The following is a 65,000-nucleotide window of genomic DNA, read 5'->3' as shown; positions in this document are numbered from 1 at the left end:
TTGGCCTGCTGTGTTCATCCAGCCTCACATTTTATTATCTTGGAATCTCCAGCATCTGCAGTTCCCATTATCTCTGAAAAGTAATTTGATTCACTTTAAATCAACTACAACACTAATTTCCAAAGCTTTGAAAACTCAATGTCCTGTTTTTCGAAGATGTCTGCATGTTCCATGTAAAATCATGTATTTCCACTGCCTACCAGGCTAATCATTTGCTCACTATGATCTCTGACTCACTCTCTCGCCCTCTTTGATTTCTGTAATACCCGCCATCCCTACCCTCTGCTACCTGTGCTCATATGCTCGACGCTTCTCCAATTTTCTGATGTTCATGCTAATGCTTTAAGATCCTTGCACTGAATGTCAGCAATTTTTTCCAGAAGCCTCAATGACTACTGCCCAGCGGCTCTTCCATCCATATTTATGACTATGAAGTGTTTTGAGAGGTTGGTCATGGGTCACATCAACTCCAGCCTCCCACATTCCCTTGATCCACTGCAATTCACCTGCTGATGCAGCAGATCCATGGTAGATGCCCTCTCCTTGGCTTTACACATATCTCTGGAACGTCCAGATAACATGGGCATCTACGTCAAGCTCCTACTTATTGACCACATCTCCACCTTCAACACCCTAATTCCAAACAAACACATCTCCAAGATTGTGAGTAGGATTAATTTCTTATATTTTTATGCCAATTATATGGCTGAATTAAGTAAGTCGATTTAATTTTCAAACAAGTCTAGGTTCCTTCTTATTTTATCAGAGTCCAAATGTAAATTTATTCACATTAAAATTATTTGTATGTTGAAGCCATCCATCTAAGTTCTTATGACACTGAGAAAACATGATGTAGCAAAGACACCCAACATGTGCTGTCTCTATGATAACAAGGGGTCGAGCTGAATGAGCACAGCAGGCCGAGCAGCATCGGAGGAGTCGGAAAGCTGACGTTTTTGGTCTCGATCTTTCATCAGAAAATGGACGCTAAAGAATCTGAGATAATAGGTGTCGAGCTGGATGATGCTGCTTGGCTTGTTGTGTTCATCCAGCTCTACACTTTGTTATCTCAGATTCCCCAGCATCGGCAGTTCCCGCTATCTATGTGGGCCTCCTCCTACGTGGGCGCTCCAGTTTCCTCCCACAGACCAAAGATGTGCAGGCTAGGTGGATTGGCCATGCTAAATTGCCCGTAGTGTTCAGGGGTGTGTGGGTTCGAGGGGGATGGGTCTGGCTGGGATGCTTCAACGGGCGGTGTGGACTTACTGGGCTGAAGGGCCTGTTTCCACACTGTAGGTAATCTCATCTCTGATCATGCACCTCTGTCTCAGTTCTGTCACAATTACATTGAGACTTACCCTTCGTATTGGCCCTCTAATAATGCGGCACTTCCTCAAGACTGACCATACAGAATTGAGTCGCTGCCTCAGCATTGACCGCTTGACAACGAGCCACTGGTTCTGAATAGAGCTGCAATACCTCAGTCCTGACCCTCCATTCATGGGGCATGCCTTGAATTCTGACACCTGCATAATGAGGCACTGCCTCTGACAGCAATGCACTCCCTCAGTTCTGACCCACTCAGCACTGAAGATCTAACAGTGCTTCAATATATCAGTGTTGATCCTATGAGAATGAGGCAGGCAGTCAGTGCTGAGCCTCTGATAGACCTGCATAAAGCTCATTCCTGATGAGTTAAACATGTGCATACCCTCAATTCTGACACTGAGGCACTGCCTCAGAATGGACCATCTGACAATGATGCAATACCTCAGTTCTGACCCTCTGACAGTTCTGCAACACCTCAATCCGCACCCTTCAATCAGTAGGCACTCCCTCAATTATGAGCCCTTTGTGAGTTCGTTCTGTGACAATACCTCATTGCTGCAGTGTCAGTGCTGAGAGAGGGCCTTTTTATTCACTCATCAGTACCTAAGGCACTGGCTAATTGTCAGCAGCTCAGTTCTGAGGCAGCGTCTCTTTGACAGAGTGTCAGCACCAAGGCAGACCCTCACTGTTATGGTGTCAGAATGAAAAGATTGCCATTCAGAGGGTCTAAGAAGTGGTGTTTCAGATTAGTCAGAGGGTTTATACTGAGGCATTTCAGATCAGTCAGAGCGTGCCTCATTTTAATGCAGTAAGACTTGAGAGAATGCCTCATTGTGAGAGGGTCAGAACCAAGTCAGTGCCTCATTATCAGACACAGTCCAAAGATGTCAGTAGCTCTGTTATAAGGTGATACCTCAATGAAGGATCATTCTTGAGTGTGTGCCTCATTGTTCGTGGGTCAGTACGGAAGGAGTGCCTCAAAACTGGGGACAGCCAAGTAATTAGAGATTTGGTGCTGAGGTCAGTGCCTCATTGTTACAGGGTAAGTTCTGAGGCAGGCTCACATTGCTGGAGGGTTAGTTCTGAGTGAGTATATTACTTGCACACAGTAAAGACTGAGTCAGTACCTCAATGCATTGGGTTCAGAGTTGATGGAGTACAACATGATTAGAAGTTCAGTCCTGAACGATTGCAGCTCTGTCAGAGGGTCAGAACTGAGGGGGCAGTGCTTTACTGTCAGCGGATCAGTTCTGACACAGTACCTCATTGCTGGAGGATCAGATCTGAATGAGTACCACATTGTCAGAAGGTCAGTACTCAGCCAGTGCCTCAAACAGAGAGTACCCATGCAAATAAGCAGTAAAAACACCCATGTAAATTAAATCTTAAAACACAGAGGATCCTGCAAACAAACCCTAAAACAGAGAGCCTCCTGGAAATAAACCCAAAAACACAGAATGCTCTGCAAATAAACTCAAAAACACAGATGGCACTGTAAATAAACCATAAGACACGGAGCTCATTGTTTCAGGGTTTTTTTTAAACAAAGACCCAACCGTAACAAAACCATGAAATGAAGATCCTCCTGTAAATAAATGCTAAAGCCTAGAGCTCACTGGAAATAAATCCTAAACTACACTGCTCACTGTAAATAAACCAGACAGCCTTCTGCAAATAAAGCTGAGAATACAGCCTTTCTATGTAAATCTTAAATCACAGAGCTCTTTGGAAATAACCCTAAAACACAGGCCTCATTGTAAATAAACCCGAAAACAGAGAACTCCCACCCCGCCACTGTATAAGCACTGCAACACAGAGCCCCCTGTAAATAAGCCATAAAGCACAGATCTACCCTGTAAATTAAGTCAAAAACATACAGGACACTGAAAAACACAGAGCCCCCTACAATTGTACACTCAAACACACAGACCCCTTTAAAAAGAACTCTAACACACATTCCCCCAGGAAGTCGAGAGGAAAAGACAGGGCTGAATAAAGCCGAAAACACAGCGCACCTCTTCATGCACCCGAATACTGGGCCGACCTGTAAACTATCTGTAAGACAGGGCCCTTCACAAATAAACCCTAAAAGACAGAGCTCGCGATAAAAAAAGAGCGCCCTGTAAATAAACCCTAAAACACTGAGTAAAAACCCAAAAAAACTGCGGATGTTGGAAATCAGAAAAAAAATACAAAGTTGCTGCAAAAGCTCAGCAGGTCTGGCAGCATTTGTCAGCTGAAAAACAGAGCTAACCGGTTCCGGTTCGGTGACCCTTCCACAGAACCTCCCTCAGTTCTGCTGGGCTTTTCCAGAAACTTTGTTTTTGTTCCTGATTTGCAGCATCCGCAGTTATTTCAGTTTTCAATTCACCAGGCAGTCAGTAACATCAAATGGTTGAGTATCACATATTTACCAGTCAGACTCAAACACGCCAAACTCGTTCGCTCACGTGGTCTGAGAGAACAAGGTGTTGAGCCGGATGAACACAGCAGGCCCAGCAGCAGGAAGGCTGATGGTTCGGGCCCAGACCCTTCAGAAAAGTGGTCACTTGTTAATCTTGTAACCTTTGCCCCTGAATATCCTGTGGTCTGCCCTGTTTACTCATATCGGTTAGCACTTAACAAGGCTTCCGGAGGCTGGCTGGTGTGTCTTTAGTGATACAGGGCCAATCGCCTTCAAATATCCTTTTGTGTGGTTTTTGTGTGACATTATATCATAAGCCTCTTTACTGTTGTACTAAAGGTCCTCTTTACCGAAGGACCCACAGCGCTCCATGTGACCACTATCGCGCTCTCATTCATTCATAACTTTACTGACCACTCACTAGGGTCCTCTGTTTACTGTTACGCATTTCATTCATTCATTCATAAAATTGCGATCTTGCCATACTTTTCACTAATAAAGGGAGACTATAAATTAAAATGTTCCTTCCACGCATTACTGCCTTTTCACAGTTTGAACTCGTGTTGCTGACAGTGTCCAAACCTGTGTCGACATCAGAGTCAATCCCTGACTATGTGTTAATTTTCTAATCTATTCAGAACAATATCTTCCCATCCATCGTGTCACCCAAAACTATGAATAATTACAATATTAATCAGCCCTCAACAAACGTCTCCCAGGACTTGAATAGCTGGCGGGACATCAAACAAGTTTCTGCTTTACCACGTCTCTGTTAGATACATATTGACTAGGGTCCGCGATCACTTTCAGAAAGTTCCTACTCTCTCTCAAAACAGCTCTTCCGTGAAATTGAGCGAGAAGAATGAGAAGGTCGGCAATAGTGAAATCTCAAGTCCCGGCCGCGGTAATCAGGCCACTGACCTTTCTGCTGTCATCAACTGATTGTCAGCCCAATCAAATCACATCGGGTTGATAATCTTTCTGGTGTCGTCTAATTTTAAAAGAATAAAAAGGATCCACACCAGTCATTGCCCTATTTCAAATATCTCAGTCCTGTCCCTGTAATAGATAAAAAGGATCCACACCAGTCATTGCCCTATTTCAAATATCTCAGTCCTGACCCGGTTGGCCGTCAGACAACACTGCACGTCTACGGTACTGACCCTCTGACCATGAGGTACTCTCACAATGAGATGTTATTGTATAACATCCCATTGATTTCTATACTTCTACAAATTAAAGTCTTTTATCTGCCTACGCACAGGGATGCAGGCACTGCCCTGAAGCTTCCTGCCCAGCTAGGAATTCAGTGTAAAACTTTTGTAACTGTTTGTCTTCCCACACATCGGTATGCAGACACTGTCTTAAGCTTCCTGACTGAATACAATTAGAATTAAACTGTGTCAAATAGGGTTCGGTGGGGAACATTTGTCAAGGTGTGAAACTTTTAAAGCATGCAATTTCTGTCGCTGACAAAGGGGCCAGGGCACTGAATTTGTGATTTCAAGTTGCCAGTGTGTCTGGCTAGAACAATCTGTCCGGATAACAACTTGAAATCGCCTTATGCCATCAGCAGCCACTTCAAGAGCAATCGATACTATGTCCTGTGAAAATGGGAACTGCAGTTGCTGGAGAATCCAAGATAATAAAATGCGAGGCTGGACGAACACAGCAAGTCCAGCAGCATCCTGAGATGTGTTGTGTTCATCCAGCCTCACATTTTATTATCTTCGGGACTATATCCTGGTCTTTCATGTTCTTGATGTAATAATTGTTTGGTATCCTGTCTTTGTCTGTTGTAGTAATTATTTTAGGTATCATGTCATTGTAAAATGTGTAATTATTTTATGTATCATGTATTTTGTAAAGTATGAAGAGCGGGGACTGTCCGCTGCTCGGGGAGAATTACCTGCGAGACTCTGCGCTCTGTGCCGGGTTAAGTACTGTGATTCTCCACAGCTTGTACTGGCTTGGTAATAAAAGGATTCGTGTTTTTCTAAACAGGTCAGTGTCTTGTTATTGCAACAAATCCGTGAGGGTCCCCGAAAACGAACCTGACAACAGTACTGATTCTCTGACAGTGAGGTACTCCATCAGTACTGACCCTCTGACAGTGAGGTACTCCCTCAGTACTGACCCTCTGACAATGAGGTTCTCCCTCAGTAGTGACCCTCTGACAGTGAGGTTCTCCCTCAGTACTGATTCTCTGACAGTGAGGTACTGCCTCGGTACTGACCCTCTGACAGTGAGGTACTCCCTCAGTACTGATTGTCTGACAGTGAGGAACTCCCTCAATGCTGACCCTCTGACAGTGAGGTACTCCCACAGGACTGATTGTCTGACAGTGAGGTACTCCCTCAGTAGTGACCCTCTGACAGTGAGGTACTCCCTTGGTACTGATTCTCTGACAGTGAGGTTCTCGCTCAGTACTGACCCTCTGACAGTGAGGTACTCCCTCAGTACTGACCATCTGACAGTGAAGTACTCCCTCAGTACTGATTCTCTGACAGTGAGGTACCCCCTCAGTACTGACCCTCTGACAGTGAGGTGCTCTCTCACTCCAGTACTCTCACAGTGCTGCAATAACCATCATCCAATGGTACTCCCTCAAATCTGACTCTTTGACAAAGAGGCCCTGCCTCAGAACTGACTTACTGACTGAGGTACTAACTCAATCCGACTAATTCGCAGTGCTGCAGTGGGAGCTGTGTTTTTTCATGTTGATTTACAGTGGGCCTTCTGATTTAGGCTTTATTAACTGGAGGTCCTGTGTTTTGGGGTTTGTTTACAGTCGCCTCTGCGAGTTTATTTGCAGGAGGCTTAGTTTAAGGGAGGATTTGCAGGGGGCACTGTGTTTCAGGATTTATTTACTTGGAGCTCTATGTTTTACACTTTATTTACAGGGACTCTGGCTTTTATGGTTTCTTTTACATTTTATTTCCTGAATGACCCTTCTTAGGATTTATTTAAAGGGGTGTCTGTGCTTGAGAGCATATTTACAGGGTTAACAAGGTGGAGAGCTGGATAAACACAGCAAGCCAAGCAGCAGCAAATGAGCAGTAAGGCTGGCGTTTTGGGCGAGACCCTTCTTCAGAAATGGTAGGGGGAGGGGGATCTGAAATAAATAGGGAGAGGGGGGAGGCAGACAGAAAATGGATAGAGGAGAAGATCGGTGGAGAGGAGACAGACAAGCCAAAGAGGCAGGGATGGAGCCAGTAAAGGTGAATGTAGGTGGGAGTTAGGGAGGAGATAGGTCAGTCCAGGGAGGATGGACAAGCCAAGGGGGCAGGATGAGGTTAGTAGGTAGGAGATGGGGCTAGGTTTTGAGGTGGGAGGAATGACAGGTTAGGGACCCTGTACCCCAATGGTCTCAATGTGGACTTGACAAACTTCAAAATCTCCCCTCCCCTGACCGCATTCCAAAACCAGCCCAGCTGGTCCCTGCCTCCCTAACCTGTCCTTCCTCCCACCTATCCCGTCCTCCCACTTAATTTCTCCTCTATCCGTCTTCTATCGGCCTCTCCTCTCTCCCTATTTATTTCACAACCCCCTTCCCCTCCCCCATTTCTGAAGAAGGCTCTCGGCCCGAAACGTCAGCTTTCCTGCTCCTCTGGTGCTGCTTTTCCTGCTGCGTTCATCCAGCTCTTCACCTTGTGACCACAGTCACAATGATCTTTAATTGTAAACTAATCTGTCATATTATTTGATCTGTTAAGGTTACAATGGTTCCCGTGCCTCCTATGGAATACACAGATGCTCTCCCTCAGCTCTGTCTCTGGGAATGCAAAGCTGCTTTCTTCCACGCTACCCTCAGAGATAACACCAGCTTTAAACCTAAGCCTAGCCTCAGCCCTAATGTTCACACTTGCATAAACATGAAACCTAGCCTCAGCCCTAAATCTTATTTACTGGGGGCTGTGCATTTATGGTTATGTACTTTATGTACTTGAGCTCTGTGCTTTAGGTTTTATCTAATGTGGGTTCTGTGTTTAATAAGAACCAAAAGAACTGTGGATGCTGTAAATCAGGAACAAAAACAAAGTTGCTGGAAAAGCTCAGCAGGTCTGGCAGCATCTGTGGAGGAGAAAAACGAGTTCACTTTTCAGGTCCAGCAACCCTTCCTCAGAATGGAAGGGTACCCAGGCTCGAAAAGTTAACTCATTTTTCTCCTCCACAGATGCTGTCAGACCTGCTGAGCTTTTCCAGCAACTTTGTTTCTGTGCTTAATAGTTTATTTACAGAAGGTTCTGTGTTCTAGGTTTTATTTACAGGAGGTTCTGTGTTTTCGGGCTTTTTGCAAGGGACTCTGTGTTTTAGGAAAATTTACGAGCGGCTCTTTGTTCTGAGTTTCTTTTTTACAGTGATCTCCGTGTTTTAGGGAATATTTACAGTGAGCTCTGATTTAGATCTTGTTTACAGAGGGCACTGTGTTTTAGGGTTTATTTACAGCTAGCTTTGTGTTAGGGTTTATTTACAGGGAGCTCTCTGATTGAGGGTTTGTCGGTAGTGAGATCTGTGTTTAGGGTTTATTTACAGTGAGATCTGTGTTTTTAGAGTTTATTCACAGGGTTTTCTGTATTTCATGGTTTATTTACAGGGTTTTCTGTGTCTTTGGGTTTGTTTACAGTGATCTGTGTTTTAGGGTTTATTTACAGTGAACTCAGCGTTACAGGGCTTATCTTCAGGGCCCCCTCTTTTTTGGGCTGATTTACACGGTACTCTGTGATTTAGGGCATATTTACCGGAAACTCTGTGTTTTAGGGTGTACATACATATTAGAGGGTCAGTATGGAGGGAGTGCCAGGCATCAGCCCTCACCCTAACCTCAGCCCAAACCCTAACCTTCGCCATCGGCCTAACCCTAACCAGAACAGGAAAGAGCCTAAGGGACCAAATTGTGGGTACGCACCCTTAAATGGAAGGAGAGGGGCACCTTCTTCCCCCGCTCCCCCAACCTGACCTACACCCCCACTCCCACAACCACACCCTATCCCATCCCCCATCCCAAAACCCTGTTCACACTCCCCCTCTACTTTTTATTCTAAAGAGGAATCCAAAATTAGCGGTGTGCACCCATAAGCCCTATTTCTGGGGGCGCGGGGGTGCTAGATAACCCCCAGATGAGGGTTGCACCAAAATAAATGCAGCCTCTGGCACCTTCTCGCCGTGCCCCCCCACCCCGCAACCTGACCTTTATGATAAGGGGATGGGTGCCTTCCGCCTTTAAAGGGTTGGTTTGTAGGGAGGGCGAGGATGGGGAACCGATGCTGCCTTTCGGGGACTGAGCCGGCAGATCGCAGCAAAGATGAGCACCACCACGGGCGGGCCGCCAGGGGGCTGCAGTCACAAGAAACATCGCATGGGCCCAAGCTTTGCCTGCCTTTTTGTGGGTTGCATGGAACAGTCCCTCTTCCGTAGTTACACTGGCCCTAAACCCACCTCTTCCTCCATAACATTAACGACTGTATCGGCGCCGCCTCGTGCTCCCACCAGGAGCTTAAACAGTTCATCCACTTCACCAACACCTTCCACTCCAACCATAAGTTCACCTGGACTATTTCTAATACCTGTTCACCTGGACTATTTCTAATACCTGTCTCACCTTCCTGGACCTCTCTGTTTCCATCTCCGGCAACCACCTAGAAACTGATATCTATTTCACCGACTCCCACAGCTACCTAGAATACATCTCCTCCCACCCACCTTCCTGCAAAAAAAATCCCCTGTTCTCAATTCCTTCACCTCCACCACACCTGCTCCCAGGATGAGGCATTCCACTCCAATACATCTCAGGTTTCCTCATATTTCAAGGACCGCAAGTCCTCCCCCCGACCCCCACAGTGGTCGAGAACGCCCTTGACCGCGTCTCCCACATTTCCCGTAATTCATGCCCCCTCTTCGCAATAACAACCAAAACACAATCCTCCTCATCCTCACGTACCACGCCACCAACCTCTGGATCTAACGTATCATCCTCCAATCATCATCTGCAATCCGACTCCACCAAAGACATATCTCCCTCCCCCTCCTTATCTGCTTTCTGGATGGACCACTGTCTCTGTGACTGCCTTGTCTGCTCTGCACTCCCCTCCAGCCCCAATACACCTGGCACATTTTTCCCTGCAACTGCAAGAAGTGTTACACCTGCCCCTACACCACTCCCCTCACTCCCCATCCCAGGCCCTAAGAACACTTTGCACCTCAAGCAGATGTTCACCTGCACATCTGCCAATGTGGTATACTGCATCCACTGCTCGCGTTGTGGCATCCTCTACATTGGGGAAACCAAGTGGAGGCTTGGGGACCGCTTTGCAGAATACCTACACTTAGTTCGCACTGAACAACTGTGCCTCCCAGTCGCAAACTGTTTCAACACCCCCTCCCATTCCTCAGACGACATGTCCATCTTGAGCCTCCTGCAGTGCCACAACGATGTCACCCGAAGGTTGCAGGAACAGCATCTCATATTCCGCTTGGGAACCCTGCGGCCCAATGGTGTCAATGTGGGCTTCATAAGCTTCAAAATCTCTCCTCCCCCACCGCATCCCAAAACCAGCCCAGCTCGCCCTTGCCTCCCTACCCTTGTCCTTCCTCCTACCTCAAGCCCCAACCTCCGTCTCCTACCTACTAACCTCATCCCACTCCCTTGACCTGTCCATCCTCCCTGGACTGACCCAGCTCCTTCCTACATCCCCATCTACACTCACCTTTACTGGCTCCATCCCCACCTCTTTGACTTGCCTGTCTCCTCTCCACCTACCTTCTCCTCTGTGCATCTTCTATCCGTCTCCCCCTCTCTCTCTCGTTATCTCAGAACCTCCTTCCCCTTCCCAATTTCTGAAGAAGCATCTAGGCCTGAAACATCAATCTTCCTGCTCCTCTGATGCTTGATCTGCTGTGTTCATCCAACTCTACACCTTGTTATCTCAGATTCTCCAGCATCTGCTGTTCCTACTATCTCTGCTAATGCAGAAAACTTGTTTGATATCCTGCAAGCTATTCAAGCCCTGGGAGACGGTTGCTGAGGGCTGATTAATATTATCCTTCTTCAAACGATGACACGATGGTATTGTTCTGAATAGGTTAGAAAATTAACATGTACTCAGGGATAGACACTGATGTAGACACACGTTTTGCAGCTGTCAGCAAAATAAAGCCGTGAGGATTAAAACTGTGAAAGGGCTGTAAATGGGGTGGAAGGAGCATTTTAATTCAGTCTCCCTTTCATAGTGAAAGGTATGACTAGCTGGCAATTTTTTGAATGAAATGCGGTAATATTAAACAAGCTATGCCAGTAAGAGGTCAGTAAAGTTATGAATGAATGAGAGCGTGAGAGCGCTAATATGTAGTGCTTGTGGGTACATTGGTAAAGAGGACCTTTAGTACAACAGTATAGTAAAGAGGCTTGCACCAGTAATTATTTACCAAAATTCACTGGAATCTGGGCTGGTTCCCGCAGATTGTAAACTTCCTTTTTAAACAGTGGTGTCACATTGGCTGTTTTCCAAAAAGCACGTAACTATAGGCCAGTTAGCTTAATTTCGGTTGTTGGGAGAATGCGTGAATCCATTATTAAGGAAGATAATAGCAAGACAACTGGATATAAATTGTCTCATTGGGAACAGCCAGCATGGGTTCATGAAGGGAAGGTCATGTTTAATTAATTTGGTGGAATTCTTTGAGGACATACTTGCATGGTGGACAATGGGGAACCTGTGGATATCATGTATCTGGATTTCAAGAAGGCATTTGACTAGATGCCAAGGCTGCAACATGAGATAAAGTTGCATGACATTACAGGTAATGTATTGGCATGGACAGAGGATTGATTGACTAGCAGAAAACAAAGAGTAGGGGTAAATGGGTGTTTATCTGGTTGGCGGTCAGTGGCTGGTAGTGTGTCTCAGGGATCAGTGTTGGGACTGCAATTGTTTACAATTGATACAGATGATTTATAGTCGGGGATGAAGTGTGGTGTGTCAACATTGGCAGAAGACACTCAGATGAGCGGTAGAGCAAAGTGTGCAGAAGAACTGAAGGCCTGCAGATGGTTATACAGTCTAAGTGAGTGGGCAATGGTCTGGCAGATGGAGTTCAATGTCAATAAATGTGAGGTCATCCATTTTGATAGGAATAACAACAAAGTAAGCTATGGTTCAAATGGTAAAAAAATTGCAGCATGTTCCTGTGCAAAGTGACTTGGGTGTCGTTGTGCAGGAATCGCTGAAAGTAATATTGCAGCAGGTAATTATAAAGGCAAATAGAATTTTGTCTGTCATTGCTCGAAGGATGGAGTTTAAGAACAGGGAGGCTATGCTGCAGCTGTTCGGGTCCTGATGAAGCTCTACCTGGACTACTGTGTGCAGTTTTGGTCTCCTGACTTGAGAAGGGATATACTCTCACTGGAGGGGGCACAGAGGAGACTGACTTGGTTGATTCTAGACTTGAGAGGGTTGGAATATGAGGAGAGACTGAGTTGGCTGGGATGATACTCATTGGAATTCAGAAGAATGAGGGGAGAGCTCATAGAAACATACAAGATTATGAAGGGAATAGATAAGGTGGAGACAGGGAGGTTGTTTCCACTGGCAGGTGAAACGAGGACGAGGCGGGTATAGCTCAAAATAAAAGGAAGCAGATGTCAGACTGAGGACAGGAGGAACTTCTTCACCCAAAGGGTTGTGAATCTGTGGAATACCCTGCCCAGTGAAGCAGTTGAAACTACCTCGCTGACTGTGTTTAAGGCAAGACCAGATCACGTTACGAACATGAAAGGAATTTAGGTTTATGGTGAGCGAGTGGGTGAGTGGTGCTGAGTCTCAAAAAGATCAGCCAGGATCTTATTGAACAGCGGGGCAGTCTCGAGGGGCCGGATGGCCTACTCCTGCTTAGTTCTGATGTTTTTCTATTATAATGTTATAGAGCCTCACAGAAAAAGGACATTTTAAAGCAATTGACCCTGCATGACTGAAGACGCGCCAGCCAGAGGTTCAGAGGAAGGATCACCTGACCCAAAACGTTAACTCTTTCTTTTCCCTCACAGATGCTGTCAGACTTGCTGAGCTTTTCCAGCAACTTTGGATATTTTCCCTGATTTGCAGCATCCGCAGTTCTTCCGGTTTTTACTGTGTGTTTTGGTATTTATTTACAAGGGGCTCTTTACTTACAGCCAGCTCTGTCTTTTAGGGTTTATTTGTAAGGGGCCCTGTTTTACGGATAATATCCAGGTCGGCTCGATGTTGGGGTGTATTGACAGGTGCTCTGTGCCTTCGGCTTTGTTTGGAAGGAGCCCGGTATTTCACCTTTTACTTCCTGGGGGATATGTGTTCGTGTTCGTTTAAAGGGGTCTCTGTATTTAAGCGTATAATTACAGGGGGTGAAGTTGATGTTGTAGAAGTTTGTTTAAACAGGACTCTGTGTTTTAGGTGTTATTTACAGTGAAGCCCGCTTTTTACGGATTTTCGAAAGGTGTTTGAGGGCCTCTGTGCAGGCGGCTCCGTGTGTGAGGGCGATGAGTGCGGCTAAAGCTTGGTTTAGTTTGGGCCTGAGGCTCCAGTGAGTGCCGGATTGGGCTAGCGTGAGGTCTGAGCTTTTCCAGCAATTTTGGTTTTGTTCCTGATTTTACTGTATCCACAGTTCCTTTTAGTTTTAACTTTATTTTAGTGTTTATCTACAGGGGGCTCTGAATGTCAGGGCTTATACACTGGGGTTCCTGTGTTTTAGGCTTTATTTCACGGGTGCTGTTTGTTTTAGGAGGCTCTATTCTTTCGTGTTCATTTACAGGGCCATCTGTGTTTGGGGTTTATTCACAGTGAGCTTCGTGTTTTAGGGGTAATTTAGTGGGTTCTGTGTGTTCGGACTTAGATACGGGGGCTCTGTTTTCGGGTTTAGTTAAAGGGGCCTTTTTTTTAAGGAGTTATTTACAGGGCGCTCTATGTTTTAGGGTTGGACATCAGCGACCATCTCACAATGATCACTCCCACAGATCTGCGCCGACAGTCCTGCAATCTGTTCGTCCTGAGCATCTAATCATGTAGCACTCCCATCAATTCTGACCCTCTGATAAAGAGGCACTTTCTCAGACCAACACAGTGACAATGCCACAATTCCTCACTACTGACAATGTACTAACTTCTGACAGAGGTAATTCCTCAGTATTGAGCCTCCAATAGAAATGCAATACTTCCGTACTGACCTTCTGAATGTGTTGCTCACCATTAATTCTGAACCCGTTCCAATGAAGCTCCTCCTCTGTGTTCAGTCTCTCATAATAATGCACTCTGGCTGTTCTGATCCTCTGACAATGCTGCAATTATGTATGAATTATTATCTTGTATTATCAGTACAGGACTCCCTCAATGCTTCCTCCATTACACTGAGGTCTATCGTTTATATAGGCTCCAACAAACCTGCTCTTATTTAACGGGCCAGGCATTGCTTCACTTGAACAGATTTTGTCAAGTCCTGCTGATGTTTCTGGGAGGACTTTTTCTGACACCTCAGAATTGACCCCTGACAATGTTGCACTCCCCCCTCACTTATGACCGCACCTGAGCTGCAATACCTCGGGGCTAACCTCCTAATTATGTAGCACCCATGAATTCTAAACCCCTAAAATGAAATACTGCCTCAGTATTGACCCTCTGTTACTAATGCACTAAGTCAGAACAACCCTCCAGCAATGTGACCCTGCCTCAGAACTGACACTGAGAATGAGGCACTCCTTCAGCACTGCATCTCTAATCATACATTACATTGAGACATTCCTTGTGTCCTGACCCTTTGAACAATCAGGCATTCCCTCAGTACTGACAGTCTGACGATTGTGCACTCCCTCGGGACTGGACCTCTGATAATGAGGCACTCCCGTAGTACTGACCTCTCATAGTCCTGTAACACCTCAGCCCTTATGCTCTGACAGTGTTTCAATACCTCAGTGCTGATCTCCTGACAATGAGGAGCTCCATCAGATTTGACCACCTGACAGAACAGCAATACCTCAGTATTGCCCCTGTAATCAAGTGGCACTCCCTCAATTCTGACCCGATCACAATGAGGCTCTGCCCCTACTGAGTGCCTGAAAATGATGAAATCGCTCAGTGCGGACCTTGTGACAATCAGGCCCTCTCTCATTCTGACCATCTCACAATGCTGCAATACATCATTACTGATTGTGTAATGTGTGGGTCTCTCGCAATTCTCACCCATTTTTCATGAGGCACTGCGTCAGTTTTGACGCTGTGACAATAAAACAGCCCCACAGTTCTAATACGCTGACAGTGATTCAATACCTCCGTACTGACCCTCTGACAACGAGTCAGTGCCTCAGAACTGCCCCCCTGACAATAAGTGAAACCGTCATACTGACCCACTGCTTCTGAGGCCCTCCCTCCACACTCGTCCCAGTGCAAAACTATTTCAGTACTGGCCCTTGAAATGTGAGCAACTTCCTTAATTCTGTCCCCCTTAAATGGCAGCACTCCCTCAGCATTGACCCTTTGACAATAACGCACTCCCACATTTCTGACCCTGAGACAATGAGGCACTCCCTCACCCCTGATGCTCAGACAGCGCTTCAATACCTCAGTACTGATACTCTGGCAATGAGGCACTCTGTCAGGACTGACCCCAGGATAGAACTGTAATATGTCACAACTGACTTGATAATTGTTCAGCAGCCTCTCAGTCTGACCCCACTACAATGAGGCACTGGATCAGTATGGATCGCCTCTGACAAATGCGCTCCATCAGAACTAAACCTCTCACAAAGAGGGACTGCCTCAAGACAATGCTGTGATTGAGTCAATCCCTTAGCCCTGAATCTCTGATCATGTGGCTCTGTCTCAGTTCTGTCACCATTACCTTGAGACTTACCCTCCGTAATGTTCCTCTAACAATGAGGCACTTCCTCAACACTGACCATCCAGCATGGAGTCACTGCCTCAGCACTGACCACTTGACAACGAGACACTGGTTAAGAACTGACCTGCTCACAGAGCTGCAATACCTCAGTACTGACCCTCTCATCAAGGGACACTATCTGAATTCTGACACCTGCATAATGAGGCACTGCCTCAGCGTTCACCCTCTGACAAACTCCTAACGACCCCCTGTAAAGACTGACAGTCTCCCTGGACGTCCTATAAATACTGACAGTCTCTCCTGGACCCACAATGAACACTGACACACTCCCCAGGGACTCTTTGTAAATACCCACAAACACACACACACACACACACACACACAGGGACACCCTGTAAATATTGACACACACACACAACCTGTGACACCCTGTAAATATTGACACACGACCTGGTAATCCCCTGTCAATACCAACAGAGTCCCCGGGGACACACTGTGAATATTGACACATCTGTGTGACCCCCTGGAAATACTGACAAAGCCCCTGAAATCACCTGTAAAACTGACACACTCCGTGGGACCCCCTGTAAATATTAACACAGTCCCAGCAAATCCTGAAAATACTGACAGTCCCTGGGACCCTCTGCAAAGACTGACGCATTTCCCGGGGCCTCCTTTAAATACTGAAAAATTCCCGCGACCTACAGGGGTTCAGGGACTGTGTCAGTATTGACAGGGGCTCTTGGTGAGAGTGTCAGTATTTACAGGGTGTTCCGGGGAATTTGTAATTATTTACAGGTGCTCCCGGGAGTGTGTCAGTAGTTACAGGCGGTCCCATGGAGAGTCAGTATTTACAGGGCGTCTCAGGGATTGTGTCAGGATTGACAGGGAGATTTGGGGAGAGCGTCAGTAGTTCCAGGGGGGCCCGTGGACTTTGTTTTTTCAGCGGGTGTTAGGGAGAGCTACAGTATTTCAAGGTGGTCCCAGGGAGTGTGCCAGTGTTTGCAGGGATTCCAGGAGAGTGTGTCAGTATGCACCGAGCCCCTAGAAATTCTGACACGCTCCGCAGGACTCCCTGTAAATACTGACATAGTACCTGAGAATCCCTGAAAATGCCACCACACTCCCAGGGACCCTCTGTAAACGCTGACACATTTCCCAGGGCCCGCTTTATATACTGAAAAATTCCCTCGGCCTCCTCTGTATACTGACACACATCCCCGGACCCTTGTACGTCTAGACACACTCTACACAACTAACCACAAATACTGGGATATCCCGTAAATACCGACACACACCTCACGACACACTGTAACTACTGTCACATTCCCTGGAATCCGCTGTAAATACTGAGAAACTCCCTGGGGCTGCATGTAAATACGGACACATTTCCCAGGGACCCCTCTAAACACGAACACATTCCCTGGGACTTCACCTAAACACTGACACATTCCACGGAACCCCCGTAAACACTGATAAACTCCCAGGACACCCTGGAAATAATTACACATTCCCCATTCCCCCTGTAAATACCGATACACAGCCCGGAACTCCCGTAAACACTGACACACTCCACCCCCGGATACCGATACTCTCCCTGGGACACCCTGCAAATACTGATGCAATCACCGGGACCCCTGTAAATTCTGTCACACTCCTCGGGAAGCCCTCTAAATACTGACAAATTCCCTAGACACCCTTTAAATACTGGCAAAGTCCCAGAGAACCCCTGAAAATACTGCCACACTCCCCAGGACCCTTTGTAAATACTGATATATTCCCCGGGACCAGCTGCAAATATTGACACATTCCCTGTCCCCGCTTTTAGTACTGAGAAACTCCCTGGGACTCCCTGTATATAATGACACATTTCCCAGGGTCCCCTCCAAACACTGACACAGTCCCCAGGAGCTCCTCGAAATACGGACACACAGCCCCAGATCCCTGTACAGACAAACTCCCTGCGACCCACTGTAAATCTTGACATACTCCCTGAGACCCCCTGGAAATACCGACACACCACCCCTCCCGGGACCCCCTGGAAATACCAAAACACTGTCGGGATTCTCTGATTCTATTCTATGATGCCCTTGTCCTGTGAATGAATGAATAAATAAAGAAACCTGGTGAAGCCGCCAAACAGCATAGCCAGCAAGTGATAGATACAGCAAAGTGACCCCACCATCAATGGATCAAATCTGAGATCTGCAGTCCTGCCATACCTCGTCATTTACTGTGGTGCACAATTAAACAACTGATTGGACGTGAAGACTCTACACATATCCCCATCCTCAATGATGGAAGAGCCCAGCACATCAGTGCAAAAGAGAAGGCTGAAGTATTCATAGCAATCTTCAGCCAGAAGGGCCAAGTGGATGATTCATCTCGGGCTCCGCCAGCATCACAGATACCGGTCTTCAGTAAATTCAATTCACCCCACGTGATGTCAGGAAACACTTGGAGACACTGGATACTGCAAAGATCACAGGCCCTGACAATATTCTGGCAATAATACTGAAGACTTGTGCTCCAGAACGTGCCGCTCCCCGTGCCAAGCTGTTGCAGTGCAGTTTCAACACTGGTATCTACCCGACAATGTGGAAAATTGCCCAAGTATGTGCTGTATTGCAAACATAGGACAAATCCAACCTGGCCATATACTGCCCCATCAGGCTGTACTCAATCATCAGGAAAGTGATAGAAGGTGTCAGTAACATTGTTATCAGGCAGCACCTGCTCAGCGACGGCCAGTTTGGGTTACGTCAGGGCAGCTCAGCTCCTGACCTCATTACAGCCTTGGTTCAAACATGGACAATACAGCTGCATTCCAGAGGGGAAGTGAGAGCTCCAGCCCTTTACAACAAGACTACATTTGACCAAGAGTGGCATCAAGAAGCCCGAGCAAAACTGGACTCAATGGGTATAAGGGGACAAATTCTCCACTTGCTGGAGTCATACCTGGCACGCAGGAAAATGAATGATCTTATTGGAGGTCAGATATCTTAGCTCCAGGGGATCCCTGCAGGAGTTTCTCGTGGCAGTGTCCGAGATATAACCATCTTCAGCTGCTTCATCAATGAACTTGCGTTCATCATAACGCCAGAAGTTGGGATGTTCCTGATGATTGCACAATGTTCAGCATCATTCATGATTCCTCAGATCCTAAAGCAGTCCTTGTCCAAATGCAACTAGATCTGGGCAATACCCAGGCTTGGTCAGACAAGTGGAAGTTACATTCACACCACAGAAATACCAGGCAATGACCGTCACCAACAAGAGACACCCCCCCCCCGCCCCCACAAACAATTTGTTACATTCACTGCATCCCACACTGTCACCGTCGTGGGGGTGAGCTTTGAACAAAAACTGAACCAGACTCACCACATAAACATAGTGACTACAAGAGCAGGTCAGAGGTGAGGAAAGCTGCGGCGACTAACCCACCTCCTGATTCCGCAGAACGTGTCCACTGTCGACAAGGCATAAGTCAGGACTGTGATGGAACGCTCCCCATTTACCAGGATGGCTGCATCTGTAACAACATGCAAGAAGCTTGTCTCCATCCAGGACAAAGCAGCCCAGTTCATTGACACGATATCGACAATCATCCACTCCCTCCACCACCAATGATGAGCGGCCTCAGCAGCACTGTGTACGATCTACAAGATGCATGGCAGAAATTCGCCAAAGCTCCTCATGCAGTACCTTCCAAACCCATGACAGCTTCCATCTCGAAGGACAAGGGCATCAAGGAACACCTCCTTCAATCCCACTCCAAGCCACTCGTGATTCTGATTAGAAATATATCCGGAATCCTTCACTGCGACTGTTCAAAAGATGGGAATTCCCTCCCTCATGGCACTGTGGGGGCAACCCACAGCAGGCGAACTGCAGCGGTTCGAGAAGGCAGCTCACCACCAACATCTCCAGGGCAATTAGGGATGGAAAATAAATGCTGGACCAGTCAGTGACACACACATCCAACAAATAATTGAAGAAACAAACTCTTATTAATTAGTGATTTTTCACAGTCTCACAGCCAGCCATGCCTCATATACACACATCTTCGTGACAATGTGGTGACCGTAACCAGACCCACAGTGAGCCTGGGCTCATCCACACTCCTCCCAGTCACATTTCTGATTTGAAAAATACACCTTTTTCACAAGAAATCTCTTTGTATATGTACAATGTCACAACTGCAGTTGCGTTCTGTCCAGCTGCATATCAAATAAACAAATAAAGCATTGGACTTTGGCTCCACCCAATGAACCAAAGACCTCTCTTAGACATACAACAAAAATATTTACATACATGTGAGACACGGGGAGGGTCCGATAACTGAATGGACCCTCATTGACCTTCAGCAGGAAAACCTCAGACAGTGGTCCTTCCCGACTGTGCCTCGGCAGCAGCAACCCCATCGTCCCAGTTATGCCCCAAGCTTTTAGTGCATCCCAGTTATGCCTCGTGGACACACCAGCTGGTTACTGACAGGGAGCCTGGCAGCATCTACACGCTTCCGCGTCATGATGCGGTGACTGGAAATGGTCTCACAGTGGCCCTGGCCTCATTCGCACAACTCACAGGAAGTCCTACTTGACTGTAAACGGTCTGACAATTGCCCTCACCTCATTGACACACCTCCAGTAATTATACAGGGACACAAAACAGTCTCACACCAAGCATGGCCTTATTTACACTCCTCCCAGAAACTAAACAGTGATTGTAAACAGTATCACAGTGGGCCTGGCCTCATCTCCATGCTTCCGACTTACTATACGGTGACTGTGAACAGCCTCACAGCAAGTCTGTCCTCATCCGTGCACCTCCCAATAACTATATGCTGAAGGTAAACATTGAGCCTGGCCTCATCCACACACTCCCTGCAGCTATACGGTAACTGTAAAAGGTCTCACACTGAGCCGAGAGAGAGTAGGAACTGCTCATGCTGGAGTCTGCGATAACTAGGTGTGGGCTGGATGAACACAGCACGACAGGCAGCATCAGAGCAGCAGGAAAGCTGATGTTTCGGGTTTCACCCACAGCCACTTCCAGGGCAGTGTACTGTGGCACAGGCCAACAAGGTGCACATAAACAATCTGACAGGATTCTCACCACCCGCCAATCTATGTTTTGTTGTTTGTTGGAAAGTTCTGATGATGACACATTGTACCAAATGACTTTGTCAGTCTGCTCTGGGAACTACACGACAGGATCCAGCCTCTCCTTTTCCCACAGGGTCTCGAGCACGCTGCGTGCTGACCACGACCTGATGGACTGGCGGTCAGAGGTTTGTTTCTTTGCAAATTTCACAACAAAGGACATATGTTATAGAACGGTCCAAATACTTGGAGCTTTCCGTGGCAGAGAGGCCAGTCCCTTCGTTCGCAACACTGGGATCAGGTCGTACCTCAGTACAAAGTGACACTTGGTCTTTGCGTACTGAGAGTCTACACACAGCTTAATGCACAACAAGGTGGACATCAGGATGAGGGTGATATTGGGTACGTTCTTCCCCCACTTAGCCAGAGCTTAGTACATGGAGTTGTTGCAGACACGGTCTATCTTAGGCTTCCAGTAGGAATGGAAGATGGCTCGGATGAGGGAAACAGTGCAGTGTGGGTGATGGGCCAGAACTGTGCCATGCACAACAACAGAGAGAGTGCCTCACACCTGATGACCAGGATTTTACCCACAATGTGCACCTCCCAAGGCTTTCTGCACGCCCCAGGATCTCTGAACTGTGTGTCCAGCACTTTTGGGTAATCTGCCCTGACGGTGAAGGGAATAGAACATAGAACATAGAACATAGAACAGTACAGCACAGAACAGGCCCTTCAGCCCACAATGTTGTGCCGACCATTGATCCTCATGTATGCACCCTCAAATTTCTGTGACCATATACATGTCCAGCAGTCTCTTAAATGACCCCAATGACCTTGCTTCCACAACTGCTGCTGGCAACGCATTCCATGCTCTCACAACTCTCTGCGTAAAGAACCTGGCTCTGACATCCCCTCGATACTTTCCACCAACCAGCTTAAAACTATGACCCCTCGTGCTAGCCATTTGTGCCCTGGGAAATAGTCTCTGGCTATCAACTCTATCTATGCCTCATTATCTTGTATACCTCAATTAGGTCCCCTCTCCTCCTCCTTTTCTCCAATGAAAAGAGACCGAGCTCAGTCAACCTCTCTTCAGAAGCTAAGCCCTCCAGTCCAGGCACCATCCTGGTAAACCTCCTCTGAACCCTCTCCAAAGCATCCACATCTTTCCTATAATAGGGTGCCCAGAACTGGCGGAATGAAGGATCATTGAGGCCAGATCCCAAAGAACATGGCCTCACTCTTGTCTCGATTTACCGTGGCTCCCGAGGCCAGTTTGAAAGGGTCACAGATGCTCATGAACCTGCGCACTGACACTGGGGCTGAGCAGAGATTGGTGACATCGTTATCGTACAGGGACGCTTTGACCTGCAGGCCCGCTCTACCTGGAATAATCACACTTCTCAGGCTCACATCCTTACTGATGGACTCAGCAAAGGGCTCGATAGAGTGGGCAGCCCTGCCAGACCCTGGATCTGATGGGTAAGCTCTGTGATTCCCATACGCAGATTGAGACTGCGCTCATGATGTCGGTGTAGATCTGTCGGGCCCAATTGCAGATTCTCTCCCCAAAGCCCATTTTATAAAGCACATCCCACATGTTGGTATGCAATATCCTGCCAAAGGCCTTCTCTTGGTCCAGGCTGATGAGACAGGTATCCACCCCTCTGTTCTGCCTGCCGGTGATCGTATCCCTAGGAGCGCGAGGCTCTCAGAGATCGTCCTGTCCCCTGCAGCACAGGTTTGGTCAGGGTCAATCACCAATCTCAGAGCAGACCTGACCCAGTTACAAATGACTGAGACAGGATTTTGTAGGCTACATTCGCCAATTATATTGGTCGCTGCTTTCTAACTTCCTCCCTCAATCCCTTCCACTTGCAGGTCAGGGTGATGATACCATTCCTCATGGATTCGCTCATAGTACCTGACAGAAGCATACTGTCGTACAGCTCCAGCAGGCCCTGGCCAATCAACTCCCAAAGAGCTGAATACAACTCGGCTGGAAAGGCATCACTTCCCAGAGTTTTATTCTTTTCTAAGGACTCGAAGGCCTTCTCCAGCTCATCCAGAGATAATGGTCGGTCCAGGCTCTCCTGCTTGGTGTTGTCTAAGACCCCCAGGATCGAGGACAGGAATGTCTGGGTGTCATTGCGCTGGCTGTGGTCAGAGTGTCATACGGACTGGCTTAAAAGGATTTGCTGAGCTTCAGGATGTCAGATTGAGACAAACTTATCGAGCTCTGTTCATCCTTCAGGCTGCTGAGCACAGAGCTCTCCTTTAGCATCTTCAAGAAGAAGGAATGTGAACACATCTCATTAGGTCACATGCAGCTTTAAAGGACACTGATTTGGCCTCCATTGGAATACTGTATCTAATTCCAGTCTCCCTGCTGTAGGAAGGATGTTGTGAAACCGGAAAGGGTTCAGAAAAGATTTACAAGGATGGTGACTGGGATGGAGGGTTAAAGCTAAAGGACGAGGCTGAATAGACTGGGTCTATTTTCCCTGGAGCATCAAAGGCTGAGGGATGACCTGATAGAGATTAGTAACCGCATGAGAGGCATGGATAGGGTTTCTCGACATTGTCTGTTCCCTGGGGTGGGAGAGTCCATAACTGGAGGGCAGAGGTTTAAAGTAACAGGGGAAAGATCTAAAAGGGATTTAAGGTACATTATTTTCATGCAGAGGGTGGTGTATGCATGAAATGAGCTGCAAGAGAGGGGCCTGGAAGCTGGTACAATTTCAACATTTAAAAGCCATCTGAATGGGAAAATGAATAGGAAGAGTTCAGAGGGATATGGGCCAAATGCTGGAAAATGGGACTACATTTATTTAGGATATCGAGTCAGCATGAACAAGTTGGACCAAACGGTCTGTTTCAGTGCTGTCTGTCTCTGACTGTTATTCTCTCTTGCTCCACAGTGCAGACCCTGAACCGCAAGATTATCTTGGAGGCCTCCAAGGCAGAGAGTGGGGCTTGCTGCCTCGACACCTCCTGGGGCTCCTTCGTGACATTGACCCGATTGTCTGGAGTAAGAGTAGGTTTCGCACGGGTTTCTGGAGTTTGAACAGTTTTGCCCAACTCTCTCTCACCTTCTGAACACTTTTCAGGACAAAGAACTTCTTGGTGTTCCCTTTGACTGCCTCCCACCAAGTGCAAAAACGGTCTTCATCGTTCTCCAACCTGTGTGCTCTCTTTTGAGCTTCTTAATGATTTTTCTGGGGTTAGCAGTTTCACATTCAGCTTCCACTTTCCCTTGCCAGCCCGCTGGTCATCCTGTAGGTGACAGTCAGCCAGCAGGAGGCAGTAGTCAGAGAAGAACGCCGGCTTGACTTCAATGGATATGATCGAGGACGTGTGGGCGCAAACAGGAAATCTATCCAATGGGTGTATAGACCCGTCTGGCTATGACCAGGCGTTTCTACTCTATGCTCAGTCTGCAGGGGTGCTGAAGATGTTATGCAGCTTGGCAACTTTAACCGTTTCCATCAGAAATCTGGACGTCGAGTCCAGTTCACTGTCATACCCTCCATATTGTTCATTCGTGCCGATGATGCAGCTGAAGTCTCTGGCCAGAATGACTGGCCTGGACATCACCAGCAGCAGTGGAAGCAGGACGGCCAACCCCTCACTCTTTCCCAGTGGGGTCTCCATGTTAATTACTCCGGGAAGCGTTTCTCTATGAGCCTGGCCTGATCTACACATCTCCCACGAACTATATGGTAACTGTAAACAGTCTTAAAGTGAGCCCGATTGATTCACCCTCCTATCAGTAACTTGCCAATGATTACTGCCTGTTTCACAGTCAGTCTAGTCTGATCTTCTCTTCCTCTGAGTGAATCCTTTCTGTCCCCTTCCATTCACCCCGTGCCTTTGCGACTACAGCCAGATTCCCCTTCAGGCTGCATTTCATTCTCCTCACTGTCTCGGTGCTGCCACATACATCACCTGTCTCTCCATTTCCCTCTGTAATAGTTCTTGTGAAACCCATCCCCCTCCCCGCCCCACCTTCCAGCTGCAATGTTGGAAGATCACCACATTGGGCATTGCCATTAGTGCTCCAGCTCATTCATATTTCTTCACAAAACAGAAACACAACTCATCAACAAGAGTAAGTGGCAGGCAAATGAGATACATCATACATCTAAAAGCAGTTTGTTGTTTAAAAGTGGAACTAACTTTAATTTGTATGCGTACAATAGAATCAGGAAGAATAATACATATATAGCATGCAACTCATTTCACTGAACACATTTGTGCAAATAAATAATATCTCTGCAGTTCAACCAATTCCAACAGCATAACATTAGAGACAGAACATTTGGAAATGATACAGAAATTTCAGATACTAATGATTTAAAGAGGAGTACAGATGAAGATCGGGGAAACTGAACATGGTGTACACACAAAAATCCATTTCGCAATTGCAATGCCTCATTCAGGCAATTACATCTCTCTCCCTCAGTCTCAAATGGTCTTCTTCCCATTCGATTTTCTTCAACTCTCTGGGCCACCCCCAATAAGCAGTTCCCTTCCCTCCCCAGTTTAGCCTCATGCCTTCCTTTACACTGGTATGGAATGGTATCTTTCTAGTACGTTTGATTTTCAATGAACACACCGCACTGGTTTGTGACCAGGTCGGCCAGTTGAACCTCACAGAATATGAGTTGCCTGATTGTTCCATATTAACAGCCCAAATCAGGGAGCCCTGGCTGACAGATAAGAAGTGTGAGGGTCAGAGATGCTGACACCCTGGCAACTATCTCTGAATGAGGCAGTGCTAAAGTTGAAGACAGTTCATTTGTAAATAAAAGTTGAATTGGAGATCGACACTGGCCTCAGTGTATTTAAAATACATCTCCAGCACTGGGTTTGAATATTATTGTTATCCTTTTGTTATCAAACATCTCTGTGTGCAGTGATCAGCAGGGTTATAACATGGAGATGTGGGAACAGGATTGTTTAGATTCCCTACAGTGTGGAAACAGGCCCTTTGGCCCAACAAGTGCACACCAAAAGTTGGAGCATCCCACCCAGACCCACGCCCCTGAACACTATGGGCAATTTAGCATGGCCAATCCACCTAGCATGCACCTCTTCGGACTGTGGGAGGAGACCGGAGCACCTGGAGGAAACCCACGCAGACACAGGGACAAGGTGCAAATTCCACACAGACAGTTGCCTGAGGCTGGAATTGAACCTGGGTCCCCAGTGCTGTGAAGCTGCAGTGCTAACCACTGAGCCACCGTGCCGCCCCATATCGTGTTGCTTTTGCACAAACTTTGACAAAGAGGAAAAGGCCACTGATAATGGGAACTGCAGATGCTGGAGAATCCAAGATAACAAAGTGTGGAGCTGGATGAACACAGCAGGCCAAGCAGCATCATAGGAGCACAAAAGCTGACATTTCAGGCCTAGACCCTTCATCAGAGAGGGGGATGGGAGAGGGAACTGGAATAAATAGGGAGGGGGGGGGGATGTGGACCGAAGATGGAGAGAAAACAAGATAGGTAGAGAGGAGAGTACAGGTGAGGAGGGAGGGAGGTGATAGGTCAGTCCAGGTCAAGGAGGCAGGATGAGGTGGGAGGTAGGAAATGGAGGTGTGGCTTGAGGTGGGAGGAAGGGATGGGTGAGAGGAACAACAGGTTAGGGAGGCGGAGACAGGCTGGGCTGGTTTTGGGATGCAGTTGGGGAGGGGGAGATTTTGAAGCTTGTGAAGTCCACATTGGTACCATTGGGTTGCAGGGTTCCCAAGCGGATGAGGAGTTGCTGTCCTTGCAACCTTCAGGTGGCATTATTGTGGCACTGCAGGAGGCCCATGATGGACATGTCGTCTAAGGAATGGGAGGGGGAGTTAAAATGGTTCGCAACTGGGAGGTGCAGTTGTTTGTTGCGAACCGAGCGGAGGTGTTCTGCAAAACGGTCCCCAAGCCCCTGCTTGGTTTCCTCAATGCAGAGCGGGTCAGGAGTGAGGGGGCAGGTCACTGTGAGGGGGGGTCAGGACTGCAGGGGCAAGTCACTGTGAGCGGGTCAGCACGGAGGGGTAGGTTGCTGTGAGGGGGTAGGTCGCTGTGAGCGGGTCAAGACTGAGGCGGCAAGTCGCTGTGAGTGGGTGAGGACTGAGGGGACAAGTTGCTGTGAGCGGGTAAGGACGGAGAGGGCAAGTCCCTGTGATTGTGACAGGACTGAAGGGGCGAGTCGCTGTGAGCGGGTCAGGACTGCAGAGAGAAGTCGCTGTGAGCAGGTCAGGACTGCAGGGGCGAGTCAGTGTGAGCGGGTCAGGAGTGAGGGGGCAAGTCGCGGTGAGCAGGTCAGGACGGAGGGGGCAATTCGCTGTGAGCATTTCACTGAGGCACTGTATCCCATTTCCCTCTGTCAGTGCATCCCATTTGTCTCAGTCATGGCATCACAAACCCCTTCGGTCACTGCATCCCTGTTCCCTCCGTCACTGCATCCCTGTTCCCTCCGTCACTGCATCCCATTTCACTCCGTCACTGCATCCCATTTCACTCCGTCACTGCATCCCATTTCCCACAGCCACTGCATGCCATTTCACTCAGTCACTGCACGCCATTTCACTCAGTCACTGCATCCATGCTGCATGGTCCATGCAATGTATAAATGTGGCATAAAATCCTTACTTGGATGTTCATTTCCTCTTGTAATAACATGTGGCATCATGAGCATCCTTAATCACTTGCATTTAATCGGAAAGCCTGGTCCAAACACCAGATAACATGACAGTCCGAACAGAACGCATTTTCCAATGCTTTAAACATAGAGTCATGTGTGTCTCAGTGAATAAAAATCCTCCTCATTTTACCGCAATTAAATCTCATAATAAAGGGAGTATGTCTGAAAGTTGTCTCATCCGAAGGAAAACAGACTTGCTCCAGGAAAGCTGCTAAAATATATCAACAAAAATATATATGAAATGATTCTAGAAATTTCTGCAACACAAAGATCAAAGGAAACAATAGTTTGATGAACACACTGTCAAGTGTTGCACTTACACATCACATTTTGGAAAACAAACCACATTGATTTTCTACTTTATAAAAAAAATTGTTCCAAGTCTTCATTATGCAGCAGAGAACTGAAAAGGTGTAGACTTTTAACCTGCATAGAAAGTATGTGCGGAAGTTAAAACAAACAAAAAAAAGCCACTTCTGTCCTAAAAAGACAATATTATATTACAAAAAGGCAGGGAAATTGGAGAATGCAGCATCATGCTTCCTGCAGAGATCAAGTTTTGTCTGTGTCGTAAAAAACAAAAGAACTGTGGGCACTGTAAATCAGCAACAAAAGCAGAAGTTGCTGGAAAAGCTCAGCAGGTCTGGCAGCATCAGTCAAGAGTGAGATCTGAGGAAGGGTCACAGGACGCGAAACATTAACTCTGACATTGTCTACGTCATAGTGAGTTATGTCTCTTGCTTCAGCAAAATCCAACCAACTCTGAATGAAAATCAATGCTTAAGAAATATCCAAAACATCCGCTGTCCCCGTTGTGGCTTCTTCTGCATTGGGGAAACGATAAAGAGGCTTGGGGACCGCTTTTCAGAACACCTACGCTCAGTTTGCAGTAAACAACTGCACTTCCCAGTCACGAACCATTTCAACTCCCCCTCCCATTCCCGAGAGGACATGTCCAACCTGGGCCTCCTGCAGTGCCATAATGACGCCACCCGAAGGTTGCAGGAACAGCAACTCATATTCTGCTTGGGAACCCTGCAGCCCAATGGTATCAATGTGGATTTCACAAGCTTCCAAATCTCCTGTCCTGCCACTGCATCCCAAAACCAGCCCAGCTCGTCCCCGCCTCCCTAACCTATTCTTCCTCTCACCCATCCCCCCTCCCACCTCATGCCGCACCCCTATTTCCCCTCATCCCGCTCCCTTGACCTGTCCGGCCTCCCCAGACTGACCTATCCCCTCCCTGCCTCCGTACCCATACTCTCCTCTCCACCGATCTTCTCCTCCATCCATCTTCCATCCGCCTCTCCCTCTCTCCCTATTTATTTCAGAACCCGCACCCCCTCCCCATTTTCTGAAGAAGGTTCTCGGCCCGAAACGTCAGCTTTTGTGCTCCTAAGATGCTGCTTGGCCTGCTGTCTTCATCCAGCTCCACACGTTGTTATCTCGCATTCTCCAGCATCTGCAGTTCCCATTATCTCTCCAAAACAAAGGCTGCAGTCTTTCAAAACCCAATCTCAGATTTTGCAGATAGTCCTCACCCTGAAAAAATACCAAATATGTATGAAGAGGAAAACTGGAGGTGAAACCATTCAAAAATTTTTCATTGGCACAACAAATGTTCCAACTGTAAAAGCAGGTTAAGCACCTGTATATAAGGAAACTTTAAACAGACACTTACAGCCAACAAATGTGAGAAATATCCATTTCTTGCTGGATGACCAATTTTGCTGTTGGGAAAATAGGCCTAGGCTTAGCAATGTACATTCAAACAAGATAGCAACCTCTCAGATCTCAACACTCACAGTCGTAGAGTTCTGTTTTCACAGGTTGGAGTATAATAGCATCAAGCACAATACACCAAATCTTCTTTGGCACCTTTTCCTTCCATAAAACTGCTTTTAGTAGATGCGCACAGAATTCATTTTATACACGTTGAACGGTTGCTAAGTTCAAGATGCCAGTTCCAGCACTTTGACTTGCATCTGCTTCATCATCAAAACAGAGCAAAATAAAGACCCACTCTTTGTAAGTCACGTTTTCCATTTTTAGTGACAAGGTGAAGTGCGAGAACTGCTCACTTGATGTTAAAATCTCTTAAGTATGTACCTATATATTTCAATTCTGTGAAATATGTGGAATGAGTTCGAGAGAAGGATTAATTTTGTTGCGCTGGGAGAGAGCTGGGACAGATAAAATAGGTTGAATGGCCTCCTCCCATGCTAAAAATGTCCATAACTGTTCTTGGCCCTGCTAAATTGAAGTGGCCATCCTTTCATTGTGACTGTGAGACGCAGCATGTTACGATAGATGGCATAATGAAGAAATCCTTTGTTATTCATGAACTTTTCAGCACTCGGCATTCTTCCGAAGTCAAATGTTCGATATGTACCTGTTGCACTGACTTGGTTCCAAACAGTTATAATGTGGAGGTGCTGGTGTTGGACTAGGATAGACAAAGTCAGAAGTCACATGGCATCAGGTTATAATCTGACAGGTTAATTTGAAATCACACAAGCTTTTGGAATGCAGTCCCTTCATCAGGTGCGGTCAGAGAGGAAAACACACAGACACACAATTGATAAGCAGACAGATCAAAACATCATACAACTGGTGTGAGTGGAGTGTCAGATAATAAGTCTTCATCCAGGATGTTTGTTTGTTTGCAGATATTTTGTTGAAGAAACACACAACTTGTAGTTACAGTCAGTGTGGTATCTTATAAATTCTTGCTTTTGAAATAAAGGTTAAAACTCTAAGACAGATTCTGAACACAAGCCTCTAAACTACAAGTCAGAGTCTGACCTGAGATGTCACCTTTTGGACATTCCTGTTGCGCTGCCTGATTATCATGACAACACAGCACTGACATTGACTTTATAAACGCTTTACTTGCCTCTAACACTCTTGGTCACCTGTATGGAGTTATTATCTGACACTCCACTCACGCCAATTCTATGATCTTTTGATCTCTCTGCTGATAAGCTGTGTCTCTGTGGTCACCTCACTAACTGCACCTGATGAAGGGGCTGCACTCCAAAAGCTTGTGTGATTTCAAATGAACCTGTTGGACGACAAGCTGGTGTCATGTGACTTCTGACTTCAAACACTTATAGAATGTGTTTTCAATCCTATCGTGACTTGACAATAAGTCAACTTCTTAAAATTTATAAAATGAGAATGTCAAGTGAAGTATGTCTAACCTTGAGCGCTTGAAAAAGGAAATATTACAACCATCGTCTAGTCAGACAGTAAAGACAGAAGGAATGATTTCATCGACTGTGTCTGACACCACACAATTAATCCCCCTGATGGAAGAAAGGTTGGCTGCGTTCTGTTTCTTCAGGAACATCCAGCTAATACCACCTTACTACTGCTTTTTTTATTCATCTGGTGTTCCATCTAATTCCTTGCAGTCTTGGTCAAACCTTCATGTAATTTATTTAAATTTTCAATAAAATAAATTTAACTTTATATTCCACAATTTTAACATCTCCTTTTAAGGTTTGAACGGTTCACTTCGTACACTGCACATGTTGTGTCAATAATTAGAGAACATGGTGGAAAAATCAAGATATATTGACAAGTAAACAAATGGCTAACTTCTGTTTCCTTGTCAGTCATGCCTTTTGAACAGAACATAAAGTTGCGCAACTATGTAGAGATAACAATTTAAAACTGGGAAGACCACTTTGTGGTCCCCACACCAATCTCTATTCACTACCGACTGATTGCATTACTCCGCCTTGGCAACAATGTAATATTACACTTGTCTCAGCACAACCTTGGCATCTTGTTTATCCCATGATGAACGTCCGACCACACATTCATGCAATCCCTAAAGCTGTCTCTTTACATCTTTTCAATCCTGCCTACATGTCTTTTGTCTCGGCTCATTAGCAGTGAAACCTTCACCTGGAACTACTTCACTTCTGGACCTGACAATTCCAATGCATTCCCTGATGGAGACCCACATTTGTCCATTGAACACTTGAGGTCGTCTAAAACTCCACTGCCTGAGTCTCAACTTGAACCAATTCCTATTCTCTGTACTTTCTACCTGACTGATACTATGAACAGTAATTTTATTAAATTCTCATTTTTGTTTACAAATCGTTACTTGGCTATGCCTATCGCTATTTTGGTAATCTCCACCAGTCCAACCATACTTCAGGAAATCTGCACTCGTCTAATTATGTCCTCTTGCCCACTCTTGATTTTAAACGGCCCACTACTAGTTGCCAAACGTTTAATTGTGTCGGCTTCAAACCCAAGAAGAGACTTCCTACACCTTCAGCGAGCAAACTCACATCCAGAACCTCAACCCAAGCAACAAATCCTCTCAAAACTCGCTAACTTCCTACACCTCTTAGCCTCTGTACATTTCCTCTTTTAAGGCACTTTTTCAAACAATCCTCTTTCATCAAGCTCTTGATCATCAGAACTAACAACTTAATAAGGCTCAGTTGTATTCTGGGATCGTTAATACTCCAATCAGACGCCTTCAAAGTTTCCCTCCATTAAAGAGATTTTATAAGTGGTTGAAGTCATTGCCAAGCAGAGGGGGACGAATTGGGGAGTTATTTCAAAGAGCTACGATATGCCAAACGACCTCCTTCCACACTGGCCAACTCTGATTGTACAAAAACAAAAATGATTTTCAGACTTGGGAAGATCCCTCAAAAATGTCACAAGAAACCAGCTTTTGGGCAGAGTCGAGCTGCTGAGATGATAGACCAGGATTTAGGGGTACCAGGAGTGATAATATGCTGAACACAATCAAATTTTGAGGTTGTAGAATGATGTGGTCTTCGGCATTTTTGACACTTGGACCGTTTTCCTTCCTTTCCACAGAACAAGTCAAATAGCGGCAGCACAATGTTGCATGGCCGCTCAAGCTTGCTCCACCGTCGATGATGATTGTGGCTGGTCTTCCACATCAATTCAACTTTTGCTCATATCTCATCCTCTTTTCATAACATCGATCTATTCGCGTGTCGTATCCCTCTTGCTAACTTAATGAGAATTCATTCCAATCAATGAACTTCTAACGCTGACCCACCCCAGGTCAAAAAATTCAGCTGAGATCAGGAACTGATCTAGCCTGTATGGCTGAGCTGGCTTTTAAAAAGTTTGCCGGTGAGAGTCCCAGTGAGAAACATTCATTAAAAAAAAATAATTGCATGGATTGCTCTCCAATCCTAAACTCTATTCAAATTCAGTTGGTTTGTGATGCAGACTGATGCCCTGCACAGAGGGCTCAATTGCCACACCAGTGAGCTGACCACAAAGGGTCTTCGCCTCAACCCCTCTACTTCCCTGAGGCATGGTGATCTTCAGGTTAAATCATAACCAGTTGTCTCTCTCTAAGGAGTCGCCAAATGGCGTGCTAAGACTTTACCTTTAACCCTGATAACATGGCAACAAGCAGATAACTCAGCTGATGTCACTGACTAATAGAATCCTCAACTATACTAATATGAACGATGTGATATCATCAGAAGGCATGCTCAACTAAGTTTTAATTTGCAAATTAACTTAACAACCATTCAATCAATATTACTGAAGTACTCATATTACTGATCGTCTCGATACAACCTTGTGGTTACATCTGTTCATAAGTGAAGTGTAATGTAATTGCACTTACTGTGGTTTTATCAATGTGATCCTGCAATGAGTCAATAAGCAGGTCACTCACAGGTTGCCAGTGTGGACCCCCTCAGCTGTTATCACATGAGCCTCAAGATCATCCAGAACTTTGTGCAGTTCTTGAAGTTTCTCCAACGCCTTTTCCACCTGTTTCTGCCAGTTGCTCGCACGGATTTTCAGTTGTTCCCAATTTTCCTTCACTTCTGTTGACTGTTTGCGGACAGCTTTGGCAATTCTCTGGGCTCTCTCTTCCGGGGCAGGTTCTGGAAATATGGAATGCAAATAATTTATCAACTATTCATGATTTTGATTGATAGATTTTCTTTCTAATCCCCTTTCCTTTAAAAGGTCTCTATGGACTTTCTCCTGAAATTGGGATATATAGTATAAGACGAAAGATTTTGGTACAGGCACATCAATGATAAATTCTGTAATGAGCTGGCAGGTCGCAGAGCCATTAACAGAGAATCACAGAGAACCAATACGAAGCCAAATAAAATTCTGCAGATATTTGAAATTTGTCACTACCAAGGAAACTTTAAAGAAGGAAAAGGATTAGTGACTAAATGGGTACAATTCTCAACAAAAGATTTGAAAAATCCTTTCAGGATATCTTTCATAGCTATGAGACAAACATCCAACACAAACCAACTTTCATCTTTCAGGACTGGCAAGTTAGAATGATAAACCCAAAGTCTACCCTGCATAGTTCTCTCTAGAACTCACTTAATGAGGTTGTTAAGAGATGTAGAGATAACCAAGTGTGCAGCTGGATGAACACAGCAGGCCAAGCAGCATCTGAGGAGCACAAAAGCTGACATGTTGGGCCGAGACCTTTCATCAGAAAAGGCGGAGGGGGAGAGAGTTCTGAAATAAATAGTGAGAGAGGGGGAGGCGGATCAAAGATGGTTAGAGGAGAAGATAGGTGGAGAGGAGACAGACAAGTTAAAGAGGTGGGGATGGAGCCAGCAGAGGTGAGTGTAGGTGGGGAGGTAGGGAGGGGATAGGTCAGTCCAGGGAGGACGAACAGGTCTCCGGGGCGGGAAGAGGTTAGGAGGTAGGAAATGGGGGTGGGGTTTGAGGTGGTAGGATGGGACAGGTGGGCTGGTTTTGGGATGCGGGAGGGGGAGGGGTGATTTTGAAGCTTGTCAAGTCCACATTGATACCATGGAGTGCAGGGTTCCCAAGCGCAATATGAGGTGCTGCTCCTGCAACCTTCAGGTGGCATCGTTGTGGCATTGCAGGAGGCCCAGGATGGACATGTTACCTGAGGATTGGTAGGGAGAGTCGAAACAGTTCACGACTGGGAGATGCAGTTCTTTAGTGCAAACTGAGCACAGGTGAAGCGGTCCCCAAACCTCTGTTTGGTTTCCCCGATGTAGAGGGGGCCACAATGGCAACAGTGGATACAGTCGACCACATTAGCAGATGTGCAGGTAAACATCTGTTTGATGAGGAAATTCTTCCTGGGGCCTGGGATGGGGGTGAGGGGGGAGGTATCGGGACCAGTGAATTTTAAACGTTGTGATGACAACATTTATTGATATGCAGGCAAAAGTGCTGGGTGTAGGGAGTGCTAGAGGGGAGTGTGGAGCGGATAAGGGGGTCACCTAAGGGTGGTGGGAAAAATGTCTTTGGTGGTGGGGTCGGATTGCGGATGGCAGAAGGGTCGGAGGACGACGCATTGAATCCGGATGTTGGTGGGGTGGTATGTGAGGGCGAGGAGGACACTGTTTTGGTAGTTATTATGGGGTGCGGGTGTGAGGGATGAGTTGTGGGAAACGCGGGTGACACGGTCGAGGGCGTTTTTGACCACTGAGGAGGGGGGAGTTCCGGTCCTTGAACAACCCTCAACAGTTTCTCTTTCAATTCCTCCCACTTCCTACAGACAAAGTGGGTGGCCAGGGTAGCCAAATGGGCCCAAGCTATGCCTGCCTCTTTGTAGGTTACACAGAACGCTCCCTCTTCCGTACCTACACTGGCCCTCAACCCCACCTCTTCCTCCGTTACATCGATGACTGTATCGGCACCGCCTCGTGTTCCCACAAGGGGCTCTAACAGTTCATCCACTTCACCAACACCTTCCTCCCGAACTTGAAGTTAACCTGGACAATCTCTGATACCGCTCTCTCCTACCTGGACCACTCTATTTCCAACCACTGACAAACAAATATCCATTTCAACTCCACCAATTCCCACAGCTACCAAGATTACACCTCCTCCCACCATATTCCTGCAACAATTCATCCCCTATTCCCCATTCCTTTGCCTCTGCATCTGCACTCCCAGGATGAGGTATTCTATTCCTGTATATCTCAGATGTCCTCATTTTTCAAGGACCACAACTTGCCCCGCTCTGTGGTTGATAACGCCCTCGACCGTGTCTCCAGCATTTCCTGCAACAAATCCCTCTCACCCAACCCCGCAACAACAACCAAAACAAAGTCTCCCTCGTCCTGACGTACCACCCCACCAACCTCCGGATACAACGCATCATCCTTCAAAACTTTCAGATTCTCTGGGAGGCTACGGAGGAGGTGGTGGAGCCTTGGGCCTTGATCTTTGAATCCTCATCGTCTACAGGTTTAGTACCAGAAGGCTGGAGGGTTGCAAATGTTGTGCCCTTGTTCAAAGAGGGCAGTAGAGATGACCCAGGTAATTATAAACCCAGTGAGCCTTACGTCTGTTGTAGGAAATGTTTTGGAAAGGATTATAAGAGAGGGGATTTATAATCATCGAGCAAGCACCAATTTGATGGGAGATAGTCAACATGGATTTGTCAAGGGCAGGTCATGTCTCACAAGTCTCATTGAGTAATTTTGGAAGGTGACCAAGCACGTGGATGAGGATCGGGCAGTTGACGTGGTGGACATGGACTTCAGTAAAGCCTTCGATAAGGTTCCACATGGTAGGCTATTGGAGAAAACATGGAGACATGGGATTGAGGGAGATTTAGCAGGTTGGATTAGAAACTGGCTTTGGCTAAGGAGGCAACCAGTGGTGGTTGATAGAAAATATTCAGCCTGGAGTCTGGTTACTACTGGTTTGTCTCAAGGATCTGTTTTGGGACCACTGCTGTTTGTCATTTTTAGAAATGACTTGGACGGAGGCATTGGTAGATCGGTTAGTAAGTTTGCAGATGACACTCAAGTCGGTGGAGTGGTGGACAATGTGGAAGAATGTTGCAGGTGACAGGTAGACTTGGATGAACTGCAGAATTGGGCGGAAAGGTGGCAGATGGAGTTCAATGCGGATAAATGTGAGGTGATTCACTTTGGGATGAATAATAGGAAGGCAGAATATTGGGTCAATGGAAAGATTCTTGGTAGTGTTGCTGTGCAGAGGGTGTCCATCTATGTCGATCCCTGAAAATTGCCATCCAGGTTGATCATGCTGTGAAGAAGGCTGACGGTCTTTTAGGTTTTATTGGCAGTGGGATTGAGATCCAGAGCAACTGTCCAAACAGCTGGTGCGGTCTCATTTGGAATATTGCGTACAGTTCTGGTCGCCCCATTACAGGAAGGATGTGGAAGCATTGGAAAAGGTGCAGAGGAGATGTTGCCTGGTCCCGAGCGAAGGTCTTCTGAAGAAAGGCTGAGGGACTTGGGTCTGTACTCATTGGAGAAAAGGTGGTTCAGAGGGGATTTAATAGAGACATACAAGATGATCAGTGGATGAGACAGGGTGGACAGTGTGGGTCTTTTACCGAGGATGATGACGTCAGCTTGTATGAGGGGGCACAGCTAAACAGTGAGGGATAATAGATTTGAGATAGATATCAGAGGCAGGTTCTTTACGCAGAGAGTGGTAAGGATGTGGAACCCCCTGCCTGCCAATGCAGTTAGCTCAGCCACATTAGGGGCATTTCAACAGTCCTTGGATAAGCATATGGATGATAATGGGATCGTGTAGGGGGATGGGCTTAGATTAGTTCACTGGTCCATCCACATCATCGCAATGAGCAAAAAAGCACACCGTTGTCTCTACTTCACAGGAGGCTAAGGCAATTCCGTGTGCCCACAAGGGCAACTTTCATTGATGTACCACAGAAAGCATCCTACCTGGATGCAGATCACAGCACGGTTCCTCTAGCAAAACAATCCCTAATTATTATGGCTCCTGCCTTTCTTCTTCCAGGCAGAATTGTTTCTGCTTTGTCATAACTAATTTGGGAGAAAATCCACGCTCAGTCTAAGTTAATTCTTCCAACAATTCAGATACCATGGAATACTGAGCAATGAGTTGGTGTGTGAGAAAAAGAGAGAGAGAGGGAGGGAGAGAGAGAGAGAGGGAGAGAGAGAGAGGGGGAGAGAGAGAGAGAGGGAGAGAGAGAGAGAGAGAGAGAGAGAGAGAGAGAGAGACAAAGCCAGAGAGGTTGGGGGGGGTGGGGGAGGGAGAGAGAGCGCGAGAGAGGGAGAGCGCGAGAGAGGGAGAGCGCGAGAGAGGGAGAGCGCGAGAGAGGGAGAGCGAGCGCGAGAGAGGGAGAGCGAGCGCGAGAGAGAGAGAGAGAGCGCGAGAGAGAGCGCGAGAGAGAGAGAGAGCGAGCGAGAGAGAGAGCGCGAGAGAGAGCGCGAGAGAGAGCGCGAGAGAGAGAGAGATGGGCAATGAGGGAGAGAGGGAGAGACAGACAGACAGAATAGGTGACAGAATGTGAGTGTGTGAGCGCCTGCATCAGACACTGAGAGAGATGTTGCTCAGGTGGAGATAGTTGAGAGTGTCGATCACCAACAATCTCTCCTGGTCCACCCAGATCGTCGCAATGGGCAAAAAAGCACACCAAATGTCTCTATTTCCCCAGCAGGCGAAGGTAATTTGGAGTGTCCGCAAGGTCAACTTTCATTCATGTACCAGAGAAAGCATCCTATCTGGATGCATGTCACAGCATGGTTTGGCAACAGCTCTTCCTAAGACCACAAGAAACTGCAGAGTCATGAACACAGCATAGTCCATCATGCAAACCAGCCTTCCATTCGTTGATTCCACCTCTACTTCCCGCTGCCTCGGCAAAGAAACTGACATAATCAAAGGCCCTTCTCACCCCACAATTACACTCTCTTCGCCCTTTTTTGGAAGGGAAGATGTAAAAAAAGTTTGTATACATGCGTGAAAAGATTCAAGAACAGCTTCTTCACCACTGTTATTGGACATCTGAATAGGACACTGAAAAGCTTAAATCTAATTTTGATCTTGCTCTCTGTGCATCTTCTCTGTAGCTGTCACTATGTTCCGTTTCACTAATGCGCCTTGTTTGATATCACCTGTCTATACTGCATGCAGAAGAAAACTTTTCACTGTACCTGGGCACATGTGACAATGATGACTCAAATCAAGATAATAAAATGTGAGGCTGGATGAACACAGCAGGCCAAGCAGCATCTCAGGAGCACAAAAGCTGACGTTTCGGGCCAAGACCCTTCATCAGAGATGCTGCTTGGCCTGCTGTGTTCATCCAGCCTCACATTTTATTATCTTGGATTCTCCAGCATCTGCAGCTCCCATTATCTCTGACTCAAATCAAATTGACTGTGTGCAAGAGAGAGGTGAGCATATGATTGTGCTCAAGAGTGCAAAGACAGTGCATGAAAGTGTGTGTGTGCGCACGACAGAATGTGTGTGCCAGTGACTGTGCTTGAGAGTGTGTGAAAGGGAGTTCGCACAAGAAGGGAGTGTTACAGCATGCATGAGGGAGTGAGTGTGTCTGTAAGTGTGAGTGAGCTTGACAGCAAGTGAATTTGCAAACCTAAGTGTGTGAGGGAGAGATTTGTGGTAGTGTGTGTGTACTTGAGAGTAAGAGCATTGGCAAAAGATCCTGCGACAGTGCATGCAAGTGTGCCACAGAATGTGTGCAAGACCGTGTACGACTGTGTGACGGTATGGAGTATGAATGAGTGAGAATGTGACAGAGTGTGTTCGTGAGAGACTGTGTTCCTGACTTTTTTTTGTGTGTGTTTAGTGTGTTTGTGCATGAGGGACAGAATATGCATGTGCAACATAGTGTGACTGTGAACCTCTGTTGGTGCCTGTGAGTGAAGTGATGGGGAGAACAGGGAGAGGAGAGATAAAGACTGAGAGAGAGAGAGAGACAGACAGAGAGAGAGACAGACAGACAGAGAGACACAGACAGAGAGAGAGAGAGACACAGAGAGAGAGACAGAGAGAGAGAGAGAGACAGACAGAGAGAGACAGACAGACAGAGAGAGACAGACAGAGAGAGAGAGACAGACAGAGAGAGAGAGACAGAGGGAGAGAGACAGAGAGAGACAGAGAGAGAGACAGAGAGAGAGAGACAGAGAGAGAGAGAGAGAGAGCGAGAGAGAGAGAGAGAGAGAGAGAGAGAGAGAGCGCATGAGAGAGAGATGAGATGAGGAATTAGGAATGATGAGTGGTCAATACCTGGAGGAAAAAAAGAACAGTGTGTGAGTGTTAAGAGAAGCCGCTGGATGTAATATGGAGGCTATTGTTTTATTGATTGTACTAAATGAAAAGCAAGTGTCACCTTTCAGTGTTAGGGGACAGGAGATGTGCATTAGAGAAGGAGATATAGTCAGCCTTGTTATGGACAGCAGACACGTTGCAAATGCATAGAAACTGACATGAAAGTTTTCTTGTCAATGTGTAAATAGGTGAGACAAATATGACGAGTTAATATTGTACCTTTGCGCTCAGTAAAATCATGGAATCATGAATCAGAGAACCCTTACAGTGTGGAAACAGGTCGGTCAGCCCAACATGTCCACACTGCCCCTCACAGCATCCCACCCAGACCCATCCACCTATAACTCACCTAACCTACACATCACTGAACACCTTGGGAAATTTAGCATGGCCAATCCACCGACCTTGCACATCTTTTGACTGTGGGAGCAAACTCGAGCATCCGGAGAAAACCCATGCAGGCACATGGAGAATGTGCAAACTCCATACAGAAAGTCACCAAAGGGTGGAATTGAGACAGCGGTGTTAACCAGAGCCACTGTGCTCTATATTATGCGAATTCAGCTGCAAGCATTTTTTTTTAAAGAAGGGAAACTTACCATCGTCACAGGATTAGAGTGGTTTCAATCTTCTATCAGCTTTTAGAACCTTATCCATATCTGCCTTCACAAGGGCAAGGTGATGGTAATGGTGTGAGACCGGTTAGTATGCAGCAGCTCGCCGTGCAAAAAATTAACGGCACTTTCATTGCTTTTTTCCTAGGGGCATAACAGAAAGACAAGAACATGAAAAAATCCTGAAATCTTTCTCCAATTTCAATCTCAAAGGGACCATCCGTTCCTCAAAAGTCATAACCAAACTGAACATGGGCCTCCTGCAGTGCCACAAATGATGCCACCCCAAAGTTGCAGGAACAGCAACTCATATTCCGCTTGGGAACCCTGCAGCACAATGGACATGGCTGACAGCTCTGTCAACCACGAATGCAAGGAATGCTCAGTTGAGGAAGAATGCAGACATTTCGGAATCCCTCCAGCAGAAGATATCATTAGAACAAATGGATCTGTCTGGACAGTCCTGTTTGTAGATTTTGGGAAGTAAGACTCTATTGTTTGTCATCAAGGATATGGTTGAGTGATCATATTCAGACTGAAGAGACCAAGAATGTGAGGCTGGAGAATGGGTACAGAACCATGCCTCTCGGAATTCCTGTGTGTAGAGGCGTGATTCTCCACCCATAATGCAACCAACAAACAGATACAATTGGACCCCCACACACAAACCCATACAGATCAAAACCGGAAATGACAGTACTCATGGTAACAGACTGGACAGTGTCAATTCCAGACAGAGTAGAATAACATCGTTTCATTGGAGGCTGTACCGATGATGTCACCGATCATGGTGACGAAACGTCTGAATGAGAAGAAGCCAGCTCGGCGAGCAAGTGCACAACCTCAATCAGAGAACTGGCTGTTTTGAACTACCTTGTTCAAGAGTTTCAGTTTTGATTTTGAATGTTAAATCTTGCTCCCACATAGGGATGGAGGATTACTGTTAACAGCTGCATTCTAACTAATTCAGATCGAATCATTATTGTTTTGACCAGTCTTCGGGTCAGGCTCCCTCGGTGACTGAGTCTCCCAAATTGTTAAGTTCCCTCGTGAAAGACTCCCCTTCTTTACACACCCAACTAGATCCACCTCAGTTGGTACGAATTAAGCTGATTAAAAAGGATCTTTGTCTTGTGGATACCTTCCTATGCTTCAGAAGGAGTCAAGATAACTCAGGGTGACACGGTGACTCAGTAGTTAGTAATGCTACCTCACAGCACCAGGGACCCGAGTTCCATTCCAGCCTCGGATGACTGTCTGTGTGGAGTTTGCACATTCTCCCCTTGTCTGTGTGGGTTTCTGCTGGGTGCTCTGGTTTCCTCCCACAGTCCAGAGATGTGCAGGTTAGGTGGATTGGCAATGCTGAATTACCCACAGTGCCCACGGATGTGTAGGTTAGGTACATTAGCCATGGGAAATGCAGGCTGACAGGGATAGAGTAGGGGAATGGGGATGGGTCTAGGTGGGATGCTCTTTGGAGGGTTGCTGTGGGCTTGTTGAACTGAGTGGCCTGTTTCCACACTGGGGATTCTGTAAAACTAGCTTCTCCTGAACTCGTGAGAGAGTGAGTTTATCAATTGCTAAATGCAACAAGTCATAAGGCACCACAAATATGCACAAGTTAGAAACAAGAAATTAGCTCAAAAACCATAAAAGTTAAAAGGGATACGGATACTTCAGCCTTTGGATTGTTTGTGAAGAATAGAAAGTGGGATGTTGTGGCCACTAAGTTGGGCGATCCCCGTAATGTTGATATGAATTCAGCAGTTAATTTTGAGATTCTTGTTGAAATTCTTTTGACCTTGTTTCCCTTTTGACATTGCCCAGGTTTGCAGAGCTCAGAGCAAGAGATTTTCTTTTCTTCTTACCTGCAGCATAGGGCGATGAAACGGCTGTCCCAGAGCTGTGACCTCCGCAACTCCTGAGACCACACGAGCACATTCGCCCAGGAATACACACGGACTGATACGAAAGAACTATCGGGATAACAATACTCAGCGTGGTACTGGAAAAGACAGCATGTACAAACAGAAAACAGCTGTAAATAGTGTCAAGAGGTGAAATCAAGTGATAAAGCGAAATTCATGGCTCTTTGCTTGCGTGCTCATTGTATTCAGAACAAAATCAACAAATTAATAGCACATTTCTAGGTTGACGGGCATGATTTTATAGCTATTACAAAGACATGGTTACAAGGAGATCAACACTGGAGCTAAGTGCGCAGGGCTATACGACATTCCAAAAAGACAGGCAGGAGGGAAAGTGACTGTAAGCAAAGAAATTAGTATGAGAGCAAGAAACGATCTTGGATCGGAAGATGTAGAATCCAATTTTATTTATTTGTTAATGGGAGGAGGACATCCCTAGCTACGCAGTGTTTATTGTCCATCCCTAATTGCCCAGGGGACAGTTCAAAGTCAATCATATTGCTGTGGGTCTGCAGTCACATGTAGGCCAGATCATGTAAGGGTGGCAGTTTCCTTCCCTAAAGCACATCAGTGAACCAGGTGAGTTTTTCTGACATTTGGCAATGAATTCATGGTCATCATTATATTCTTAACTCATGATTTTCTTTTATATTGAATTCAAATTCCACCATCTGCTGTGCTGGAATTTGAACACAGGTCCCCAGAATGTTATCTCAGTCTCTGAATTAACAGTCCAGCAATAATACCACTAGGCCATTTCCTCCCCCATCGTGGAACAAGAAAGCCTGTAGCTGACTCCCACTTGGGAAAAACAGTGAACCAGGAGCTTCTTAAATGGGCGATCGCATCTCCTTACATTTTAAGACAGCCATGGATAATCAGGACCTTGTGGGAAGGGACGAAATTGGGGGAGGGAAAATTACATCAGTGTTAGGTAGGAGCTGAGCAGTATTAATTGGGAGGAGCTTTTATTGAACAAGTCAACATTTGATCCGTGGGAGTTATTGAAAGACCTACTCTTCAGTTCAGAACTGGCCTATTCCAGGGAAGGAGGAATGACAAGGATGGCAATCTAAGGACGTACGGACATAAGAAATAAAACAGGAGTAGGCCATCTGTCTCTTCCAGCTCGTTCCGCTGATCTTTTTTGCGGACTCAGCTCCACTTACCCTCCCATTCACCATAACCCTCAATTCCTTTCCTGTTCAAAGATCTATCTGTTTTGGCTTTCAAAACATTCAACAAGGGAACCTCAACTGTTTCAGTGGGCAGAGAATTCCACAGATTCACAACCCTTTGGATGAAGAAGCTCATCCTCAACTCAGTTTTAAATCTGTTCACACTTATTTTGAGGCTGTGCCCCCGAGTTGGAATTTCGCCCATCAGTGGAAACAATTTCCGATCCATTTGTTTCATAATTTTAAAAGTTTCTATTAGATCACCCCTCATTCTTCTAAATTCCAGTGACTGCAATCCTAGTCTACTCAATCTCTCCCCATACAGCAACATTTTTAATTCTGGAATCAACCTCGTGAACCTCCTTTGCACCCCCTCCAGTGCCAGTACATCCTTTCTCAAGTGAGGAGACTAAAACTGTACAAACTACTCCACACCAAGCCTCACCAGCACCCAAAACAACTGTAGCATACCCTCCCGATTTTTAAACTGCATCACTCTCGCAATGAAGGACACTATTCCATTTGCTGTCTCAATTACCAGCCGCATCTGCAAACTACCTGATTCAGACACAAGACTGCCCAGCTCCCTCTAGGAGCAGCATGCTACAATTTTTCACCATTTTAGCAAGACTCCATTTTTCCATAATTGCTACCAAAATGGATACCCTCACATCTACCATCATTGGACTCCATCTGCTAGACCCTTGTCCATTCACTTAAACTTTCTGCATCCTTCCGCAGATTTTCATCGTCCTCTTCAGACTTTACTCTCTCACTCATTTTAGTGTCATCTGTGAACAGAGAAAAATACAGTGCAGAACAGGTCCTTCGGCCCTCGATGTTGCGCCAACCTGTGAACTAATCTAAGCCCATTCCCTCACACTATCCCATCATCATCTATATGCTTATCCAAGGACTGTTCAAATGCCCTGAATGTGGCTGAGTTAACTGCATTGGCAGGCAGGGCATTCCACGCCCTTACCACTCTCTGGGTAAAGAACCTGCCTCTGACAGCTGTCTTCAATCCATCACCCCTCAATTTGTAGCTGAGCCCCCTCGTACAAGCCAACATCATCATCCTAGGAAAAAGACTCTCACCGTCCACCCTGACTCATCTTTCTCTGATCGTCTTGTATGTTTCTATTAAAGGCCCTCTTAGCCTTCTTCTCCCCAATGAGGACAGACTCGAGTCGCTCAGCCTTCTCTCATAAGACCTTCACTCCAGACCAGGCAACATCCTGGTAAATCTCCTCTGCTCCTTTTCCAAAGCTTCCGAATTCGTCCCGCAATGGAGCGACCAGAACAGGTCGCACGAGCGTTTTGTGCAGTTGCAGCATGACATCACGGCTCTGGAACTCAATCCCTCTACCAATAAAGTCTAACACACCGTATGCCTTCTTCACAGCACTATCAACATGGGTGGCAACTTTCAGAGATCTGTGTACATGGACGCCAAGGACCCTCTGCACATCCGCACTACCAAGAATCTTTCCATTGGCCCAGTATTGTACCTTCCTATTATTCCTCCCAAAGCGAATCACCTCACATTGAACTCCATTTGCCACCTTACCGCCCAATTTTGCACTTTATCCAAGTTTCCCTGCAACATGCGACATTCTTCCACATTGTCCACCACTCCACCGACTTTAGTGTCATTTGCAAACTTACTAACCCATCCACCTATGCCTGCATCCAAGTCATTTATAAAAATGACAAACAGCAGTGGGCCAAAAACAGATCCTTGAGGCACACCACTAGTCACCGGACTCCAGGCCGAATATTTTCCATCAAACACCACTGGTTGCCTTTTTACCGAAAGCCAGTTTCTAATCCAAACTGCTAAATCTCCCTCAATCACATGGCTCCGTATTTTCTCCAATAGCCTACCATGTGGAACCTTATCAAAGGCTTTATTGAAGTCCATGTACACTACGTCAACTGGCCTTCTCTCATCCACATGCTTGGTCACCTCCTCAAAATCTCCATGACGTTTGTGAGACACAACCTGCCCTTGACAAATCCATGTTGACCATCTCCAATCAAATTGTTGCTTCCGAGATGATTATAAACCCGATCTCTTATAACCCTTTCCAAAACTTTTCCTGCAACAGACGTAAGGCTCACTGGCTGTAATTGCCTGGCTCATCTCTACTGCCCTTCTTGAACAAGGGCACAACATTTGCAATCCTCCAGTTCTCTGGTGTTAAACCTGCAGACAATGAGGACTCAAAGATCAAAGCCAAGGGCTCCGCCACCTCCTCCCGAGCTTTCCAGAGAATTCTCGGAAAAATCCTCTCAGGCCCAGGGGATTTATCTAGCTTCACACCTTCTAGAATTGATAACATCTCCTCCTTACTAACCTGAATCCTTTCAAGTCTAATAGCATGTATCTCAGTCGTCTCCTCGACGATATTCTCCTCTTCCTCAGTGAAAACAGATGAGAAATATTCATTTAGCACCTCTCCGATCTCTACCCGGTCCACACACAACTTCCCACTTCTGTCTTTGATTGGCCCTATTCCTACCCCAGTCATCCTTATATTCCTCACATACCTTGAGAAAACTTTACGGATCTCCTTTATTCTACCTGCGAATGACTGCTCAGGACCCCTCCTTGCGCTTCTTAACTCTCTCTTTAAATCCTTCCTTGCTCATCTGTAACTCTCCATCGCATCAACTGATCCATCTCATCTCAACATCACATAAGCCTCGCTCTTCTGCTTAACTCGAGATACAATTTCTTTAGTAAACCACGGTTCCCCTACCTTATCACTGACCCCTGCCTGACAGGGATGTACCTATCAAGGACACGCCATATCTGTTACTTAAACCAGCTCCCCATTTCGATTGTCCCCATCCCCTGCATTTTGCGACCCCATTCTTTGCCTCCTAAGTCTTGCCCAATTATAATTGCCTTCCCCCATCTCTAAGTCTTGCCCTGTGGCATGTTCCTCTCCCACTCCATCGCTAAACTAAACGTAACCGAATTATGGTCACTCTCTCCAAAGTGCTCATCTACCACTAAATCAAACACCTGGCCTGGTTCACTGTCAAGTACCAGATCCAGTGTGGCCTCCCCTCTTGTCGGCCCTTCGACGTACCGTGTCGGGAAACGCTCCTGCGTGCATTGGACGAAAACTCGTCCATCCGACGTACGAGAGTTACAGCATTTCCAGTCAATGCTTCGGAAGTTAAAGTCTCCCATAATGACCACCCTGTTCCTTTCACTCCTGCCCAGAATCGTTTTGCCAATCCTCTCCTTCAGATCCCTGGAACTTTGCAGAGGCCTATTAAAAAACTCCCAACAGTGTGGCCTCTCCTCTCCTATTTCTGACATCAGCCCATCCCACCTCAGTAGACCAGTCCTCCTCAAAAGTTTTTTCAGCCTCCGTTATACTGTCCTCGACAAACAAAGCCACACCTCCCCCTCTTTTCCCACCTTACCTGATCTTACTCAAAGATCTGAACCCTGGAACCTGCAACATCCATTCCTGACCCTGCTCTATCCATGTCTCCGTAATGGCCACAACATCGAAGCCCCAGGTACCTATCCATGCTGCAACCTCACCTCGCTTATTCCGGATACTCCTGGCAGTCAAGTAGACACACTTCAATTCAGCTTGCTGTTTGCCAGCACACTCCTGTGACACTGAGATCCTGTCCATGTCCTCTCTATTCTCTTTCTCCTGTGTACTGAAACTACACCACAGTTTCCCACCCCCTTGCTAAGCTAGTTTAAACCCACCCGAACAGCACTAGCAAATTTCCCGCCCAGGATATTAGTGCCCCTCTGGTTCAAGTGGATACCGTCCTGTTTGTAGAGGTCCCACCTTCCCCAGAATGAGCCCCAATTGTCCATGTACCTGAAGCCCTCCCACCTGCAGCATCCCTGCAGCCACGTCTTCAGCTGAAATCTCTCCCTGTTCTTTGCCTCGCTATCACTTGGCACGGGTAACAAACCAGAGATAACCACTCCGTTTGTTTGAGCTCTCAGCTTCCAGCGGAGCTCCCTGAAATCCTGCCTGACGTCCCTATCCCTCTTTCTACCTATGTCGTTGGTACCTATGTGGACCATGGCTTGGGGCTGGTCACCCTCTCCCTTCAGGACCCTAAAGACACTATCCGAGACAACACGGACCCTAGCACCTGGAGGCAACGCACCAATCGTGAGTATCTTCGGTTCCAAACAAGCCTTCTATCTGTCCCTCTAACTATTCAGTCCCCAATGACTAACACTCTCCTCCTATACCCCCTTCCCTTCGTTGCAAGAGCGACAGACTCTGTGCCAGAGACCTGCACCCCAGTCAGTATTGAGGTAATGCCTCATCGTAAGGAGGTCAGAATTGACGGAGTGGCAAATATTTAGAGGGTCAGTACTGAGGCAGTGCACAACCGTCAGAGGGTCAGTGCTTAAGGAGAACCCCATTATCAGAAGGTCAACACGAATGGAGAGTCACATCGTCAATGGTTCAGTCCTGAGGAACACTTCATTATCATAGGGTCAGTCCTGAGGCAGTGCTTCATTGTCAGAGGGTCAGTATTAAGGTTTAGAATTGAGGGAGTGCTATCTGATTATATCACTCTGACAATGAGGCACTGCCTCAGGAATGAGCCTCTGACAATGAGGCACTTTCTCAGTTCTGAATCTCTGACAAGGAAGCATTCCCTCAGTGCAAACCCTCTGTATGGACCCGATGTCAATGAGGCACTCGCTGAGTACTGACCCTCTGACAAAGTTCCAATAGCTTACTACTGACCTTCTAATCATGTGCCCCCTACCCCATTTCTAAATCTGTTACATTGAGGGCACTGCCTCAGAACTGACACACTGGCTGTAAGGCAGTCCGTAAAGACTGACCCGCTGATCATGAGGCTGTCCCTCAGTTAATGACCCTCTAAATATGAGGCACTCCCGTAATTCTGACCGTCAGGAGCTACCTCAATGTTGACTCACTGATATAGAGGCACTGCCTCAGAATTGACATGCTGACGATGGGGCACTTGCTCAGGACAGACCCTCTGATAGAGCTGCAGGTTTGATATTAGAGCAGTGATGCACCGCGAGCAGGTCAGTATTAAGGGAGTGCCACACAGTCAGTGGACCAATATTAGGGGAGTGCCACACTGTCAGAGGATCACTCTGAATGGAGTGCTGCACTTGTGGTGAGTGAGTACTGAGGCAGTGCAGCAGTTATTTCAGAGAGAGTGCTGTATTGTCAGAATTTCGCACTGAGGGAGTATCACACAATCAGAGGTCCAATATTAAGGAAACAGTGCACTGTTGGAGGGTTGATATAAAGGGAGGGCTGCACTGTCAGAGGGTTAATGATGTGGGAGTGCTGAAATATCACAGAATCAGTCCTGAGAAGTGCTGCACATTCAGAGAGTTAGTGCTGAGGGAGTGGTCTAATGTGAAAAGATTGATATCAAGGGGCACTGCCGAAGGATGAGTAGTGCAATACTGTCAGAAAAACAATATTGAGGGAGTTCTGCTGTGTCAGTGGGTCAATATTACAGGATTGCTGCACGATCCACGTATCAATGTCAGACGGTCAGTCCTGAGGGAGTGCTGCACTGTTGGAGGGCCAATATTGAGTGTGTGCGACACTCAAGAGGATCATTTTGTTGGACTTGTGCACTGTCAGAAGTTCAATTGTAAGCAAGTGCCACACTGGTAGCGGGTTAATATTATGGGAGTGCTGCACTGTCAGACGGCTAAAGATGAGGGAAAGCTCATCATCTGACAGGGCATCACTCCCTTCAGACGAACCCTCAGGCGGTGCAGCACTCCAACAAGTTAGTTTCAGAGGCATGTTGTCCCATCAAATTGACCCTCTGAGACAGGAGCATGCACTAAATATCGACCCTCTCACAATGCTGCACTGCCTTAATATAGGCCCTCTGGCAGGGCGGCTCCCTTTCAGTACACACCTTCCAACAGCACAGCACTCTCCCATCATTGACCCTCTGACAGTGCAGTACTCTCTTAATACTCAATGTGTCACACTGCACAACTCCATTAAAATTGACCCAAGCAATCCATGAATATTTGCCCACTGACAGTGCAGCTCTTCCTCAGTTCTGACTCTCTGACAGTGCAGCACTCCCCGAAATACTGTCAGAGGGTCAATACTGAGAGAATGCTGCACTGTCAGAGTCAGCTCCCTGCAGTCCTATCAGATGTTCAGTATTAAAGGTATGCCGCATTGGGAGTGCGTGAGCGTCAGTGAATTCTGCACTGCAAGAGGGTCAACAATGAGGAAGAATTGCAATGTCAATGTAACAGGGTCAGAACCGAGTGCCTCACAATCAGAGGGTCAGGATTGAGGTCAGAATTGAGACAGTTATGCAGGATTAGAGTGTCAGTGCTGTGGTCGAGTAGCACTCAGAGGGTCAGTACCGAGGGAAAGCTTCATTGTCAATGGATCACTTCTGAGGCTGTGCTACTTCGTCAGAGGGCCGTACGAATGCGGTGCCTCATTGTCATGGGATAAGAATTGAGGGAATCGCACAATCGGAGGATCAGTACTGAGGTCCTGCAGCACTTATCAGCAGAGGGTCACTACTGATGGAGTGCCTTATTGTTAGAGGGTCAGTGCTGAGGGAATGCATCGTTGTCAAAGGATCAAATTGAGATGATGCCTCATTTTAATATGGTCAGTTTGAGGTAGTGCAACACTGTCAGGGGGCCAGGAGTACTGAGGAAGTGCTGAAAATCCCCATGATTAATGGAAGACCCTCATGTTTAAAATGTCAAAACAGAGAGAGGGCATAATGGCCAGAGGGTCAGTTCTGAGTTTGTACCTTGTTGCCAGGCGGCTAGTTATGAGGGAGTACCGAATCTCTGGGAGTGACTAATCTGTCAGAGAGTCAGGACTTGAGGGACTGCTGACCGTCTCTCAGTGCTGTAATTCCCCAGCACTGACCCGCTGGCACACTCTTACTGTTGACCCTCTCAGAGGGCAGTTTCCCTTCGTACTGACTCCCCTCAGTGTAGCACTCCCTCATTGCTAACCCAACTCTGTGTAGCATACCATTAACATTGACCCTCTGACAGTGCAGTGCTCTGTGATGACTCACTGTTCTGACAGTGCAGTTCTCCCTCAGTAGTGACACTCTGACAGTGCAGCACTTGCTAAAAATTGGCCTTCCGACAGTGTTGAGCTCACTCATTGATGACACTGACAATGCAGCACTCCCTCAGTACTTACTCTGCAACACTTCAGCACGTGCTCATCATTGACCCTCTGACAGTATTGCAGTCACTTAATATTGAGCCTCAGTCCTGGAGCACTGTCTGAAGATTGACCTCCTGACAGTGAAGCTCTCCCTTAATATTGACCCTCTGAGAGGGTGACTTGCTCTCAGTGCTGACCCTTCAGTGGTGTCGCATGACTTACCACTTTCCCATCACCACCTTATGCTACCACTCCCCCCCCCAACATCATCATCAACATCAACATCATCTTTCTGAAATTGTTGCATTCCCTGAATTTTAACACACTGATAATGCAGAATTCCTTCATTATTGACCCAATGAGAACATAGCACACCCTTCTTCTTGACGCTCTGACAGTGCAGTGCTCCCTGAAAAGTGGCCCTCCCTCAGTGCAGCACTCCCGTAGTAAAGAGCTCCCCCCGGGCCCGACCCCTATTCAGTGCTGAGCTGCACTCAGTGCTGAACCCCCCGACCCCGAGTGCTGACCTCCCGTAAGCTGAACCACTACAGTGCTGCACTCCCTCATTGTTGACCGGCCACTGAGTGCACATCCCCGCTTAGTGCAGCTCTCCCACTGTGCTGACTCCCCCTCAGTGCTAACAACCCACAGTGCAGTACCCCCTCAGTGCTGACCACTTGCAATTCTGACACTGCACTCCTTGTCAAGGAGACAGAATCAAGGCAGTGCGACAGGATTAGAGTGTCAGTGCTGTGGTACAGTAGTACTCTGAGGGTCAGTACACAGGGAAAGATTCATTGTCAGTGGGTCAGTTCTGAGGCTGTGCTACTTTGTCAGAGGGCCATACTAATGCGGTGCCTCATTGTGGGGTTGACACTGAGGGCGGTGTGGGTGAAAAGAATGAGAGAGTGTTGCACTGAGCAGGGACAGCATCGAAAGAGTGCTGCACTGAGCAGGGTCAACACTGAGGGAGTGCTGCACTGAGGTCGGGTTAGCATTGAGAGGCGGTCAGCACTGAGGCAGTGATGGGGTGTTAGCACTGAGGGAGTGCTGCACTGAGGTCGGGTTAGCATCGAGAGGTGGTCAGCACTGAGGCGGTGATGGGGTGTTAGCACTGAGGGAGTGCTGCACTGAGGGGTACTCAGCACTGGGATGGTGTCAGCACTGGGGAAGTGCTCCATGAAGGGGGTTTCAGCAACGAGGGGCGAGTTTGCACCGAGGGGGATCCAATATGAAGGAAGTACTGCACTATCTGACCATCAATAATAAGGGTGTGCGCCACTCTCGGAGGGTCATTCTTGAGGAAGCACCGCGTTGTTGGAGAGTCAGTACTGAGGGAGTGTTGCATGGTCAGTGTCATCACTGCGGGAGCTCTACACTGTTGGAAGGTCAATACTAAGAGTGTGCTGCACTGTTAGACAGTCAATGATGAGCTAGTGATGCATGTGCGACATTCCCTCAACTCTTATCCCATTACAATGAGGCACTGCATTAGTATGGCCCTCTGACAAAGTAGCACAGCTTTAGAACTGACCCATTGATCATGAAGCTTTCCCTCAGTACTGGACCTCAGAGTGCTCCTCAGCCACAACACTGACTCTCTAATCCTGCAGTACTGTCTCAATTCTGACCTCAGTCCTGACCCTGTTACCTACTGACATTGCAGTTCTTCCTTACCATGGACACTCTGGCCATGGGACACCACTGTTGGCCCTGTTGCAGTGCAGAATTCACTGACACCCTCTCCCAGACCTTCAATACTGAATGTCTGATAGGACTGCGGGCAGCTGACTCTGACAGCGCAGCATTCTCTCAGTATCGACCCTCTGACAGTAATTAGGGGACTGCTGCATTGTCAGAGAGTCAGGACTGAGGAAGAGCTGTACTATCAGAGGGCAAATATTAATGGAGTTGTGCACTGTCACAAATTCAATATTAACAGAGGGCTGCACTGTCAGAGAATCAATGATGACGGGGCAGTGCGTTGTGAAAAGACCTGTAATAAAAGGCATGCGGCCTGTCAGAGGGACTAAACGGAGAGCTTCACTGTGAGAGGGCCAAAATTAGTAAATGCTCCAGTCTCAGAGGGTCAATGTGATGGGAGAACATCTCTCTGACATTATCTTGTTGGCGGGTCAGCGCTGACGTAGTGCTGCACCGTCCGAGGGGTCGGAGAAAGGGACTGATGCACGACCAGGTCATCAGGGAGTGCTGAAGTGAGGGGGTCGTCAGGGATAAGTGGGTGAGTTCTGAGGGAGTGCAGCACAGTGTCGGGTCAGCACTGCGGGAGTGCTGTTCTGAGGGGGATCAGGACTGAAGGGGGTCAGCACTGAAGCAGGTCAGCGTTGAGGGAGTGCTGCACTGAGGGGTTCAGAATAAAGGGTATGCTACACTGAATGGGTCAGAAATGAGAGGGGGGTCAGCACTGAGGGAGAGCGGCACTTTAAGATGTTCAATATTAGTGTGTCCTGCACTGTGAAAGGGTCAGTATGAAGGCAGCACTGCAATATCAGAGAGGCAATGATGAGTGTGTGCTGCACTGCTGAAGGGTTAAATTTGAAGTGGTGTCCCACGGCCAGAGTGTCAATGGTAAGGGAGCATGGCATTCTCAGAGTGTTATTGCTGAGAGAACACCAGTATGACGGAGGGTTAATACTGTGGCAGAGATGCACCGTCAGAGAATCAGTCATCAGAGAGTACGCAGTGTTGGAGGGTCAGTACTGAGGGAGTGTTTCACAATCAGAGCGTCAGTTGTCTGGCAGTGCTGGAAAAGCTCAGCAGGTCTGGCAGCATCTGTGGAGGCAAAAACAGAGATAACATTTCGGGTCCAGTGACCCTTCCTCAGAACTGTTCTGAGGAAGATCCCCAGTTCTGAGGAAGGGTCAATGGACTCGAAACGTTGAATCTGTTTTCTCCTGCACAGATGCTGCCAGGCCTGCTGAGATTTTCCGGCAACTTTCTTTTTGTTCTCGACTTACAGCATCCGCAGTTCTTTTGTTTTTTATGTCTGGCAGTGCTTGTTTGCTTGTGACCTTCTGAAAGCACAGCACACCCATAATCTTGGCCCTGTGACAGGCCAGCACTCCCTCAGTACTGATCCTCCAACAATGGAGCATTCCTTCAATACTGACCACCAGCGCAGCACTTTATTTCTGAGAGTAGTCTGAAAGAAACTACCTTTGCTTACCGAGAGACACAGGGAGAGCAAGTGCGTATTCTGTAGGTGACTCAGGATGTATTGTAACCTTAACAAGTCAAACAGTATTTCAGATTAGTTTATAATTAAAGATTATTCTAACTGTCTTCCTGGAAAAGTACAGTCCCTACAACATGGGGCTGATACTAATACACTCACTCAGAAGTGACCCTCCAGCAAAGCAGCCCTGCCTCAGAACTGACCCTGTGACAATGAGCTACTCCATCAGCAGTGAGTCTGTAATCACGTGGCACTCCCTCAATTCTGAAAACATTACACTGAGGCACTCCTACAAAGGCCTCTGCGTTTTCGGGATTATTTACAGTCATCCCTGTGTTTTACAGGTTATTGAAAGGGGTCACTGTTTTCAGGTTTATTTTCACCCTCCAATCTTGCAGCACTCCCTCAATTCAGGCGTGTAGCAGTAATGTCTCCAGACTGAATCTCAAAAAGTGTTGCAAACCCTCAATTCCGATCTGCTCAAAATGAGCCACTGACTGAGTATTGGCCTTCTGACAAAAAGTCACTTATTCAGAACTGGCCTTCTGACAATGTGACACTCGTCCACATCTGACCCTCCAGCAATGAGGTACTGCCGCAGAACTGATCCGCTGACAGTAAAGCACTGCCCCCTCAGTTCTGACCCTCTGACAGAGCTGCAATACTTCAGGACTGAACTTCTAATCATCTTGTACTCCATCAACTCTGAATCCAATGCACTGAGCTACTGACTCAGTATTTACAGTCCGCTCCTAATACACCCTCAGAATTGACCCTAAGGCAATGTGACCCTGCCTCAGAACTAACTCTGTGACAATGAGGCACTTACTCAGCGCTGAATCTCTAATTGTGTAGCACTCCCTCAGTTTTTAGGCACTCCTTCCAGACTGGCACACTCTCAAGGCTGATCCTGCAGCAATGAGGAATTGCCTTACAACAGAGCCACGAACAACAAGGCCCTCTTTCGGACAGTGTCTGATAACGAGGCACTCACTTGGTTCTGAGCCTCTGACAATGGAGCACTTGCTCAAGTCTGACCACATTAAAATGAGGCACCCTCAAACTGATCTGAAACACCTCAGTTTCGACCTTCTGATGGCTCTGAAATGCCTCAGTTTATATCCTCTGACCGGTCTTTTAATTCTGACACAATTACAGTGAAGGTCAGCCTCCGTGCTGACACTCGGAGTACATCACTCCCTCTGACAGTGTTGCACACCCTGAGCATCACTGACAGTTTCAGCGTTCCCTTAATATGGACCAACTCACAATGCAGCACTCCCATAACATTATTATTTATATTGACGATCTGACAGAACAGCCCACCTCAGTGCTGACCCTCCGACAGCGCAGCATTCCCTCATTACTCACCCTCTGATACTGTAGCCCACCTTTGGTAATGACACTCTGACAGTGTCACACTCCCTTACTATCGGCCCTTCAGCAGTGCAGCACTCCCTCAACGATGACACCGTAACGATGCAGGATTCCCTCAGTCCTGGCTCTGCAACAGTCAAGCATTCAATCAACACTGACCCTCTGTTAGTGCAGCACACCCCTAATATTGATCCTGTGACAGTGCAGCACTCCCTTAATATTGGCCTTCCGACAGAGTGGCACTTTCTTGACGAAGACACTCTGACAATACAGTTTTCCCTCATTGCTGATCCTCTGGCAGTGCAGCATTCTGTCATCATTGGCACCTTGCCAGTGGAGCTACATGCTTCTTATTGACCCTCCACAGTGCAGCACTGCCTCTCTACTGACTCTACAACATTAATATTGATCCCCGAACGGGAGGTCCTCTTTCATACCCACCCCAACAAAGAGAAGCCCTCCGTCATCTTTAACCCTCTGACAGTGCAGCACTCCCTTAATATTAACCCGCTGCCAGTGTAGCACTCCGTTACAGTGCAGAACTCCAACCAAGTGATCATCTGAGTGTCGCGCACACACTCAATATTGACCCTCCAACAGCGTAGCCCTCCCTCAGAACTGACCGTCTGACATTGATACACTGATAGTGTCGCAATTCTGTAATATCGACCCCCACTGACGCAGCAGAACTCTCTCAATATTGGCCTTCAGACAGTACTGCGCTACTGATCCTTCGGCGGTGCCCCTTGATATCAATCCTCTGACATTATAGCACTCCCTCAGTACTAACTCTCTGAACGTGCAGCACTCTCTCAGGTCTGATTCTGCGCTATTTCAGCACTCCCACGTCATTAACCCTCTGACAGTGCAGCACTCCCTTTATATTATATTATATTTATCAACTCTCCAACAGTGCACTATTTCCTTAATATTGGGCCTCTGATTGGACAAGCTGACAGCATCTCATGTTTTTTATCAACAGAGAGTCAGTTCTGTGGTAGTACCTCATTGTAATGGGTCAGAGTGGGTCTAATCAGTCCAACCCCAAACCTAACCGCGGCTTCAGGCCTAAGCCTAGCCTCAGGCCTAACACTCACCCTCAACCTAAGCAGAAGCCTCAGCCCCAAACCTAAATGTGGTCTGAGCTCTAACCCTAACCATAGACTCAGCCCTAAGCCTAACCTCAGCCTTAACCCAAAACCTCTCCTGAGCCCTACCCCGAACTCCAAACTTAACCTCATTCGTAACCCTAACACAAGTCTCATCCCTCACCCTAACTCTACCCTCATCCAAAACCTCGTCCAATCCTCACACCTAAACCCTAGCCTTGGTCCTAACCCAAACCCTAACCCTCGCCACCCTCTCACGCTAACCCTCATTGTTAATTAGTGAGTACTGAGGTATAGCAGCACTGTCAGAGCATCAGAATAGTGGGAGTGAACTGTTGTCAGACTGTCGATACTGAGGCAGTGTCTCATTATAGAAGGGTCAGAATTGAAGCAGTGCCACACTAACAGAGACTCAGTACTGAGGTACTGCAACAGCGTCATAGAATCTGAACTGTGGGCGTGCATTATTGTCATAGGGTCATGATCTGAGGCAGTGTCTCCTTGTGAGAGGGTCAGTACTGACAGAGAGCCTTCCTTGCCTGACGGTCAGTACTGAGGCACTGCTTCTTTGTCAGGGGGTCTGGAGGGACAGTGTGTCATTGTTGGTCAGTCCAGTGTGAGGCAGGAGCTCATTGGTGGAGGGTCAGTCCTCAGGGTGGGCGGATGATGTGGAGGTGCTGGTGTTGGACTTGGGCGGACAAGGCTGAGTTTTGACACTCTGCTACAAATGCACTCTCTAGTTCTGACCCTCTGATAAAGGCAAACTCCCTAATTGCTGACACTCTGCCAAGTAGGCACTGGCTCAAACAGACCCTCTGACAATAGGCCACTGACCCTCTGATAAAGCTGCAGTACCTCAGTGAGGCAGTGGCACTCCTTGAATTCTGATCCCATTACAATCAGGCACTGCGTCAGTACTGACGCTCTGCCAAAGAGGTACTGCCTGAAAACTGATCCAATGACAATGAGGCACTCCATCAGGACTTACCTCTGACAGTGCTAGATTACCTCTGTACTGACCTTCTAAAACGGGTGGCACTCCTTCAATTCTGACCCCCTTACAACATAGCCCTGCTGCAGTGCCGACCCTCTGACAACAAGGCATTCTCTGAAGCCTGATCCCCTCAAGATGAGGTCATACTTCAGTATTAACACTGACAAAGAGTCACTTCCTCTATATTGACCCTCTCATCGTGCGGCACACCCTCAGTTCTGATCTTACGACAATGGGGCACTTTTGACCAGCTGACAATGGTGCTCTCCCTCAGTTCTGACACCTCCACAGTTCTGCACTACCTCTGTACTGACTCTCAGTACTGACCCTATTCTGATCCATTACAATGAGGCGCTGCCTCACTTGTGGTTGTTTCACAATGATGCACTCCATCGATTCTGCGCCGCACACAGTGCTGTAATACTTCCGTACTGCCCTGTAATTGTGTGGCACTCCCTTAATTTTGACCCCCTTACACTGAGGCTGTGCCTCAGTATTCACCTCTGAAAATAATGCACTCCTACAGATCTGGCCCTCTGATGCTACTGCAATAACTTAGTTTTTATCGGCTCGTCACGTGGTTAGCTTCAATGCTGATGCCATTACACAGAGGCAGTTTCTCAGAACTGACCTTCTAACATTGGCACTCCCTTCGGACTGTCAGATACAGCCACACTACCTCCGTTTTGACCCTCTCATCACGTGGCAGTCCCTCAATTCTGAACTCCTCACAATGAGTCGCTAACTCAGTATTGACCCTCTGACAAAGAGGCACTCCCTTAGGGCTGACCTTGCACCAATCAGATACTGCCTCACACCAAACCCTCTCGAATAATGAGGCACTGCTTCAGCACAGACCCTCTGACAAAGACGCACTGCCTCAGAACTGACTCTCCAGCTGTGGCGACCGGCCACAAAACGGACCTGCTGACAATGAGGCACTTCCTACCATCTCGAATCATGTGGCATATCTCTAATCCTGTGGCCCTCTCTCAGTTCTGTCGCCATTGCATTGAGGCATTCCATCTTCGTTGATCCTCTGAACTCCCTCAAGACTGACCATCCACCGTTGATGCACTACCTCAGATCTGACCCACTGACAGTCCTACAATCTGTCACCATTCCATGTCGCATTCCAGCAATTCTGACCCCATTTCAATGAGACGCTGTTTCAGATGGTCACTCTGAAAACGAAGCGCATTCTCAGGACTAAATCTCTGAAACTAAAGCACTTCCTCAGTACTAACTCTCTGGCAGGCAAGTATTGGAGGTTAGGTTAGGGCTGAGGTTAGACTTGGAGCTTAGGCGAGGGTTGGGGTTGAGGCTAAGCGTTAATTGGGGCTGTGTGTTACGGTTCATTTTAGGGCTGAGGCCATAGCTAGTGGTAGGGCTGAGGCTCACTTTAGGGCTGAGACTAGATGTTCGGTCTGAGGATCAGCATTAGGGCTGAGGGTAGGGAGGGTTTACGCTGAGGATAGGGTTAGGGCTAGAGTTAATGCTGAGGTGAGGGTTAGCCTGAGGCGAGCGTTTGTATGGGTTTAGGGCTGAGGCTGGGTTTAGAGTCAGGTTTCGGGCAAAGAGACGCTGCCTCAGAACTGACCTGCTGACAATTTGCCAGTACCTTAGGTACTGATGAGCTAATAAAAAGGCCCGCTCTCAGCATTGACACTGCAGCAATGAAGTCTTGCCTCACAACTAACTCACAAAGGGCTCATAATTGAGGAAGTGCCGAATGATGAAAGTGTGCGGACTGAGGTGTTGCACAACTGCCAGAGGGTCAGAACTGAGGTATTGCATCATTATCAGATGGTCAATACTGCAGCAGTGGCCCACTGTAATAGGGTCAGAAAGGTCATACTGAGGTCTTGCAAGATAGGGTCAGAACTGTTGGTGTGATTCATTATCAGAGGGGAGGCACTGAGGCATTGAAGCATTGACAGAGGATCAACACACTGTCTGTATTGAATATGTGGCAATAATGTTCTGACTCCATAACATCAAGGCACTGCCTCAAAACTGACCCTTAATACTGACCCTCGCACAGTGCTGCATTGCCTCAGTCGTGATGCTGCATTCGTGTGGTACTAGCAGTTCCAACCCCATGAATAGGATGGGCTGAAGGGTAACATTTCTTGATATTTGAGAAATGGTTGAGTTTGAATGAGTCCTGTCAGCATTCCTGTTTTACAGTTAGTTTTATTTCTGTAACTGGTTTTTTACTTTGCCAAGTCGTTTGTTACACCGGAGCAGAGGGAGCATTTTGTTCCTCGGCACTGGACGTCATCTCGGAATGAGACCGCGAACGCCAGGAACAACCTCAGCCTCCAGGCCAGCCGTTGATCGAGGGGTCCCTCACGGCCACAAGAACATGAGGCTTATTCTTTTTTACTTTCTACTTGTTATTCTTTTTAATTACTCTTTCTCCATCTTTTATTTCCTCAATAAATGTTCATCTTTCAGAAAATTGGCAAGCATTCCTTTAACTGCACTTGATAGAATCACAAAAGAACCACTTCGATGCACGCTGTCATCAAAAACACACCATTATTATGAGGCACTGCCTCAGCATTGATCCTCTGACAATATCGCACTCCCACAGATTTGACCCTTTGACAACGAAGCAAGGCCTCAGTATTGAAGCTCTGACAATGCTTCAATCCCTCAGTTCTGACCATCTGACAAGGAGGCACCTTTATTTCTGACCCTCTCACAGTAGCAATATCTCAGGACTGACCTTCTATTTGTATGGCATTGCCTCACCTTAGAATGAGGCGCTTGCCTCAGTCTTGACCTTCTGACAATAATGCACTCCCACAGTTCGGACTCTCTCATATTGCTGCATTTCCTCAATACTGACACTAAAAATGTGTGGCAGATCTTTAGTGCTGATCCTTTTGCAAGGAAGCATTGTCTCAGTATTGACCATCTGACAATGATGAACTCTCACAGGGGTCAGGACTGAACCCCTGTCAATGAGGCACTTCTTCAGTGCCCGCACTCATTATTCGCCTTCTGACAAAGCTTCAATACCTCAGTACTGACCCTCTCACAGGGCCGATCTTCTGTCAAATCTAGAGAATTAATACAGAGGAGGTGTCTCTTATTAGAGGGTCTGCCTGAACTCTTGGTTGAAGTGTTCAATAAATTGCTACAACCTGAAAGAAGTAATTCTTCCCTGAATTAATGGGCAACCAATTTGAAAATGTGGCCTCTGGTCGTAAAATCTTTCACAAATGGGAGTAATCTCTACGGATATACACTATCAAGCCTCTTAAGAATCTTAAATGTCGAAAAAATAAGTTTTTTTTCAATCTTATAAACTCCAATGAATGTAGCCCAACTTTCCTAAGCATAGCAATCCCCTCTGCCATTTCCGAAATCAACCCAGTCAACATGAGGTGTTCGGCCTCCGCAGCACTCGCTCTGTGGCCGTACCATCCTGCTGCTACGACTCTACTTCTATTTACGATGCAGTCCTCCGTCCATCCGAACATACTACCCTTGAACACATGGGCTCTTTTCTTTTGAGACACCTTATGAGCTGTACCTTATCAAATGCTTTGTTGAAATCTCAATGTACGACATCAACTGGTGGTCCTTCATCAGTAATGTTTGTTTCCTTCTCAAAGCACTGTAGCAAGTTTGTCAAGTATTATTTCCCCTTGATAAAAGGATGTTAACTCTGTAGGATGTTATAGCACACTCAGTACCCTGTTAGTTGATCTTTCATTGCCGGCATGAACATCTACCCAGGTTGACCTAAATTGGCAATACTTGCTTACTATTTTGTCCAAGTATCTTTGTAATAATGGTGTTATGTTCACAATCTTTCAATCCTCTGAGAATTTTCCACAATCTCAGGATTCTTGGAAGATTATCATCAGTGCCTCCATTGTATCTGTAGCTGCGTTCTTCAACATGAGAGGATACAACTCATCACACCCCTTGGATATTTTCTCTACTGATTGGAGTCATGTTTGGAATTCTGTGCAGTGACATTCACTTTTAACAGTTTGCTAAATACTACCAGGAACGGAAATTGTGATCCAGCTGCAACTGAACTAAAGCTTTCAGCACAGAAGGAAGTGTTTCAATTCATTTTGAACCTCTTAACTCCTGAAAAGGGCAATACGATTTGCCTCAGTCCGTAAATGTTCTTTCTCCAACATCCTGAGATGCATTATCCGTATTTCTTCAAATTTACCACAGAATCTGTTTCACTCACCCTTTCAGCAACACGCATGACAACAAATCGGCATTTTTAGTCCCCCTGTAGCCTCCGTTGCACACGTGCATTGTTAGATGATTATTTATTTGTGTGCCTGCTTTTTTGCTCGAATGGAGAAAGGTAAATTTCTGTTCTTTTGTCATCAGAACTATTGCCTCCTCACTCTCATCTTCCTTGTTTTATCCTGTGCTGGAATATTTAATTTGTTGACTTATCTGAAATATGTTGTTGAATGGATCGAGTTTTGCAACATTGCATTCCCCATAGACCATCTACCGATGCTGTTGCTTGTTCTAACAGTTATTATCTCGCAGAGTGGAAAATGCAGTTTGAAAGCAATGGAACGTTATCGATGAAGAAGTTGATGCATAAATTGCTGCTATCTTCTAAACTACAAACTCACCTTCAATTCTTTCTCGGTCAGAGCATTATGCCGGCGCAAATGAATCGTGTTCTCAAAGGGACTTCCAAAACCATGGAATTGAATTTGCATATTGATTTCTTCTTCCCTCTTCAGAAATGCAAAGTAGTATCGTGATGAAGCTTCCAAGGCGATGATTGTGTCCTTCAATGAACGGAAAAGTGACTTTTAGATTCATGGAAATATTTCAGTACTTCTATAGACATGAAAGGCAAACATTCTCCCTGCATATGACCCAGTCTCATTTTATCGTATCTTTCTGATTTTACACGCCATGGGATAATCATTGCAGTGTAACAGAAATGTTGATCATGGAAATTTATCACTGTTTTCATAAATAATGGCAAATTTTCAACATCTTGCAATTGTATGAAGGCTCAGTCTCGTCACCCGTCGCCTGCTGCACAAAGGCATTCTTACACTGCTTTGAATGTTAGGGCTCAAACAAAACACAATCATGACACAAATGCATCAACACACTACTTTCAATTGGATCTGATATCCTTGCCAGGCACTGGAGGGGTTGTGGAGACTGGTGAGTGGATAAAGTCGTTCCTCTGTTCAAGCAGGAAAACAGGGACTTTGCAGGAAACTACAGACTGGTGGGTGTCTCATGTCTCAAAAGTATGGGCTAATAAGGGACAGCCAGCATGGCATTATGCGGGGCAGGTTATGTCTTACCAAGTCAGTTGAAGTTTTCACGGAGGTGACAAGGGTGATCAATTCGGGTAGAACAGTTGATAACATATACATGGATTTTACAAACGTTTTCAACAAGGTTCCTCATGGTATGCTCATCCAGAAGATTAGGATCAATGAGATCCATGGTGACTTGGCCTGCCCATATAAGGCAGACGGTAGCGGTGGAAGGCTAACAAAGAGAACACAGTGCAGGGCTGGAGGAACACAGCAGGCCAGGCAGCATCAACAATGTCAGCTTTCCTGTTCCTCTGATGCTGCCTGACCTGCTGCGTTCCTCCAGCTCCACACTTGGTTAACTCTGATTCCAGCATCTACAGTTCTTGCCGTCTCAGTGGTGGAAAGCTGTTTTTCTGGCTGCAGCTCAGTGACGAGTTGTGTTCCGCATCGATGTGACTTCTGCTGTTTGTGATATATGTAAATGACTTGGTGGCAAATGTAAACGGGGGATTAGTAAGTTTGCAGATGATACAAGGACCAATGGACTTGTGGACAGCATGGAAGGTTGTCAAAGGACACAGCAAGATACAGACCAATTGCAAACTCGAGCGGAGAAATGGCCGAGGGAATTTAATCTGGGCAGGCATGAGGTGTTGCATTTTCGGAAACCAAGTGTTAAGGAAAGGGATACACAGTAAATGGCAGGACCCCAAACAGCAGTGAAGTCCAGAGGGATCTTGGGGTCCTAGACAATAACTCCCTGACAGTAGCCACACAAGTAGATGGGGTGGTCAAGAAGGCATGTCGCATGCTTGCCTTTATGCTGAGGGAAACTCAGTGTAAGAGTCAGGATGTCACATTGCAGCTTTACAAGACTTTGTTGAGACCACACAGAGTATTGCATTCAATTCTGGCCGCCACATTACACGAAGGATGTGCAGGCTTTGGACAGGGTGCAGAAGAGATTTACCAGCATGCTGACTGGAATAGAGGGTATGAACGAGAAGGAGGAGCTGGAAAAACTCTTCGTTTTCTCTGGAGCAGTAGAAGCTGAGAGCAGGCTTGATAGAAGTGTATAAAATTAGGAGATACATAAATACAGCTAACGGTCAGAAAATTTCTCCCCCGGAGTTCAAGTGTCCACTATTAGGGGGCATGCATTTAAGCTGAGGGGGGGGGGAGTTCAAAAGAGATGTGAGGGGCAAATATTTCACACTGAGCATGTTAAAAGTGTGGAATACATTGCCCTGGGTGGTAGTGGATGCAGATACGATGAAAGCATTTAAAAGGGTCTTTTAGTTAAGTGCACGAATATGCAAGGAATGGAGGACTATGGATCAAGGACAGGCAGAAGGGATTTTTTCATTTGTTGTCATGTTTGGCCCAACATGGTGGGCCAAAGGACACATTCCTGTTGCTGTCGTGTTCCAAGTTTTATGCTCACTTGTATCATGATTACAAAAAGTAGGATTGGGAAGAATTTTTGAGAAACGTTTGAGAACATTATTTCATGTAAGGACAAACGGGATAAGGATTAGGTGACACAGCACAAACAGATTTTGGAGCCCATGATGAATCATAGGGACCTCACAAGCACCAATGATCAGAGGGATCTCAGGATCTTGATGTGTATTCCTGTTGATCCCCCAATGTAATGGACGAGGTCGTTGAAGTGGTTTGGAAGGCACATTGGATACTTGTCTTTTTTAGACTTAATATTAAGTGACAGAGTTTCAGAATAGGCAGGGTATGTACAAAATGTTGGTTAGACCCAACAGTGAAGTCAACGATGAGAAAATACAGTGAGACTTGGACAACGATCAGGCTTGGCCTGATAAAGGATAAGTTACATTTGCACCATACAAGTGCTAAGCAGCAATCAGCTCCAACAAGAGAGAATATGACCATATCCAAAAAATTCCATGTCCTTACACTCACATCATCCTTACATTTATTTTTTTTCAATGTGCAAGTGCTATGCAAGCCATGCAAGGCTACGGGCCAGGTGTTGGAAATCAGGTTAGAACAATTCAGTGCTTGTCCTTGACTGTCACAGAATCCGTGAGCTTAAGAATGTATTTCTCCTGTATTGCAGACTACTGAGGTGCTTGGCTATCCACTAAACCAAGGTTAACACTGATCTAAAACTAAACTGGGTCAGTGAAATAACCAGCAGTAGCCAGGTCCATGGTACAAACCACCCTGCTGTGGGACAGGGTCAGGCAAATCCAAGTGAGCGAGCGTGGTTGGAGACTCATTCATTGGGGGCATAGATTCTGTCGCCACATTTGAGACACCAGGGCTGTGTGTTGCTTCCCTGGTGCCAAGGTCAAGGACATCTCTGAGTGGTTGCAACAAATTCTTAAGGTGGAGGGTGAGCAGCCCAAGGCCACCGTGCACGTTGGTGCCAATGACATAGGCAGAAAGAGGGAAGACATCTTGCGGACTATGGACAAGGAGTTAGCAAACAGGCTGAAAGGCAGGACCCAGAGGGTAATAATTTATGGGTTGCCACGAGTGTCACATGTTAGAGAGTTGTCAGAGAAAGATAGGTGAGATGAATGCATGGTTAAGGAGCTGGCACAGGGGGCAGGGTTTCCGGCTCATGGATAATTGGGACTGTTTCTGAGCAAGGGGTGACCTGCGCAAGAGGGATGG

General features: G+C 46.8%; 1 long non-coding RNA gene across 5 annotated transcripts; it reads right to left on the bottom strand.

Moving 5' to 3' along the window:
* Positions 1 to 24,857: 24,857 nt before the first annotated feature.
* Positions 24,858 to 61,810, bottom strand: LOC132207921 (uncharacterized). 5 transcript variants are annotated; one of them, XR_009443998.1, is made up of 5 exons: positions 61,686 to 61,810; positions 41,963 to 42,099; positions 40,080 to 40,238; positions 33,044 to 33,308; positions 24,858 to 28,938 (listed from the first exon to the last, which is right to left on the bottom strand). It is a non-coding gene; the product is annotated as an uncharacterized LOC132207921 (long non-coding RNA). The 5 variants fall into 5 exon arrangements; XR_009444000.1 differs by lacking the exon at positions 61,686 to 61,810 and adding an exon at positions 54,946 to 55,364; XR_009443999.1 differs by lacking the exon at positions 61,686 to 61,810 and adding an exon at positions 54,966 to 55,364.
* Between the last annotated feature and the right edge of the window lie 3,190 nt (positions 61,811 to 65,000).

This window comes from Stegostoma tigrinum, unplaced genomic scaffold, assembly GCF_030684315.1.
Source record: "Stegostoma tigrinum isolate sSteTig4 unplaced genomic scaffold, sSteTig4.hap1 scaffold_207, whole genome shotgun sequence".
Lineage (NCBI taxonomy): Eukaryota > Metazoa > Chordata > Chondrichthyes > Orectolobiformes > Stegostomatidae > Stegostoma > Stegostoma tigrinum.
Note: the sequence above shows the minus strand (reverse complement) of the source record. Positions and strands in the feature narration are given on the sequence as shown.